General features: G+C 36.2%; 2 pseudogenes; both read left to right on the top strand.

Annotated features, from left to right (window-relative positions):
- The first annotated feature begins 22,319 nt into the window (after positions 1-22,319).
- On the top strand, positions 22,320-22,594 carry LOC131748492 (small nuclear ribonucleoprotein E-like; annotated as a pseudogene).
- A 29,709-nt stretch (positions 22,595-52,303) lies between these two features.
- Positions 52,304-53,348, top strand: LOC131748201 (archaemetzincin-2-like; annotated as a pseudogene).
- Positions 53,349-72,089: the final 18,741 nt, after the last annotated feature.

The following is a 72,089-nucleotide window of genomic DNA, read 5'->3' on the forward strand; positions in this document are numbered from 1 at the left end:
CCAGTCTTGCAATGAAGGGTACTGGTTAACTCCATTATAACTTGCCCTGTGTTTACTCCACTAAGGGTGGCTTAGCGTAATTGTCTAGCATGTGCTATAGAATATGAACAGAGAACCAAGTGGATGTTCCTTTAATGAGGATAATGTGAAGCAATTTGCAGAGCACAGTTGATTTGTTTTCCACAAAACCATTTATTTTATTCCTCAACTTCAGTGTCTGGGGGACTTTGCACCACATATGTGGAAATACAGTTGCTTTCCAGGTCGAAAGAATTGATGGTCTGTAGTCAATGTACTGCCTTCTCAGAGTTTTGTTTGTCTGTTTGTTTTTGTTCTGGGTGCCTGAAAGAATATTATACTTATGAACCTCGTAATTGTCTCCTCAAAGAGCTTGCTGATCTCTCTTTTGTGACCCCATTGCCTGCTTCTTTGCTAGATGGCACTTGTTTTGCCAGGATAGACTAGATTGGGTACATTTCCATCTGGATGCCTCCCCCTGTGTCCACTCCACTCAGAGCTGTTTGCAGTCATTATGGAATATGTGATGCACAATGTAAGCTTACCCCCGGCGGTATACTCCCTGTGTAAGGAAAATGAAGTCGCTGTTCTTTGTAGGCCTAGTGGTTTGCCCAGAACTGCCCCTCCTGAGTTGACCACCTTCGTTTTCTGCTGAGTTTGGCCATAATTGGCATTGAGTTCATGTACTTCATCAACCCTAGAAAAATTGGTTGGTATATCAACTATTCATATACGGCCTTCAAGGGTTCGATGTTGGCCCGAACAATTCATATACCCACGAGGGCGATTCTCTTCTAATACCGTGTAATGATCTCTCATGTATGTTCCCACGTGGTTCCTAACGTTACTGAAAGTATCTCAAGGTCATTAAGGTGATTCTCCTCCTCTCAAAGTGTTTCATGTGTGAAATCCCCATGATGGCAATTAGCTTGTCATTCTTAGCATGTCTGTCATTGGTTTCTCCAGATTCATCTCTTCTGTATTCATTCCTCCCAAGGCCGATTGTGGTAATTGTGTGGCAAATGCTGTTGCGTGTGAACACACTTCCCACTGCATGCATTTGATGGCATTAATGTAGCCATTCTTAGACTTCTGAAAATTGCTTTGCCCCAAAACTACTCATGCTGAATTCACCCCATGCATACCTGGTTGTAGCTGTAATCCAGCGTGTGATGTTGGCTCTCCACACACACTCTTCAGGGAATTCCCCGTGTAATTATAATAAAGGTGCAAATCTGGGAATGCAGTGTACTTGCTTCCCCAGAATCATTCCAACTGCATTTACCACATCCTGCTCCTGCTGAAATTGGACATAATATCCTTTGAGTGATGAACATCACTAGTCCTGGCAAGAATGCATAGTCTATCAGGTATTGCTTATTTGGGCATTGTTGTCATAACATAAAAGATATTATTTCTATGTGGAATTATCTTATCCTAAAGTGCGTGAATCCTCTTGCAAGCCTCATTGAATGCCTTTTGCCTTCATGGCAGTTACGTTTCCTGGTTTAGAATGCAGCTCTTGTGTTAACCCCAGATGTTCGTTTGTCTGTTCCTCACCTTATTCTAGGCTGACTTTAGTCATTGTCCCCTATGTCCTATAGGAAAAAGAGAATCAAGAAATTGGATGTCCTGTAGGTTAGCATTGTAAATGTGCCAGCCTTTGGGTGCTGCAGTTTAATGGTTTAGCACGGACTCATCCACCTCTACTCAGTACCTGCAATTTCTGCTGAACTTTGCAGTGAAAGTCACTTATTACAAGTACTTTTTAGGTCAGGAATAGTGGATTGTCTTTGAGTCGTGAATTGGTGTCTTGGCGGTTTCTAATGTTCCTGAAAGAATGTTACAGGTTCATAACATTCTTACTCCTCTCCTCATGGTACTTGGCAACGTTTCCTCTCAGTCCCCATGGCATGCCATTTGCGTGTAAACCACCTTCGGCTGCTGGTGAACTTGACCACAGTTGTACCTAAATTCATGTATTTTACCAGGCCTCGATAGAAATAGTGATATACCAGGTCAGTGTATTGTTTCGTGTAGTCTTCAGAAGCTCTAACGAATTTCAGGGTAATGATGCTTGATCCCCTCTGCTAAAGCACTTGATGGCCACTCCCATGATGCTTTGCTATATGCCACCCTGCTTGATAGCAATGAAGGTAGGTTGGGTGTTTGCTATGATTCCTCAAGCTGGTAGAGGGCTGGAGTGGCAGAGATGAGGTTCAGGAGCCTGCTTTACCAATTTTAAAGTGCCTTTGAATTTAAAATGGTTATTTCTTTCAGTTTTTATAAATTCCCTGGGTGTAAACGAGGCAGTAAGGAAATCAACAGCCAAATATTTAAGCAGAGCACACCTAAGCTTATTGCTGTGTTCTTTCTGCTGAGTTAATCTTCCTTTTTCAAAAGAAAAATTTTAGTTCATGTCTTCAGTGTTAATCCAGTTACATCATTTTTGATATATACTTTATTATCATTCATAGAAGTGCATTGCTTCAGAATATGAAATGTTTCACCTCCTGCTTCTTTTTATCATTTTTCCTCTCAGCTTAAGTCGCACCTTCAGAGAGTACATCTCTGACCATAACTCTGGAGTATCACCCCAGGTGATCCCTGTCAGTCACCCATCATTGAATTATTTATCAGCATCTAATTTTTTAATACATTTGTTTTTTTGTTTTATTTTGGCCAACACGCAGATTCCATGAGAGCTAGGAACCTGTTTTTGTGTTCTCTTGTCTTCTTTTACCACATCATCTGGAAAAGTGCCTTGTACACTTATATACATACACATATAACTACACATTTCTGCTGAATGAATGCATGTGTAAATTAATTAATTGTCATGTCCAGATGGGTTTCTGAGGAATGTGCAGTTGAACCACAGAAAGTACACAGTAGAGTGTAAAGGAATCGTAAATAAAATAACTATCCACACATCTACTGACTGTAACCTTACAGAGAGAAACTCACATTAGCAGTTATTTAGCATGTTATATGAATGAGCCAAAGATGACCTCTGTCTATTGGCCCTTAGGTTTTTTACTGTTTGACAGTAGGCTGAGACCCATTAGCTCAAAAGCCCACCAGCAGTGAACTAAAAATTTTTCCACGTTCAGTTAGTTGTTTTAAGCATAGCCCAAATAAGCAGATTTTTAGCCAATTATAAGTTGCCTGCTTTGCATACCCTCTGCAACTGTGCCCAATACCTGCTGGCCATAGATAAGATAAACCCCAGGGTTATAAAGTCTGCGATCTGCCCTTTGAAGTTCTGTGACCCAGAGACTCTGCCTTGTGACTGAGTGGTACGACCCCTCTTTGAACCCCTTCTCCCTCAGGAGTTTTCTTGCCCATCTTCCAAAACATGTCCCCTGCGCCATAGCCTCTGGACAGTCTCATGCTGTGGGGGACTTCCCCGCATGCAAACCTGTCAAAGCGTCGTCCAAGTAAAGCTTGTGTGTGCCACCTTACTGTGGTCTTACCTTTTTCCTTGATAAGCCTCAAAATCCCTAGAACCACCTACACAGAGACAAGAATGAAGGGAGCTATAGCAACCATGGGGTCTCTGACTTATGACCCTTTTTAGAACATACTGTCACATTCCGTATATGCCAAAGAGTAATAGGGTTAGGATGAGGATATTTTGGCAAAATACTACTATTCTACAACAGTAACTATTTTGGCAGAAACCATATTGAGACCTGTTAGACTCAGAATATAGACAGGCAACAGAATGTCTTATCTATCAGTGTTTCCCTTGCACCTTGTACTGCTTTGGGCACATGGTAGATACTCAAAACATATTGGTTATTTAGTTGGTTGGATAAATGAATACTTGAAGAATTCAATGAATGTCTAAAGAGTATGATTTTTCATTTAATTAGAATGTATTAAAAATACCCAAATCTGAATCCGTATTTACTTGTAATTCTTGTAATGCCCAGGACTCATGATTTTAATTGTGATGTTCAATGGACAGTATACATATATGTTTATATACACAAAGAAGGAGCCTGGGTTGGGGAGACATTTTTTTCCCAGTCACGTATCCTAGAAAACTTTTGTTTGATTTTGTTAAATCTATTTTATTGCCTTGTTCCTCAATTTGATATATTGAAATGAATAAAAGTTAGCATGCAGAATATGTAAAAAGAAATCAAGTGCTGTTTATTATCTTTTTATCGTTATGAGTTCCTTGGTTTGTAAATAGAGGAGTTCATTCAACTAATGAAAAGTGTCAACAATTTTTCCATCTCAATAATAGTGGCAAAAAATGATCTTCTGTTTTCTATATGCATGTAAATAAAATAGAAGAGATTTTTCAAAGAGGATTTCTTGTCCAGGAAAGGTTTAAATGAAAAGAATATTTTCTCTCTCTCTCCCTCCCACACCCTCCCTCCCTCCATCTCGCTCTCGCTCTCACTCTCGCTCTCTCTCATTGAGTTGTTTTAGTATATGATTTATAAAGCCAGCATTTCTCCTCTGAACTTATATCGCAGCAAACCACACACTATTTTATCTTTTGTCACTAGTCCTATATAAATAAATGGGTTCTTTTCTTCCTTCTTTGAGGAAGAAAATATTGTACATGCTTATCTTTACTCGGGCAATGTACTAAATATTTATTAATTTTCTATTTGGTAATTCGGTAGAATATTGACAAATAGAATCGTTTAGTACTACATTATAACATTGTATGGAAATTTGCTGAAACTGTCAGTAGCAGATGTAGGATTAAAATATAAAACATCAATTATTCTTGAAGTTATGTAAGTAATACCTTTCAAAGATTTAGAAATTTAATGTCATTTGAACTTATAAATTAATTTTCAGCAAGAGTTTTAGCATGGGTGACTTTGTTTCAGAGATCTTGTCCTTTACATAAACTGTTTCTTTATCCATTTTGGTAATCATTTTATTTTATTTTATTTCATTTTATTTTATTTTTTTGGCTGCATTGGGTCTTCGTTACTGTGCGCGGGTTTTCTCTAGTTGTGGCAGGTGGGAGCTACTCTTCATTGTGGTGTGTGGGCTTCTCATCGTGGTGCCTTCTCTTGTTGCAGAGCATGGGCTCTAGGTGCGTGGGCTTCAGTAGTCGCAGCACACAGGCTCAGTAGTTGCGGCGCACAGACTCTAGAGCACACGGGCTTCAGTAGTTGTGGCACACAGGCTCAGTAGTTGTGGCTCACGGACTCTAGAGCACAGGCTCAGTAGTTGTGGCACATGGGCTTAGTTGCTCCGCGGCATGTGGGAGCTTCCTGGACCGGGGATCGAACCTGTGTCCCCTGCATTGGTAGGCAGATTCTTAACCACTGTGCCACCAGGGAAGTCCCGGTAATCATTTTATTTGTAGTATTTTTTTCTTTTTTCTTTTTATAAAACATATTTTTCAAAGTTTTCTGAGAAATGGGCTTTGCAGTTATCTCCTACACCCAAAGCATATTATTTATCATTTATCAGTTGTGTGAATTTGCCTTGTTCACGAGTATTCCAAATACACAAAATTCAAGTAGCACGAACTAAAAATGTTATCTCATTATTCCTCACAGTTGTCTTTGAAGACAGTTTAATATGTGAGAGAATAAAATTTCTATCTAAATCTGAAATCTCTCTGTTCTACAATATAAAACACCATCACTCTAAACCCTAAATCAAGTAGTATTTAAAATAGTATATACAAATAGAGCAATAAACTGTACGCCCTTGAATAAAAGCCAGTGTAAATAATTATTCTGTCAGGGGAGTGTGGTGGTAGAGGGCTTGTAAAACTGGATTGACTCTTTCAGGTGAGTAGAAAAATCATGTTATTTTAAGGAATGTAAGCTTAATGTGAAATATTCTATAAATTATGTTGAAGTTTTTAGCCTCAAAGTTAATGTTGTGGGGCTTCCCTGGTGGCGCAGAGGTTGGGAGTCCACCTGCCGATGCAGGGGACATGGGTTCATGCCCCGGTCCGGGAAGATCCCACGTGCCGCGGAGCGGCTGGGCCCGTGAGCCGTGGCCGCTGAGCCTGCGCATCCGGAGCCTGCGCTCCGCAACGGGAGAGGCCACAACAGTGAGAGGCCCGCGTACCGCAAAAACAAAAACAACAACAACAACAAAAAAGTTAATGTTGTAACAACTGTTATCATGACTCAGAAAACTTTGTGAAGATAGAACAGTAACCCTGTTTCCTTTTTCTTGTTATTCCAATTAAACAAATATAACCCTAACTCCCTCCATTATTAATTAAATTTATATATTTCATTGGGTAATAAGCAATATATGATACTGGAAAATATAATTAATTTGCTATTTGTGTCTAATGACAATATAGCCCCTTAAACCAGTTTATTTGCAATGATAATATGTTGTATTTCACGAGGAAAAATTTAAATCATTATATAATATATATGACTGGATGCTTGCATTTGACTGTTACAGTGGGATGAAAGTCTAGATTTACATTAGATTTTTTAAAAGTTACAAGCAGTCACCTTTTTTCTCACAGTGTCTTTACCTTTGAAGAACAAATAGTGGAAAGGATTTCAGGGAAAACTTTATATAAATTGCTGATAATAGATGCTGAAAATTCTATTTTCTTAAAATTGAGGGAATCATAGAAATAATGGTTATGCCATTGTTTTATAGGTCATCATTGAGTCCTTCAGCAGAAATTGCGTTCAACTACCTCACCTTCAGTTAAAGGTTGCAGTAGTTGTGCAATTTTAATTTTCAATCCAGTCTGCTTTTCTTTCTGAGAATTTTGTGGATTGTAAAGTTAGAGAAACCTAATGTAAAGAAAAAGAAAAGGAAGAGTGTATATGTTTCTAGGACCATCATAATAGATAATGCAGTAATCAAAAGGAATTTTCTAAGAAACAGAGTTCATCTGTAATAGAAGTATTTTTAACCATAAAATAAATCCAAACCTACTGATTTATTTAATTTATTGATTGATAAACCTCCATTGGCATTATTCTGTATTTGATGGGCTTCCGAGAGAGACAGTGATTCTTGGAACCAAACCATCCCTTTATTTAAATGTAGAAAAGTTTCAGAAAGGGTTTGTAATGAAGATACATTTTTGTGAGAAATAATATATTTGGACTGAAAGAACTGATACGTTATTAGTTCACTGTTGTCCTATCTAGGTAACCTCACTGAAGGATAGAGATTAGTAGGACAAAAACGTTAACTTTTTCATTTTCCCAAATATCAATACTTCACATTATTATAAAAGTGAGCATTTTGCAGTCTTCTCATATTGCACTTCATAGTTGAGAGTTTGTAATTAAGTCACAGAGATGTAAAACTGAAAGAAACATTCCCTTTACTGATTCAGAGGAGTCCTAAGTTTTTTTCCCTGCAGCTTTATTGAGATATAATTGACATATAATCTTGTGCAAATTTAAGGTGTACAGTGTGCCAAATCTTATTAAAAAGAGGACCAATTTTCTTTTCTCAACATCTTGGGACCAGTATCAAGGGGAGACTAACAATGAAGTGTGATGGCAGAGTAGACAAGAGGTCGCTGTTACTATCACCGCTTCCCTTCCTAACAGGACCCTTGGAAAGTGTGGTAAAGAGTGAGAATGGAGGTCCCCACTGCCTTGAGATCAATAAAACTATATAGATTCTAAGCTCCATGAGGTTAGTTAACACATATGTCTTGCTAAGTGATATATCTCCATCACTGACCCCATTGCCAGGCACACAGCAGATTCTATCAATGAGCCAATTGGGTATGTTTATAGCAATTGCTCTAAGACTTGAAATCAACTACATATCAATGATGGGTAGTGAATTGTTATAAGACCGTACCTACAAAGAGCATAGTGCAGTACCGGGTACATGAAATCACTCAATTGAGATAAAAGGAATATAATAATAATTAACTATATTAAAATGCAAATACACAATGAACATATATTTATAATTTCTTAAGATAAATTGTAATTTTAGATTCATACCAGTGACCTGATTACTTTATTAGGCTCACTATCACAAGGATATTTGCAAGCCTTTTACCATATGATTTAATTTGCTGTCAATCAGATATGTTTTCATTTTAATATTACCAAAGATAGAAATTTGAATTTCTAAAATGCCAGCAGGAGGAAGAGAAATAAAACAACATTTATTGAAAGCTTTTCAATGCTCTACAGAATTTGGGTTTATTTTAAACTCATTTTAATTAAAATATATTTGGTTCATTTTATTTTTTTCCATAGTTCAGTATTTCTTACAGAGAAACAGGTAAAAAAGAAAAAAAAACCATTGTGGTAATACAGTACACATGTTGTAGACAGTTATGCTTTTGATATTTCTGACATTGCTTTAGAGTAGAGTCCTTAAATCTGGTTTCTGTTCAGCACATTGTGGTTTTAACACATTCTAGAAGCTCTTTTACCTGTAAGTCAAATCCTACTTGCAGTCCATCATTTAGCTTTGATCATTGCCTTTTTTTATTAGTATGTTTCATCTTTGTTGTATTTGTATTTAACTTTGAGGTATTTTACAAGCACCATTTATAAATATAATACAGTATGACGTTTATGTATGTATTCTCTTAAACGTGTACGAATAAACCTTGTTAACTTGATAAGTACTAGCTGTGCCCACAATGAAGAAGTAGTTTACAGGAAGAATACTGGAAGAAGTTGAATGTCTGCTCCAAACTCCCAGTGAGTGATTTCATTGTTACTTGCAATCTTCTTTCACACTTGTATCCCCCTCCCAGAGTGCTTCCCTGAAGCTAAGGGAGTTAAGGGAAACTGGACCTAGACTATCCCTCCCATGCTTACTGTGCATGTGTTCTAAATAACAAATGAAAGTATGGTATTTGTAGAATCAGTAGTTTACAATCTATTGAACAGGACCAATACTCAAATATATGAGTTTAGAGCAGAGGTTGGCAAATTTTTTCTGTAAAGGGCTCTGTAATAAGTATTTTACACTTTGAGGACCATCTAGTCTCTGTCTCACCTACTCACTCTGCTGTGGTAAAATGAAAGCAGCCATAGAGCATACATAAATGGATGAGTGTGGCTCTATTCCAAAAAACAAACAAACAAACAAATCCCAAAAAACTCTTTTATTTATAAAGTCAGACAATGGACCATATTTGTTTTGGGGTCTTGTCAACCTGCTGGTTTAGAGGGTAGATTCTCATGCCCATATTTCCCAAGGCAAAATTCCATTGGCATAAAATCAGACCAAAATTTTATATAATAATTATTTTCAAGCTATTCAGTGATACATGAAAAGTATATGTTTATAACTAAAAATTGATGCTCAGAGAGAAACTAGATTACCAGTGTAATATATAATAAATTAATTGAACAGAGGACATAATGAACTAAGGAGTAGTGGAGTTTCAAGTGGGAAAAGCCTATATAATGTTTTTATGAAAATATAGGTAATTTGAATGTTATAGATACATTTTTAATGATTGTGTATTCTGTTATGCTGAATTCATTCATATGTATCCTGTTAAGTTGCTAAATGTCAACTAGAACATAGGACTCAATTTTGAATGCACATCTGAATCTCTCGGGAGTTCTAAGAATCACAGATGAAGCATTTCGATTTATGATCATGGCAGAATAACTGATAATAAAATTGCATCCCTACCCCCCACACACCATGAATAACTAGAAAAATGCACAAAATATGTGGAACAACCCTTTTCAGACTTAAACAACTGCTACTACAGGATCCCAGACGGAGGGAAAAGAGCAAGGTGAGCCCTCCAATAGCCCCCAATTTCAGTCCCAGGCATTTACTAGACTTCACTGAGCATAGCGGACTTCTCAGGCATAAGAGACAGAGTCAAAAGTTTGGAGAGCTGAGGTGGCTGCAGAGTACCAGAGCAGAGAGAATTCTGCACTGAATGAGTCCTGGAACATTTGGCTGAATAAGTGTCGCATGCATAAGGGGAGACTTGACAAGGTCGGGCAAAAGACAGCTGTCAGAGATCTATAAACTAAACAGTCCTCACAGTTCACATGGGGCTGGAATATAACCAAAGTAGAGTAGCCTTATTGATTACCCTGAGAATTCAGTAGAGACCCCAGAAAGGCCACGTTATAGGAGGAAGGTTGTACTACCCCTAGAATAAAAGGTAACCTAGCTTAGCTATCTTTAAGAAATCCTAACAAAGCTTAGAAAAAACTCTCAACAAGAAAATGCTGATATGCAAGTACCTAATTGTCCAAAATGAAACTCAATATTTTTTTTCAAGGAAAACAACAAAATCTAGACAACATCAACATTTATAATGTCCACTGTCCAATCAATAATTACTAAACATGTAGTTGGAAAATATGTCTTATAACCAGGAAAAATAATCAGTTAAAATGACCCAGAATTGACAGATACAATAAGATTAACAGAGAATTTTAAAAGTTATTATAAACATGACAGAAAATAAAGGAATCTTTAAGATAATGAAGAGAGAAATAGAACCTGTTAAAAAAAAAAAACAACAGGAAAAGGAACTTGTAGATATGGAAATTATGCTGTGGCTGCATTTTTTCTCTCTCCTTAGCCCACTTGTCCTTGACCTCTCAGTAATAAGCAAATAGTTATAGCTAATGCTCTGCTGCTAATTTTGCTTCGCTTGGCATTTTAAATGAAATGTTCTTTATAGTGTATATTTATATTCACTTTTACTGGAGATTATTCCACCCTATAAAACTCATATCTAATATACTTAACAGCTGAGATTATTTGAAAGAAGTGAACTAACTTTGACCGTTAAACATATTTCTTAAATCAAAAGTGATATGTATGTTAAAGTTCCAATGAAACGAAATTATCAAATATTCAAAGTTAATTTTTTACGGTATATAGCTGCACTACATACTTGAAAGTTAAATCTGAGTCTGATTAGAGGATGTTTCTCCTTAATTCACTTTCATTTTCCCTTTCAGAAAGATTTGAGTACCTGTTCTATATTTGACAAGGATAATTTACTATATTTTCTCAAGCAATTTCTGGATGTTCCAAAGATATATCAGTAACCATCATATGTACCCATAATTAATGCCGGAGTTGAGTCAGCATACAGAAAGTATGGCCTTTGGATGGCAACTCTTGGCTGAACTCCTAATGTTCTGTTTCAGTTTCTGATGAGGTGATGAAGTGGAAAGCTTGTACGATGTAATTTTGCCATGTTTCTTTTGGGATTTTTGAAAGAGGATCAACGGCTTAAAATCACCAGATGAAACATTTCAGCTTTTCAGAGAGTAGAATGAGGAAGGTCAAAGCTAATTTTTTTTAATTCTACCTAAAATATCTGAATCCATTCCAGATAAACCCAAGTAGAGTGGTAGTAATACTTATTAGGACTACAACAATATGATACAAAATATGTGAAATATGGTATAATTCATACACATTCTACATTTTCAATATTAGGAACAGTTACAATCAATTTGTTTTCCAAAGATCAGCATAATGCCAAAACTTTAAAATGTAAATATTTCAGTCTAAATAAACCAAAAACTATGAGAATCAATTTATAAACGTAACATTTTTGAATAATTACTTTTTAATAATCCCTGCAGTAATGCTAATACTTACTTAATAAATTCATTTTGAACGATAGTCAATGGTTCGGATTTGCTTAGTATTTAATATTTATAATGTTTGCAGAAAATGAGCATTAACTATAAAGAACACCAGTTTCTAAATGTTTTCAGTTGGTTTGGTTTCAGACAGCATCCTTTTAATAAATGCAATAACATATACACACATTTTTTAGAAAAACATATTGTAAGAATGTTCTGATAAACCAACCAAATGATCAGACATTATATTTTCTAAGGCATGAGGACATTTTTAAAGGCCTTCTACTTACCCAGCCAGGATAAAGAAACTGATAGAATATTCCAAAGGAATTCCTTAAAACAAAGAAATTAGGACCACATTGAAATCCCCTGAATCTTTCTTTTCCTTTTGTATTTCTGACAGGATTGATCTTATTTCAGTTATACGTTACCTTTCTGTACGTTTTGATTTTTCCATTGAGATCATTTTGTTCTTCTAGAATAATCAGAAGCTACTATGTTCTATCCCCCACCCCCACTCTATGAAGAATGTGAACAATTAATATTTAGTCCAGCTCAACTAGGAAATTGTTCTACTTTTTGTATGAAATGTATGGCTCATACAGAAAAATGTATATATTATTCATTGTGTTATGTTCGCTGTGTCTTTTTCAGAAAATATATATTCATCATCACAGAAATTTCCGAGATTGTAATGGAGCCTGTTTATCATTATAATAGTATGACCTTTTTCAGACTTGCGTTTCCATTAACTACTTTTTTAAATGAATTTCTGGGAAGAGTGTGGTTCTTGTTACCACTTGCAAAGTATTTTGCACAATTTGATCTGGTTTATTTTTTCTCAACGTTTGAGTTTGAAAATTGCCAAATAGAAAATTTGAAATACTTGCATAGTGAATATCCAGATAACTACCACTTGAATTCTGCAATTGCTAACATCTTGCTATATTTGCTTTACCTCATATCATATATCTGTCCATCCCTGTATCCATCCATCTATCAATCCATCTTAGTCTTTGATGCATTTTACCCCTACACCTCAGCATGCATATCTTTTTCTAGAGTTCAATATTTGTTTGCAGACATTTTATTCTTAGAGGCAAACTTCACACACAGTGAAATGAACCAATCTTGAGTGTACTGTGCCATGAGTTTTGCAAAAGCATACACTGTGTAACCAACTGCTCAAGATATTAAACATATCAAGATATGAAACATTTCCATCACCCGCAGACAATTTCTGCATGTCCCTCCCAAGTCAATTCCTTAGAAGTAACCCTTTTCACATTTTCTCCATAGTTTAGTTTTGAGCTTAGCCTAGTATCTCTGCCTCCAGTTTCTCCACACTCAAGTAATCCATTTCTCACACTGTGCTAGAACATTATACCACTTCTACAGTGAAAGTCAAACAGACACAAAATAATATAAACTAAAAAGAATTGACCCCATCTATTAAATAATGGGACCATCATAACATTCCACATCCATTACAGTTTGATCCCAAACTTCCTTTCTATCATTATTTATGATATTCCCCATAATTTCCATCAATTCTATAATCACACCGAACTATCTCTTATTCTCTGAATAAGCCATAATTATTATACTGTTATCTTGGGTCATACATAAGCATTTAATAGATTTAATAGTCATGGTTTTGGCTATCTGAGGATCCATGACATGTAGTAAATTTAAATACAGCTGAATGACAGATTTGAATTGCAAGCTTCACAAAACTGACATGTGGAAGCAAGACCTACAGTAAGTGAATAAGCACAGCCAGCTCCATACATCTGCCTCTCAAATTAATGACATTTGTTATACATCAAGTATACATTCACTCTCACCCAGATTTTGAAGGGATCACTTAATTTGTTTCACTGTTTTAAGGAGGAAATCATAAGCTATAAGGAAACAGAGCTTACAGGATTCACAGCCTTAGGGTTTATTCCTCAGATATATAAATGTTCTGTCCTAGTTACTTCTCAATGCTGCAAGAAATAGGAAAATGAACTTTTATTCTTATTCTAAATATATTAGTTTCTATCATAGCCTTTTATGCCTTTTCTTAATTACCTATTTACATGCTAATTCTTCCTTACAAATTAAAGAAAATTAGGAAGCATCCCACAAACTTGAAATGCTCTAGATTGCCTTTTAGAAAATATAATTGAGCTATTTCTTTCTTAGCAAGATAAAAAAAGGATTTTTTAGAGACCGTGATGGATTGGTTATATATAGAAACTAATATCAATCTAATATCTTAAAAATATATCTTATATACATAATTATTCATTTTTCTTTCATCTATTTTGAATATTTTTCTCCCTTATACTACCCCATGTGCTACATTCACACAAATTCGAGAACAAAATGTGGATGGATAAGTTGGGTTTTTTGCCTCATACTAACAATTTCAGTTGACTGTATTTTAGGAATCCAGAAAAGATTGGAAACTGGTCTTCAACTATTTTTATCTCACAGGAAATATCTTCTATTCAGCTGACAATAAAACTGCCCAGTTTTGAGAGATTCATGTAGGAATTGATAAATGTATAACACATAAGTGAGACATAACAAAATATGATTTAAAAAATCATGTCAATGCTATTATAGATAACTCCCTCAAAGCAAGCTAAACTGATGTAGAAATAATTTTTTAAAAAACTATCGAAAGAGTTCATGAGATGTATAATACATGATGTCATATTATCCACAGACAGTATTTGCATTAAATTAGGAAGAAGTTAGAACCTCAGAGACTCAACAAAAGAGTTTATATGTCTTATGCCTGATTCAATTTTTGTTTAGCAGAGAATCTGCATATCATAGTCATTCAGGGACATAGGCTGATGGAAGCTCCAAAGTGAAATGTTTCCATCATCTCTCAAAATGAGGGATTGTGGGAAATCATGTAATGGCTTGTAAAGATCCCACTTAAAGAGACGTCACTTCCCCTGATTTTTAATTGGCTAAAGCAAGTCGCATGGCCACACTCAACCTTAAAGTGGGTATGGAAGTGCCAACTTAAAACACGTGCCTGAAAGGAGAAGAGGAGCAGAATGTAAACAGCTTCAGTGATCACGTCAGTATTTTTGGCAGTTGATGATGAACTGGTTTCTGTGAAAGCCTGAGATGTTTTTCTTTTTGCATTTGTAGTTGGGACTGTCCATCACCACTGAAAGCAACAGTTTACTTAGGTATGTTGGGTAAGTGGGTGGGGTTTCTTTAACTCTTTTATCAAGTAACTGTCATCATTCACAGTTTCTTAGCTTTTCATATATTTACTAACTGAGTAGGGATTGCTAATCTAATGGCCCATCCCATTAACTGAGCAATAATAATGAATTAGTGATGTAATTGTGCTTTGAAAGAAATGGGCTCTTCTTTCTTTTTTGTGCCTTCTCCCATTACCATAAGGTACAAGATGGGTCCATCAGGTACACCTTGGTGCCTTGTTGTGTTTAACTCACATATGTGTATGTGTGTGTGTGTGTGTGTGTGTGTGTGTGTGTGTGTGTGTGAGAGAGAGAGAGAGAGAGAGAGAGATCTTGGAAAATAGAAATGCATACTAATAAGGTCCAATGGAGTTTTGAAGGTTTCAGGAAAATAAAATGGTCCAACTGGGTCTGAAATTAAAAGTTAGAGAGGTCAGGTGGTGTTAGGCTTGAAGGGCTTTCTAGGATCATAGGAGCAGGAACCGGAACTGGTGTGTCTTATGCCAGAGCACCACAAGCAATTCAGTATGAGGAAGGGAGGGCTGGGAGAGACAAGAACTAGGTCATGATGTCTCATATATTATGTTAAGAACTTTGGATATGATCCCATCAAATGAGATTACAATAGGAACGTGTTTTAAAAATTGTGAATCAGTATGTTGTACACTTGAAACTTATATAGTATTGTATATCAACTATACCTCAACAGAAAGAAAAGAACATGTTTTGGATGTATTTGGTGTATCTGGTTGTATATGGCCATTAGACAGTTGGATATTGCAGTTGAAATTATGGAGACAGCTTGTTGCTGGAGAAAGAGATTTGAATGTGATCAGCATACAGATGGTGGTGATAGATGTATACTCTATGTATCTCTACTATAGATCAGCGTATAGTAGAGACTGGAATGTTTACCCATGGGAAAATTGTGTAGAGGGAGAAAAACAGTGGTCAAATGATGAAACCAAAGATTCTTGAATATGTTATTATTTTCTATTTATACCAGTTGTAGGGAAAATTAGCTTACTCTCCATGGCAGAATCTACTGACTACAATTCCGAAAATTACTGGCAAGGAGAAGTACGGTGTTCCCTAAAAGCCATAATGATGGGGTTAGGGAGAACAGAGCGTGAGCTACTCAAGCTTGTCAAATAAAAAGGAAATGACAGACAGCAGCTTGTTTATAGTGCTGACTATGTGTCACGTACCATTCTGAATTATATATATGTCCTCACTTAATCCTCACAACAGATTGGAACAGAGTAAGGTCAAGTAACTTGACAAGCTAGTAAGAGCTAAAACAGAGATTTTTTTTTTTTTTAAAGAGCAGAATTTTTACCCAGAACTTTTGGCTGCAGCATCTCTGCTCTCAACCATCACTACCTCTCTCTGCTTAAACTAGTTCCATAGTTTTCAGAACTTAGCTAGTGATATCATGGTGATATTTTAAAATCTTATAAATTCAGCTGTAGTCTTCCTGGCCTTGTATTAGAAGCAGCTAATATGCTACATTTCCTTGCTTCGGTTTGTACTCTAGTAGGTTCTGACTTTTTGATAATTGCTATAGTGATATTAACAATAACAAATGGAACGTTAAGTATGCCTATTTATTAAGTTAACTATTATTTATTGGGAAATCAGAAGCTATTTAAACTCTTTAAAAATATTCACAAAGGAAGTAGAAATATTAAGAAACTTTAGAATAAAGATGTCCTATGATAAAGATATCCAGCTGTTTAATCTTTGTGACATCAGTTTCCTCATCTGTGAAATGGTATCTACATTACAGAATAGTTTTGGGAGTCAAAGTTTGTGTTCATAGAACATCCCATATAATATTTGCAAACTAATTTCTCAATATTTTGTATACTTCATTTAAAAATATATATGAAATTACAACTGAAAGTTGTATTCCAAACATAATGACTGCTATAAGGAAGAGAAACATTATTGTCTAGCTATTAGGAGAACATTAAATTGTCTTACCTTCATTCACTTCACAAAAATCTAATTTCATGTAAAATTTAAATCTTAGAATAATGATATCTTAATGTCAGGTTAGGAGTACTTTGAAATTTTTAGTTTCAGTATTCTAAAATTATACATCTAATTTGCACCACCTCAAAGGATGCCCATAAATGTCTTCCGTACATCCAAGTTTGTGAGGTAGGGCTAATATGACTTTAAAATAATATTTTAGTCATAGGTAAAGGGAAAATAAATTTCTCAAAAATATCCCATTAAGATAAGGAAAGAATAAAGTCAGTGAAATGAAAATCCCTTCACATAATACTCTGCTATCATGTATAATTAAAATCTCATTTGTGGACTTCCCTGGTGGCGCAGTGGTTAAGAATCCGCCTGCCAATGCAGGGGACACGGATTCGATCCCTGGTCCGGGAAGATCCCACATGCCGCGGAGCAGCTGAGCCCACGTGACACAACTACTGAGCTCACGTGCCACAACTATGAAGCCGACACACCCTAGAACCCGTGCTCCTCAACAAGAGAAGCCACTGCAATGAGAAGCCCGCGCACCATAACGAAGAGTAGCCCCTGCTCACCGCAGCTAGAGAAAGCCTGTGCACAGCAACGAAGACCCAATGCAGCCAAAAATAAGTAAATAAATTTTAAAAATAAAATAAAATCTCATTTGTTTTAGAAGTCTAGGAAAATATTCCCATTCAAACATATGCTGCTTATAAAGAACTGGGGAAGATGAAATAGAGGGCTTTATTTTTCCTAATCATATATAATGTCTGTATACGTGTGTTAGCATTTTTGAATTTGCATTAATATTGAAATATTAATTTGAGTCTGTTGAGAAGACATTTACTGAGCACCTACTCTGTGTGGCACTATGTAAGGTTTTGAAGATACAAAGGAGAAAATGTACTTACCAGCAGGCAGATCACAACGTAGTGGGGGACAGCCGATCAGAAAATCAATAACTTCAAGAGCAACAAGAAGAAATTACTATGGAGATAGAGAGATGGGTGCTATATTCTTAGGGAAGTGATTAGGAAAAGCTTAATAAATGAAATGATGTTTTGCGTGGACTTTTATGTTTTCAATAGGAGGGGATAATGTGCATAGCAATGTGATCATAAGTAATAGGGGAGAAGAAAAAAAGATCAGAGAATCTAGTAAATTATATTTTAGGCAATTAAAATGTTCATAATATCTATTCATATTATATACTGATAATAGCTATTTTATAAGAATTTGCAAAAATATTCCACTTACTAAAACCTTTTAAAGCTTCACAAAATGTTGATATTGATTTAGCAAAATTAATTTAATGGGGTTACAAAGTGCTGATTTGGTAATATGTAGAAAATGATTGGAGCAAAACTGAGGAAAACGAATACCTTCTAATAGAATACTTTTAAAATAGAATTTTGTCATTTCTTCATACTCTGGTTATGTGTGTGTGTGGTGGGGGGGGTGATTTACCATGTGTGCAGGTATGTGATGAAAAAAATTTAAAATGTGTGTGACAATATAGGGCTTTTATAAATAATATTCCCTATCTATCTATCTATCATCTACCTACCTACCTACCTACCTACCTACCTACCTATCTATCTATCTATCTGTCTATCTATCTATCTATGTATCTATCTAGTTTTTCTCACCATCAAAAAGAAAAAGAATAAATATAGACTGCATGTGAGTGCCAATGGGAAACTATTGTAACAAAACTACCTGTTCTCGGCCTTGATATAAAATTTAGAATTTGCTCACCTAACTTGTAAGAATTAAGTCATGACATGCAATAGCTGCTGGTGGCAAAGAAGATGGTAGGAAAGTAAAACTTTCTAAAATATAAAATTTTTGGAATATGTATCTTAGGGCTTAGGCATTGGAGCTGTATAGAGACAACTGTTGTAAGAAATGTGATGGTAGGCTATGTCTTAATACTTCATTTTCTTCTTCCTCCCTCTTCCTTTTTCCCTGGGAGTTAGTTATATATCAGATAGTTACCTAGAACTCTAACACATGTGCTTTTCCCATACCCCAAACCCACTCCTTGGAGATGGTTTGTATGGAGAAGCATTTTAGTGATCAGTGATTATAGAATCACAGGATATCATTCTGGAAACATAGTTACTTGATAATTTCTCATTCAAAATCTAAACTCGCTCTTAGGAAGAGCTGTTGTACTAAATAGATCAATTGCTATTTTTATACTATCATCATAATAATCTAGAAGAAAAAGTGCTGTACTAAGCACTTTAAATACATTATATAATATGCAAAAAATATAGGCATGTAAAAACACGTGCACACACACTTTTCCAAACCCCTCCAAAGATGTTGCTTTTGAAATATGCTCACTTATTATATCATCTTCCTGAATAAATAACTGGGAAATAACAAAACTATTTGGCTTGAGAAACTGAATTCTTCCAAATGTGGATGTTGAGTATAAGCCAACACTATTAATTTCACTGGAATATCCAAATGCAAGTATCTGGATGTGAGTATATTAACAAGAATCATATTTCTATTTCAAGTGGCTTAAATATTAGTTTGCAATATTTTCCATGTTTTAATACAAAACTATTATCACCAGTCTCTTTTATCTAAGCCACTGAACAAACCTTAGTATTCACAAATTGTCTTCATCTTCAGACTTCAAACAGTGACAGATAATGTCTGTCGTCTTTTAGTTGTCTGATACTACAGACGTACTACAGTGTGTACTGCAGGGGTTGTGTACCTCAAACTACATATTTTAAATTGCTTATTTATGTATATTTTGCTTTATTACAAAGAGGATTGGATGCAGCTTACAATCTTAGCAGATTGAACTGCTGCAAATCTGCTTTGACCCCCATCTACCTCCACCACTAGCAATTACAAGCACATAGAAGTGTCGGATGAAATATATTCAAATAATTTTGCAATTTAAAGCCAATCTCAAAACAAAAAAAGTCTACTCCCAAAGTATCAGCAAGAGTAAAGAACAAAAATACAACAATAAGAGAGTGGTCTTATGCCACAGAGGTTTAAATTATTAATTTTTGAACCTGAAGCTAGAATTACTACAACATGAATCAAACTCAAAAGCCTTATGCTAAGTGAAAAAACACGACTCACAAGGTTATGTACTGGGCAACTGGTTACAGATAGAATGGAATAGACTCATTTCTCTCTGCTCCTCCCTGATAAATACAGCTGAAGACCCTGGACTAATTATAACAGACAATCATCCGAGGACTCTGAAAGGGGGAAGAAAGAGAGCATACTGGGTAGGGAATCTCCGGTCTTGAGGAATGACATGATGGCAAGTTCTGTTTTTTTCTTTTCTTACTTTTTCTTATCTTTTTTTAAATAAATATTTTATATATCCTGACTGGGCATTGGATTAATGTGTAATATGGAACACCAAACGGGCACATAACCAAAAATTCCCAAAGAAAAACCTGATTTCTCAGCCAAAAGGTGAGGAAAGGGGCAGCCTAGGATGATAGAAATTTTTTGACAAATAATTGCCCAACCCCAAGCAAACCCCATGGGTGTCCCCCCGACTCCCTTCCCCTGTGGGGTCAGTGGCAACTGAGTGAGGAGTCCTAACTTCACACTGTTCTCCTGCTGGTGGCAGAGGGGGAGTCCTTTACCTTCTTAACTAGAGAGTTGGAGAATCTCGAAGAGAGGAGGAAGAAGGAGAAAGAGAATCTTTAAACTTACAGAGGAAGCCCTCGGCAGATCCTTGAGCAACCCGCTTGTGAAAATGACCCAAATTATCACACCTAAGGGATCAAGAACTGAACTGTAATGTGGAATAACACCCAGGTTTTCAGAGTGATATCTTAGTGGTATGCTTCATTAAAGGAGTCGATTAGAATAGCACTGCAAAGGTTCTGAAAATTCAGTTGCCATTGGATCCACAGCCCTCAAAAGTAGGTCAAGACGTACAGGCTAAACCTACACAGGGTGACTACCTGCTAAAATCGAAGATTTAAATAGGGCCCAGAATCTCCTAACATAATAGTCAAAATATCCAGGATACAACCGCTAATGACTAGTCACACCAAGAACCAGTAAAATTACCACCTGAATGATAAAAGGTAGAGGCTGGTGCCAAGATGACTCAGATGTAGGCAGTATCTCACAAGGATTTTAAAGCAGTTATCATAAAAATGCTTCAATGAGCAATGCTTAAAACAAATGAAACAAAGAAATTATCAGCAAAGAAATAGAAGCTATATAAAAGAGCCAGATGAATGGCTCAACCCACGGAAGAGTTAGTAACCTGAGATATAATGGACATTTAAAATATTAAGAATAGGGCTTCCCTGGTGGCGCAGTGGTTGAGAATCCGCCTGCCTATGCAGGGGGCACGGGTTCATGCCCCGGTCCGGGAAGATCCCACATGCCGCGGAGCGGCTGGGCCCGTGAGCCATGGCCGCTGAGCCTGCGCGTCCGGAGCCTGTGCTCCGCAACGGGAGAGGCCACAACAGTGAGGCCCGCATACCACAAAAAAAAAATAATAATAAAAAAAATAAAATATTAAGAATACCATGAAAAACTATGCCCATACATTTGACAAAAAGGTTAAAAATGAAAAACTGTGTATAAAAGTATAGCTTAGAAGTTTAACTTAAAAAAGAGAAATTCAGAATAAAAACAGAAAAAAAAACTTAAAAGTGAATCAATCTAAATGAACCTTTCAAATAAAGCACTGGGATTATATAACTTTATATTAGTTATTATTCAAGGAAACATAACCTCTTATACAGAGAAAATAGAAAAAGAGAAAGCATCATTACTGTTTGGTTAAATTTTTATCTTAAGTTGATAGGTTAAATTTTAACTTAGGTTTTTAACCGAAATTTCTTTTATAGCAGGCGTACAAATGATTTATTTCCAGATAACAAAACGCCAAACTCTACCATTCAAAAAAAGTCGAACACCCAAGGATATTTTAACCATGGGCAATATATATTACTAGGTAACTAAGTTGCTCCTTTAAAAAAAAAATTTTTTTAATAGACTTTTTCTATGAGCTAGTGAAATGACGGAGGGCATCTAACCAGAATGGTGGTTTTGATTTAGGGATAGTTCATCAGGAACCATTATTTCTGACAGTAATTAGGAAGTGGATCCAGTTTCTGTTACAGTCGCTCACATATATGTTACAACAAAATATATACATCTATGACAACAGAATTATCTTTTCAGTCTGTGAGAGACTGCTCATCCTTCTATTTCCTATACCAGAAGCAGGACAAATGAGAATACAGAAGTACCCAGATAGTTTATTCAAACTGTTACAAAGTCATAAAAGCATAGTTAAAGAGATGTGTGGTGGGTGAGAATGAACGCATTCATGTTCGCTTTATAGGACACTACAATCTGTTCCTCCAGAGACAATACCTACTCAGCCTTCTCTCACAATAGCGGTAAGGCACAGGTTCTAATCATCAGCAGTAACTGAAGATCTATATTGAGTTTTCCATTACTATTTTACTTAAAACCAATTTCCAGAGTGTGCAGGATAGTGAGGTCTTTGGGAGCTTCCACCATGGCGTACCGGGGCCAGGGCCAGAAGGTGCAGAAGGTGATGGCGCAGCCCATCAATCTCATCTTCAGATACTTGCAAAAGAGATCTCAGATTCAGGTGTGGCTTTATGAGCAACTGAATATGCGGATAGAGGGCTGTATCATTGGTTTTGATGGGTATATGAACCTCGTATTAGATGATGCAGAAGAGATTCATTCTAAAAGTCAAGAAAACAACTGAGTCAGATCATGCTAAAAGGAGATAACATTACTCTGCTCCAAAGTGTCTCCAACTAGAAATGATCAAAGAAGTGAGAAATTGTTGAGAAGGAAATACAGTTTTTTTAGGTGTCCTTTGTTAGAAGTGTAGTTCTAAAGCATTTATTCATATTGTTTTGCTCACCTTTCTGTTATTACCAGATGACAATAAATGCTGTGGGATTGTTTTTATTAAAATATTTACATTGTTTCCTTCTAAGAACAAACAAACAAACAAACAATTTCCACCTTTGGAAGGATATGCCAGGGAAATATCAATTAAAATGTCCCTCTTAGTGTAGATGTAAATGACTGTTGCCTTTCTGGAGGCAAATGGACAGCATATATTAAAATTTAAATGTGAATACAGTTTGATCCAGTAGTTACTTTGTTTAGAAGCGAGGAATAAAGAGCAGTTATGAAGAACACTGATCCTGATGCTAGATAGGATGTGTGAAACTCCCATATCTAGCACTTACTAGCTGTGTGAACTTAGACAAGTCACTTTTTACCTTCAGGGCAAAGAAAAGACAATAATAACACCTTTCTCACATAACACAGTGCTTGGCACATAATATTTTCTTAAAGAAATCATTTTACAAGTGCACCAAGAGGCATATACAAGAATCTTCCTAACAATATTTTTCTAAAAGCTTAAAACAATAAACTACTTAAATGACAACTAGCATAGAAGTTGCTAAAGACTTGCATTTAGATATCTTGGATCACTGTACCCCTGTACATAAATGAGATATATTTCATACTACAGAATGGAAATAGCTTCAATACAAATTGAGTGGGAAAAATTGCAGATTGACATAAACCATATTATTTAATTTTCCTGTAAAATGTAAAAAACCTATTGGTCTTATAGCTATTTTAATAAATGTATTTAAGTGTCTAGAAAGAGATCTAAAAGTATAAATACCAAATTGATAGCAGTAGATACTTTGGAGAGAGGACTGGAATTTTGATGAGATCAAGGCAATTTTTTTCATATATAAAGTTTTCATTTTTACAAGATATATGTGTGTCACTTAATTTAAACAAATTTAAAATTAAATAAAAACAGCACAAATTTTATAAGTTGTTTTCACAGTGTGGTCAAGTAAAGAAATGTTGACCAGAGAACATCAACGTTGCATTTCGAGAATAAATTTTGAATATGTATTTAAATGGTATGCTTGTCTGTTAAACCAATGGACCTTTGCTTTGTGATAATAAACGAGCAGACTTTTTAGAAATAAGACAAATTTATCTTTTGGTCCAAGCAACCTGGACCTTATCCATAGAGTTAATAAGCACCCTCAAAATTTGAGGAATGAAAAATCCTGCCTGGATGCTTTATATATTTAAGTTTTTTAATCAAGTGTGGTACGTGAAGGAACATTTCATAGCCCAGGCAGGAGAAGCCTTTGGTATATAAAGTTCAGAGTATTGGTTTTCATTTACAAAACTTATTTTGCCAATATATGAGAAATTGACAATTTATATCTGGGCTCCTAAGCCCTCATTCATCAAAGTCACATGACCCATCACTAGTTCCCTAGTTTCTCATTCCTGGACTTACTGGTCAATATTTAGGTGCTGAGAAACAGTTAAATGGGACACAAAAATTAAAGCTTAAAGGGCTATTTTTAAAAGATTATATATCTTAGAATGCATCAATTGCCATAAACAGGATAATGGAAAGATTGAAATAAATCTTTTCCAATTTGCCATCTATTCACCTCAAAGTAAAACCTGAAGGATTCAGAGGAGAAACCATGTATGTGATTGGGAACAAACACAGTGCTAAGAATTTTATTTTTATCTTCAGAATTAGTTTATAAAATGTTACCATTTTTTCATCACATTTCTTTTTCTAATAGATCTAAAAGCAAATCCAAAAGCGTCACAATGTCATGAAATTGTGATATTCGTAAAGCTCCATCTTGATCAGATTAAAGTAATGAGAAGACCCACATACTAAAAAGTTAATGGCACACCCTTAATATGTAATAATATATTTAAAAATGCATTAAGCCATAAAACAAGTGTAAGCAAGTATAACAGAGTTCTGCTTTTTCCTTTGATTACAAAGTTGGTGTTTTATTGAAAATTCTTAATAGAACACTAACCAAAATCACTGTGTATAGTTTTCTGCTGCTCTAAACATTTAGTTTGCCTTTTGGGTAAGCTGGGATTAAGTTCTCCAAAAAAATAGAGGAACTCTACAAGCGAGTCCACTTCCACTGATAAAGGAATGATATGGACACATAGTAGTCTCATTAGAAACTATTGTAATATTCCTAATTGTACATATATTCTGATACATAATGAGATATTCTCTGTATTTTTAACTCTGAGCTAAAACTATTTTCATATTTCAAATATTTTGTATTAACTCAAATGTCAGCTTTACTTTGTACATGTTCTATATCTTTTTAATATATTATCAGTGTTTTTATTGACCAGTGTCATTTGAGAAAAAGTTGTATCATCTCATTAAAGATAATTGTAGTTGATGAATTCATGAAAAAGAGGAAGGATGTGTAAATGCATAAGTAGACTGTCTTACTACATAATAATTTATATATAAAGTTCTAAAATGGACAGTGCATTCTATATTTAAGCAAGTAACTGCAAATACCTTCATTTATAAATTTGTAACATTATAATTTTAATGTGGATCACATACATTGACTTTTCAAAACACAGTTTTATTCTGAAAAGTATGCTAAACCTCTTAGCGATTGCAAATAAAATTTAGACAAAAGAAACATGTATCACTTCACTATTTTGAGATTTTTGAAGGATGAAAGTTTGTCTTAACTCGTTATCTCCAGCACCTTATCCTATGCAAATACTCAGAAGGTATCTACTTCTAACTAAAGTTCATAAAACTTTAGTGGAAAAATACAAGTCTATTCAGATATGTGATGATAAGTTTAGAGATGCTGATTAGCTGAACTCATATCCATTAATCCACAGTTATCGAGATATTTTAAGCCAACCTAAATATATCCAAATATACGTCTGCTTAATCTTACTGTCCTGGATTTTGAATACAAGCACATGTGTAACCCTGAATTACTGAGGTAATTATGGTTGTGTGCTGACCTGGCTAGATGAGTAGTGATTTGGGGGCTCCCGTTACCTTGGCATCTGTTCTGAGTTAATAAAAATAAAATTCAGCATGTTTCTTGTTTGTTTGATTTGGTTTTCTCGTTTTGTCCTTCCACACCTACAAATGTGACTATAGGAAAATCAGAGCTGTGAAAAAGTTTATGAGAAATCAATAAATGCTAGTGACATTTACGTTTCATCACCTCATAATAGGCGTCTGCTTGAACTTTCTCAGCCTTCTGAAAGCCGATGAAACAAATGATAATGACAGAATAATGGCCAAGTAACACTTGAAGTGAGAGTTCTATATAAAAATTATGTATATGTATATATATTAACATGGTCAAACTTTAGGGAAAATTTCAGATTCTCAAAGATTTAATTGTACGTATATACTAAGAAACAAAAAATGCCTTTTAGAAAAAGAAAAAAATCAATCTAAACTGTGTTTCTCTTCACGGACTCTTTAAATACTTGGTGGCATCTCAAAGCCTGTGTTTTACTTATATATTGAATATTACTGCATAGAAAACCATCCTAAACTTCATGTTGCAAAGTGACAACTATTTCATTATGGTCATGGATTCTGAGGTGCAGGGATTTGGAAAGGGCTCCTTAGGGTCAGCGTGTCTCTCTTCTATAATGTCAGAGACCTTACTTGCAAGATATATCCACAGCTGGAGGCTGGAATCATTTAAAGTTTATTCATTCACTAGTCTGGTGTTTAATGGTGGCTTTTGCCTGGGACCTCAGAAGGGGCTCTTGGCCAGAACTCCTACGCGGGGCTTCTTCATGTGATTCTTTGTTTCCTCACCGCGTGGTGACTGAATTCCAAGAGCAAGCATCCCAAGAGAACTAGGTGGAAATGGTATCATCTTCTGTGAACTTTAATGACATATCCCGAGAAGTTACAAGATTGCCCAAATTCAAAGAAGAGGGACATATAGACCCTATCGCTTGCTGGTCCGTGTGTTACAATCACAATGTAAGAAAATCATGTGGGATAGAAGATACTGTTGTGGCTGTTTATGGAAAATGCAATCTGGCGCAGGCAGATTGAAGGGACACTACATGAGAGAAAATATACAAACGGACCAATAAACAGAAGAGAAGACCACCAGGGTCATTAGTCATCAGAGAAATGCAAAAGAAAACCACAACAAATTATTACTACACACCCACTGGAATGGCTAATTAAAGAGGTAGAATAGACCTAGTGTTAGTATGTGGAGCAATTGCAACCCTCATATATTGCCAGCGGGAATGCAAAGAGCATAACCACTTCGGAAAATAGCTTGGCAGTTTCTCACAAAGTCAAAAATACCCTTACCATGTAATCCAGCAGTCGCACTCCAAGTTTTTGACCCAAGAGAAATTAAGACATGTGTCCACACAAATATTTCTGTATGAATGTTTATAGCAGCTTTTTTTCATATTAGCAAAAATCTGGAAACAACTCAAAGCCCATCAGTAGGTGAATAAATAATCACATGTTTGTGTTTATGGAATTTTACTCATCAATAAAAGGGAAGAAATTACCAGTACATGCAACGACATGGGAAGTTTTAAAAGACATTATGCTGTGCAAAAGGAGCCATGGAAAAGAGTGCATATGATTTCATTGATATGAAATTCCAGAAAACATCAAAGTAATCTATAATGACCAAGAACAGACCAGTGGTTGTCTGAGACTGAGAGTGGGTAAGAGGAAAACCACCTTCTGGAAGCTGGAGTGTAAGCCTGCTTTACTTTTAGCCAATCATGTACTCCCCTTCAGGAATTTGAATCTAAGGAGATGGTGTGGCGATGGAAGGGTGGTTGAGAATTTAGTCATGCCCTTGATGACATGCTGACAACATCTAAGTCCGGGAAAATGATGCCAAGTCAGTATCATATCCTGGCAGTTTCTGTAGCATGGTGTTGATTGTGTCTCCATTACTCAGATCCCTTTGTTTTCTACTCATCTTCTGAGCTTGGTTCTTAAGCTTTCCTATTGATTCTGTAAGCTGCAGCTATTCTTCCAGTAAATTTACATTCGACTGAAGTTACTTTGAGTAAGCTTCTGTTGCCTTAATAAAAAGAACCCTGACTGGAACAGACTCCTAGGTGCTGAATAATGGAAATTTTTCTTATTATGCAGCAGGAAAACTTTTCAGTAGGGAATTCAATAGGAAAGTACTATTGTGTGCAATATACCTAATGATACCATTGTTTTCAGTGCACCCTGGCTTACATTACAATCGTATTCTAAGAATCATCATACTTCATCTTAATTTTGCAGAAGATAGTAATAAATGACCTGGTTTCTTGATCTTTCCTCTGTCAAGATCCCTCATTTGGGGACGCTTAATTTTAAAACTCAGGCTCAAATCAATATCCCCCTCTGGAATAATCTCCTTTCTATTGGAGGGTTTCTTACTGTCTTAGTTGATGATTCGATTGATCAGCTTCAAGTTCACCTTTGATGATGATTCTGCTCTTATTTCTAAAAACTGGCTCTTGGCTATATACTTGGCAAAGGTTTTTTCTTCTTACTCTAGTTAATTCACTAGATCTTTGTCATTTCCCCATCTCTGAGCAGACATTTTAGTACTGAGTCCCTTTAATTGCTTTGGTACTACCTTAAGCCAAGCCTCCATCATGTTGAGCATTGCCTTTTAGTACTTCTATTGACTACCAGTCAACAGATTTCACTAACACCGTTTTCCTGCCAGAACATCCACTGGCTGCCCTCCAGTGGACATTGCTGATTACGTGGGCAGGCTGCCTGCTTGCTTATCTTTCTGCCTACTGCCTACTGGCAAATCCCCTAACACTCAAGTAGGCAGTCCAGATTCTCACTATTAATTGCCAGAAACTTCTCAGACCGTGTTTCCTATAGCTTGATGAAGTCTCTGGTTCCTAGGTCTCTTGGTGTGTCTACTCAGTTTTGATGGATGATTTGGTAAAATCATAACTTTTGTTTTCATTTTTAGTGTAGTTAAAATCCATTTTTATTCTTATACTTGCCCTGATTAGATTAGATTAGGTTTCTTATATTATGTATTCTCTGGTTTTTTTTTTTTTCTCTCTCTCTCTCTCTCAATATAGTTAGAGAAACTTTCATCATTATTGAAGCCACCTGGGAAATTTCTGGAAACATTCTCCAAATTTTTAATTTATACAAGAAGATAGTAGAGTCTTTGTAATACTGTGAATTTACTTCCTTTGTCTGAAAACAGGTACATAACAGAGGCTGCATTTCAACAGAAGGAGAGATTAGATTTTCTCAGTGTCCTACATATTTTCATTTCATTTCATTTTCATTATGTTTTAGATTAGAGTTATTTTTTGATAAGATCAATATAATAATAAAGCATTGTTGGTCAAAACATGTAACATCAATATTTGGAGATAAACTTTTTTTCTCCTGTTGCCTCACAAACATTTTTAAAGACCATCTTTTTTTTTTCGGTTTGCAGGCCTCTCACCGTTGTGGCCTCTCCCGTTGCGGAGCACAGGCTCCGGACGCGCAGGCTCAGCGGCCATGGCTCACGGGCCCAGCCGCTCCGCGGCACGTGGGATCTTCCCGGACCGGGGCACGAACCCGCGTCCGCTGCATCGGCAGGCGGATTCTCAACCGCTGCGCCACCAGGGAAGCCCAAGACCATCTTTTTAATGTATGTAAGTGTAGAAGCAAAATCTACCTAAACATTTTATACTTTTCATAATATAAAACCACTTGGAACAGGGACTCTGCCAGGTTTATGAATGCATCCATGCTGTTTATCTGGATCGGCACTTTGGAATGTTTATCAGGACAGGTGTACACTCTATACTTCCTAATGAAAGATAGGCAGATGTGGGAATATATTTTGTATTGGGATTAATATAATTTTTAAGATTTAGATTAATATAAATGCCTGTTTAAAGTTACCAGAGGCATTTAATTATATTCCATTTCAAAGGACATTTCATTCTGTTTATTTAGCATTTTATTCATAAGAACAATATCAAATTCCTGTTATGTATACAGTTATGATTAGCCTTTCTTTACATAAATAATTTATTATTTATCATTTGTGGACAAAAGTGTAAAAACAAACTATCTCTTACTACATGTATCAAGATCAGACTTCAGGACTGTTGATATGATAGTTACTGGTTCTCATTGACCCATTGATTTGGGTTGGCTCTTGATATCCCAGAATGGTAATGACCTAAGGAGCAGATTTCAGTTTACTCTTACCAAAGTTTGTTACAGAAGAATAGCTTGACAATAGCTATGCTTATATTGAAACCACTGGGCCAGCGTTCTTAAGCATTGAAATAAAGATCGAAAGCAGTTCCATCACTAAGATGTTTAAGGGTGTAGTTTGTGCCCAATTCATTCAGATAGACCCACACTAGGGCAATAGTCTTTCCTTTTCTTTTCTACCCTCCTACACTAAATCAGATGGTTTTGATACTCTATGATTTTATTCTCAATTAAGTGAATTTCTTCACTTGCTTTTTGAACTTACTCAGGCAAAACTGACTTTTTTTATCTTCTCCTTCTGTCTTATGCTGTGGTATTGTGGTTGATTACACCTACATGGATGAAAATCCAAATTTATTCTAAGGATATTGTTGATTTTGCCTATATTCATATTTGTGACATTTTTCTGTGTTAGGATATGGTAAATTTTGGAATAAGAAATGTGTTAAGTGCCTCAATTTTCACAAGAGGGAGTTATATTTATTACCTACTTATCGGGAGCACTGAAGTATTTGCAGTAAGTAATTGTTTATTTGCATTTTAGGTACACGTATAACTTTCCCTTAATGTCCCTAAGGACTTAAGAAAACTACTGTTCACAAAATCCACGCTGTAGTGACAGTTTAAGAGATAATTGGTTATTCTCGGTGTTCCAGTTTAGATCCCCAAAGAGCAATGCACTTGGACTACATTAACTCAGCTCATTGAAGAATGCTTTTGTTTTCATGGAGAGCTAGGTAAACATACTCATCTGATAATATTTCTGCAATCCCTCGTACCTTCATTTCTCTTTATTCTAAATAGCTTCTGATCTTTATTTTCATCTTTATTTTACTTGATTAGTTCTAACAGCCTAACATTTTTCAAACAGTTCTAGATACAGATATAAAATATCTGGTGAATACTCTCTTTTCCCTGGTTGGAGGATTATCTTTTGCTATCTTATCCTAAGCCCTCCAGTATGTTAACAGATTCACAGCAGTATAAGCTTAGTTGCTTTTGCATTTTCCCATTCGCTTCGTTATTTTGCCTTTTTTTTGCGGTACACGGGCCTCTCACAGTCGCGGCCTATCCCGTTGCGGAGCACAGGCTCCGAACGCGCAGGCCCAGCGGCCATGGCTCACGGACCAGCCGCTCCGCGGCATGTGGGATCTTCCCGGACCGGGGCACGAACCCGTGTCCCCTGCATCGGCTGGCGGACTCTCAACCACTGTGCCACCAGGGAAGCCCTTTGCCTATTCTTTATTGAATACCTACTTACTCTGTGCAAGGTAGACTAGAAAGTATGGTATATCTTTTTTCTCATTAAATCCTTACAACTGCATATTTGGAGGCAAAATACAGATTTAGAAGTTAAGCAACTGGTATTTAATAGATAATTAAAAACAAATGCCCAATTGTTTTTAAACAATTGGTATGATTTTTTAAAAAATAACAAATTATCTCTCTAACATTGTCTCTAAACAGGACTTCCATTTTTCTGCACTATTATAGTTAACAAAATCAAAGGCCTGGGACTTTCCGGGTGGCGCAGTGGTTAAGAATCCACCTGCCAATGCAGGGAACATGGGTTCGAGCCCTCGTCTGGGAAGATTCCACATGCTATGGAGCTACTAAGCTCATGTGCCACAACTACTGAGCCTGCACTCTAGAGCCCATGAGCCACAACTACTGAGCCCATGTGCCACAACTACTGAAGCCCACGTGCCTAGAGCCCACGCTCCTCAACAAGAGAAGCCCGTGCACCACAATGAAAACCCAATGCAGCCAATAAATAAATAAATAAATAAATTTATATTTAAAAAAAGCAAAGGCCTGAATTTACAGTAAAGGGGATTAAAAATAAAATAAGATGTACGGATGGACTGATGGCTGGGTAAAAATGTGATAATGCAAATACAACAAAATGTTATTTGTAGGATCTAGGTGGTATACATTTGAGAGTTCATTGTATAATTCTTTCAAATCTTTTCATCAGAAAATGCTGGGAAAAATAAATACTTGATTTTCTCATAGTATGTTGGTCCTTGCCTACTCAGGCAGTGTGTTTGTTGCTCTATGATTTGAAGGTAACACTTTGCTGATATGTAAGGAAATAGAGCATAGTGACCAAAAACACAGTGTCTGGAGTTGCATGTTTTTACTTACTTTCTGGCTCCTCTACTTACTAGCACTTGAACTTCAGGATTCCTCATCTTTGTACCAGAAAGAAAATAGTACCTACCCCATATGATTATAGGTTAGATGAGAAGATGAATGGAAGGCACTTAGAAAAATGACTGGTACATGTTAAGAGCTCAATAAATATTAGCTATTATTATTACTTATCTTGCGGTGAAAGTGTAGATATTGCTGATTTTTCTCTGCTGTACTCTTCTTAGCCAGAAGTAGGTTTCAAAAGCCAACAGCCTATGGATATTTTCCTTCTAATCTCTGACCTTACCCAAAAGAAGAAATGTTGGTAGGATCCCCATATGTCATATTTTTGCATATTTTAGCTTTTCTATTTTAGAAAGAGTATTATAATCAACATGAATCTTTAATTTGGTGGTGTTTATACTGCATCTCTTCTACTAAGGCATGGAAGACTATTATGAAGTTGCAGTCAACAGTGTCTTGAAATAAAGAAATAGCGTTAAAACTTGTGATCCGCTGTCTCCAATTTCAAGTGTTAGGTATGAGTTGACAGTCATTAAGTTAAACTACAGTGAGGGAAGTGAATTGCTAATGACTTTTTAAAAACTAAAACTATTAGTTAGCATATATTGCCTAGTAACCCAATTATATATCTTTTTTGTCCAACACCAATTCTGCTCAAAGGTAGATGAATTACAACATATTTTATACAAGTACTATTACAATTTTCTCCTTTGCACAATAAAATTAAAACACCTTTGTCATTTGTTTGTATAGGGATGACATCAGGTAAAAATAATATTTGTTTAATTAATAGGGTTGTCATATCTAAACCATAGCAGAACTAACTAAATATTGATTCAGGAAATGTTTACAAATTAAGTACCATATGAAAACAAACAGGCATCTTCCTTTGCATGTCTACTCAAAACAGTATGCTATAGCTGTCAATATCTTCAAATGAAAACATCTCTTATATTTCTTTTTTTTTTAAATTGAAGTATAGTTGATTTACTTGTGCTAGTTTCTGGTGTACAGCAAAGTGATTCAGTCATACATATATGTTCTTTTCCATTATGGTTTATTACAGGATATTTAATATAGTTCCCTGTGCTATACAGTAGGATCTTGTTGTTTAGTCATTCTCTATGTAATAATTTGCATCTGCTAGTCCCAAACTCCCAATCCAACCCCCTCACACCCCCTCCCTCTTGGCAACCACAAGTCTGTTCTCTATGTCTGTGAGTTCTGTTTCTGTTTCATAGATAAGTTCATTTGTGTCATATTTTAGATTCCACATGTAAGTGATATCATATGGTGTTTGTCTTTCTCTTTCTGACTTAACTTCGCTGAGTATGATAATCTCTAGGTCCATCCATGTAGCTGCAAATGTCATTATTTCATTCCTTTTTATGGCTTCATCTTTTATATTTCTATCCATTTTTTCCAAAGGCAAAACAGAGTGTGATGATCTCCAATCTAATGCCTGATTGATCACCCATTTAGGCCATATTTTAAGACCCTACCTTGTTTGCAAAAGAATCATGACCATGGAATACCTTGAACTCAATATAAATTATAACAGGGAACAAAAAGGTATTTTCAGTTTTGTAAAATTATCAGTTTTCTGATGGGTAAGTATATTTTTTTAACATTCACAGTTCTTATAGAAACATTACATATGGCTGAAAGAGAAAGGAAGGGAAAACACAGTAGGATGGTTTCTCTATGCCATATAAATCCCCACTGCAACTTCTGAAACCAGCACACATACAGTGAGAACTCCGTAAATATTTGTTGATGATGATAGGTTGCACATTTTGTATGTACTACCGTCAGCGCATGAGCACATTGCTTGTGTTTCTAAAACCAAAGCAAGCAATAATGTTGACAAATGACCACATTCTCAGGTGCTTCTAAGTACTGGTGGTTCAAAGTCAGGGGCCCTTATCCATTTATCAAGACTGTAACTGAAATTCAGCTGCAATGTGTTTGTCCAACTTGAGCATTTAAGCATAAACACTATTTATGGAGAATTACTTCTTTTCTCTTCAGATAGGTCTTGGGCTCAGACTTTCTTCTCATGTATGCTGGACACATACAGAAGCCCTGGCTTCCGTATGAAGTATGAGGTTTCTATACCCTAAAAAGTGAAAATAATAGTTTAGGAAAAAACCCTCTGTTCCATCTTGTTAAGTTAAACTAGGTTATTGCAGCACTTTAGCTTTCAGTTTTTGAAACCAGAAGAGGCGGTCTTTGAATATTATGCCACCTGTTTCTAGCTTTCTGTCCTCAGACACATTAACTGGACTGTTGTTTAGTCATTAACTGACTTTAATAAAAGTCAACTGTAAAATACTGCTACTAAGAATTCCTATCTCACAAAGTTTGTGTGAGGATCAGATGACATAATGTATATTATGCATTTAAAAGAATAGCTAGTATATATTAAGTATTAGCTAAAATACCAATTTGCAGGTGTTTTAACACCAAACCATCCAGGTCAGGTAACTATTTTCTAACCACCACATTAGTACATTTCCTATTATTCCTGTTGTTTATCCAGTCCCTTTTTTGCCTGATCCTTTGTAACCAGTTCTTAGTTTTCCAAATGTTCCTCCATATCCAAGTGGCTTCCTTAGATTTTATGGAAGAAGAGGATCTCAACATTACAACTCTTAAAAGCTTTCTAATATGGGAATTTTCAGATGAATACAGAACTATAGAGAAAAGTAAAATTAACTGAGTCTTTATACCATATGTAGCCTCAACAGTTATCAACATTTTGCAAATCTTGTTTCTCTATTTATTGAGAACTAAGACCATCTATAGCAACATGACTTAGTTTTTTTATTTTCTTTCCAGGAAAACTTTGCTTTGGAAAGATAAGACTGTAAATTTATTAAAATAACTATACTATTTGCCTCAGGAAATCCCTACAAGTCAGTTTATCAAAGATAATAATCTGTTCATCTGGGCAAACATCTCACTTATTAACAATTTTCTTATGAATACTTGCTTTAAGACCCTTGCTACCTTAACTGTGTCCACTAGTCCTAAATTATTTTATTATGATCTTTGTCCAATTTCATTCAGTTCCCTGCTTTAAAACACTTGAGCCTGAGACACTGGTAAGAGTTTTTCAACATGGCATTCTCCCTTACCAAAATGATTTTGAACAAACTTAGTGTTGCTGTGTTAACAGGTTGTCAGGTGATACTTTGTGGAAATCAGTGCCCACATGTATGATGTGTGTGTGTGTATGTGTGTAAGTAAACAGTTTTTGGAGAAGTTAAAAATAAAACAAAGATATCATGTCATTTCAACTGCAGCATTTTCAGTTGGCATCTCTAACTGATCAGGGCATTTACAATATTACATTCACCATCCCATTATCATACTTAAACATAATTAAAGATTATTTCTTAAATCAACTACAACTCAATCTGTATTTATTTCTCTGATTATCTCAAAGACAATTTAAAAAAATTTTTTTCTTTTAAATTAGGATTCAAATAAATTTCATACATTTGGTTACTAGGTCTCTAAAGTCTTTTATTCCATAACACTGTCCTCACTAAAAAAAAAAATGCCATTGATTTATTGGCTAAACCAGGTCATTTGTTCTGTAAAAAGACCTATATTCTAAGTTTTACTTTTCTTTTCTCATGGTATGCTTTTTCTTTCTATTCTACATATTACCCCCCTTATTTCCTGTAAACTTCAGATAGATCAATGGGCTTTCTTATATTTGGGAACAGTATTTTAACAACATATCTTTTGGAGGTTCTGTGTATTTCCTACTATAGCTTATCAGTAGACATATAATGTAGGGTTGTCAACTGTTAGTTATAGTAAGACTAATCACTGGGTTCATGTGGTATCAGTGTTATCCCTCAGTTATAAATTTCTCCATCAGAACCTTACCTAAAGGATTGAGCATCCATTGAAGTTTACTGACTACTTCCATTATTTCATTGGATTTTAAAATTGTAATTTTATAATACTCTCCTTCTTTCTGTATTTATTAGCTAAAATTCTCTTGCAAAGAACTTCCCTCATCAGGTATTTGATTACTCTGACATAGAGTTTGTATGGGAAATGAAGGATAAATTTGGATAATTTCCTTCTACTTATGAATTTTCAGAGCAATGAAATTGTGCCCTAGCAGCATCCAGTGATGACCAATGAGGATTTTTTTGAGCAACATTATGAACTGATTTTTTTAAAATGTTTGATGCATTTGCAACTAAAACAAATCGTTCCTTAAAGGCCATCAGAGGCCCTTTGTTTTATTTTTTTATATTTAAATGTAAAATTCTCAAGGACACATTCACAATTCTTGACTATACATTTCAGTAAATTATCACAGTGATTATGCTTATGTGACCATCACCCATTCTAAAAAAAATAATGAAATATTATTAATTCCCCCTTTTTGTCCCACCCTAATCTCTGTAATTTTTGTTTTTTAAAATTACTTTTTATTGGAGTATAGTTGATTTGCAATGTTGTATTTGTTTCTGTTGTACAGCAAAGTGATTCCGTTATACATATACATATATCCACTCTTTTTTAGACTCTATTCCCATATAGGTCATTCCAGAGTATTGAGTAGAAGTAGGTTCTTATTAGTTATCAATTTTATATATAGTAGTGTGTATATGTCAATACCAATCTCTATAATTTCTTCCTTACCATAGGTTACCACTATTATGATTTAACAGTATAGATTAGTTTTCCTTATTTTTGAACTGAAATAATGGAATTGTCCAGTATATATCCTCCTGTGGATGGGTGTTTTTGCTCAACATTATTTTTGTGAGATTCATCCTTGATGATGCAAGAAGCATCAGTTTGGTCACATTCATTGTGTTCACTCAGTGCATGAATATAATCCAATATATTAGTCTATTTGTTCACCAGTACTATGCTGTCATAAATATTTTAGCTCTATCATAAACGTTGATATACAATAACTTCTCCCAGTTTGTTAAGATTGATTTGGGGTTTTTTTTGTTGTTGTTGTTGTTTGTGGTACGTGGGCCTCTCACTGTTGTGGCCTCTCCCTTTGCAGAGCACAAGCTCCGGACACGCAGGCTCAGCGGCCATGGCTCACGGGCCCAGCTGCTCCGTGGCATGTGGGATCTTCCCGGACCGGGGCACAAACCCGTGTCCCCTGCATCGGCAGGCGGACTCTCAACCACTGCGCCACCTGGGAAGCCCTGATTTGGGGTTTTTATTCCCATATAAATTTTAGAATCATCTGGTTCATTTCCACTCAGGAAAAAAGAAAACCAAATTAAAACCTACTAGAATTTTTATTGTAAATTTAATGGTTCTACAGATCAGTTTGGGAAGAATTGTCACACCTATAATGCTGGATATTCCAATACATGGCTAATTCTGATTTACATAAACCTTCACAATCTATTATACACATTCTTCCTAGTTAATGACTATTTCAAGTATTTCTGTCTGCTAAAGTGATTTTTTCCAATTTTTCTTTTTATAGATAGCATTATGTCAATTATTTATTTTTCTTCTTAAATATAAAATTATACTGTAATAGTTAACATAATTTTCTGCCTACACGTGGTTTTCCTGTTATCCCCAAATAATTTCCATTCTTATACCCCAGACCCTTGTGGATTTTTCCATTAAAGTTAATGATGGTAGATATGATACACTTAAAGTTTTAGGGAGACATAATGTACAATCACCAAATGACTCCATTAAAGTTTATGGTGTGTCTGCCTGTTAGATTAGGGTACTGTACTGTAATAGCTAGCTATTTTTAGTGTGATGTTACTAGGTTTGGGTTTTTTTTTTTTCTCTAGCTATATCTACATGATTCATGATTCCAGTGTTTATTTCACTAAATTAATTGTCTCTAAAACCATATAGATTCTGACATAGCCTTGTGTTTTCCTCATGTTATTATTCTTTCCTTCTGTCCCTCTGGGCTTGCTTTGCTTAGATTAATGCTGAATCATTTGCATTAATGCTTGAAAGAATAGAGGAAGAGCATTTGTTTCTAAAAGCAGCAATTATTTTGACTTGCCTCCAAAGATTTCAGTAAATATATTTTAGTTATCATTTAATAGTTTTATCTCTTCATTGCTTGGTTAAAAAAGCTTTTATGTCTATTTCGCAGATAAAAGCCTAGCTATTCTTTTTCAGACTTCAGCTGTTCAAAAAGAACAAGTTCAGAGAAGACTTTACTTTTTTCCTTAGGTTATCCTGTCTGAGATCAAATGTTATTTGTCACTTTCGAAATGTTTTTAGCAGCCACACTGGCATTTCGGTTCTTTGAGAACATCCTGTGTAATTTTCTGATACATCACAGAAATTTTATTTAAAATTAAGTGAACTTTGATCTCAAACCCTGTCTCCATTGAAGATTTCAATAAAGTGCTTGATCAAAAGGTCTTGACAGTTTGAAATGGACTATGAATTGTTGTCAGAATCTGCACAATCAGACTGAAAATTTCCTGAGGCAAAAAATAATCTTTGTGGAGTCATAGTTCTTACTCAGGCACAAGTATCTTAAACCCCTGAAATTTCTCCTTAAAATAATTAAGGTAGGAGGGAGCCATAAGCTCAAGAACAGGGCTTCTCTTCCTCAGCACTACTGACATTTGGGGTCAGAAAATTACTTCTTGTGTGGTGTTCTTCTCTATGTTGTAGGAGGTTTAGTAGTATCTTTGACCTTTACCCACTAAATGAAAGTACCACCCATCTCCACCCAGTTGAAATAACCAAAAAGGTCTACAAACACTGCTAAATGGTCTGTGGGGGGCCAACTCACCACTTGACCGAGCACCACTACTCTAGCATGTAATAGCTCTAACTATTTATCGGAGAATTTTTTGTTAATTTGTCTCCCTGTTCCTATTGGAGAAGTAAGCTGAAGAGTAGCAGCTTAGTCTCTTTGGAAGAAGAGTTTCTGGAAGAATTAAATATCAATTCTTTGTCCCTAATCCAACCCATCTCTGTGGGGGCAAGTAAAAATAGGTGATCTGTAAGAATATTCTCATGAATAAAGGAAACAGATCCTGAAAGATCGAAGACAGAGCATACATCAGGAAAAAATAGCCCACATTAATCCAACCAACATTTCAGAAATACCTGATAGTCAGAAAGAATACAAGAAGACAAATATTATGTGCTAAAGTGTAAGAAAGCCAGGATTCACCATGCTCTAATGAAAAGACAAAAGTAACTGAAAGAAGAGGTAGATAAAAGTAGGTGAAACAAGTGAAATTAGAAATAAGAAAAGATTGCAGGGCAAATAAAATTGAGTAGCAGTTTACAAATCCATTCTGGAAAAAATAAAAAACAGAATATACAATATTGTGCATATTCACATTTGTTCAGTGATAAACCTTTTTGCTTTATATTTGCTGTATTATTTAATTTTCACAACAATCTATGAATTAGGCAATATGAACCAAGGTAGTGTTAATGAGAAGTAAAACCAGATTGTAATTGAAATGCTCTATTATACATGAGTTGCTTGAGAAGTTATAAAACATCAAGAAAAAGACAAAGAGATTACTATATGCAGAGGTGGTCGTTATGACAAGGGTGGGTAACATAAATACAAAATACAGAAATAGGTGAAGAGAGAAAAGACAGAGAAATAATTACGAAATGATCAATGTAACAAATGATGAGAAGTTGCTTCTTGAACAACAGTAACAACAGAAAGCAACCTGTGGGTAAACATCAAAACAGTTGCTGAACACTAGCAAAATCAGTGTAAGGAAAACTACGTCTAGATACTTTGTCAAATAAGATACATTACAAAGTTAAGTGTAAAAGTCTGTAACATCCAGGAAGAGGGAGAGAGAAAGATTATCTAGAAAAGAATGAAAACAAGCCTGCCTTTAGACATTTTTTTTCAATGTGAAGTACCAAAAGACAGTGAATTCATGCTTTTAGACTTCCTAGGGGGAAAATATGGTAACCTGAGAATCTCAGGTTAAGATCTAAGATAAATTGCTTTTCATTCATTGACACAAATAATTTAATCCTTGAAGAGTAAAGAGTTTAGAAAATATACTACCCATGCATCTTCCCTCAAAATACCACTTGAAGACTTTTTCCAAAATTAATTAATACTAAATTCTACACTAGTTAAATCATGACATAAATTGACTTTCCTGAACAGGCTGAATGCCCTGAATGCAATATATCTCTGGATGATTTATTGCCAAATGGGTTCTGCTGCTCAAAGTGCATGTTTTTCAATGCCTGCTGAAGTTTTCTCCCAACAATAATTACAGGATTGGTCTAGTACTAGAAGGTTTTTTATTTGTTTGCTTTATTTTGCTTAATTTCTCATGTGTCTTTCATCTCACAGTTTAGTGGAAAAATCTTGTCATTTTTGAGGATGACAGAAACTAATTACTTTTGCTGTCCTAAACCAGTATTTGGTAATAATGACTAAACTGTTTTGGAGACCTTGCTGGATGAAATTGCGCCCAAAATGAGTTTTCTCTCTATCCACAAGAGCACACTTGAATAGAAAATTATAACAGCCTCACTCTTTTTTTTTTTTTTTTTTTCTTGTGGCTGCGTTGGGTCTTCATTGCTGCATGCAGGCTTTCTCTAGTTGCAGTGAGAGGGGGCTACTCTTCATTGCGGTGCGTGGCCTTCTCATTGCAGTGGCTTCTCTTGTTGCAGAGCGGGGGCTCTAAGCACACGGGCTTCAGTAGTTGCAGCACGTGGGCTCAGTAGTTGCAGCTCATGGGCTCTAGCATGTGCAGGCTTCAGTAGTTGTGGTGCACAAGCTCTAGAGCACAGGTTTAGTAGTTGTGGCACATGGGCTTGGTTGCTCCATGGCATGTGGGATCTTCCCAGAGCAGGGATCGAACCCATATCCCCTGCACTGGCAAGCGGATTCTTAACTACTCTGCCACCAGGTAAATCCCTAGCCTCACTCTTGTTAGAGACATATGATGTTGTCTGCAACTGTAAATGTTATATTAGATAAGTTGAGCCATTTTTTATTACTTTATTTTTGTCCCTACCATTAAAAAATCTTCAGTGTAGGGTTTACGAATATTCCCAAGTTAACTCTTTTTAAAAATCTAGTATGAATAATGTAAACTATATAAAAATATGCAGTAATAAGGATAATAAAGAAATGTACTAAAATGATGTGTCATTATATCTGGGTGGTGGGATTTTGTGTGATGGTTTTTCATCATCATTATAATTTCCCATATTTTTAGAAATAACTTTTATAATAATAATAATTTATATCCAATTGATTACAAATGATATTCATTAGAGATACAGAGAAAAATGTATCAAGGCACAAATATTTTGTCAGGGTGGGAAAATGATATTTTCTCTTTCATCTGATTTTCTGTATTTTCTAACCATATCTCAAGAGTCAGCTGCCGTCCTTCCCATACCAAAGAAAGCAAGTGATGCCTTTCTCCATTATACATGGGAAAACCCTCAAATTATCTCTCAGGCATTGATTGTGCTTTTATCTTCTCTGCACTGTTTATATTCCCTCACCCACCCCAATATATCCCTACTCTAAGGTGCTTTTTCTTCTCCATGAAAGTCAGTAAGAGACTAACTGAGGAATATCGTGGTTGTCTTTACTGGTCTTTCCACAGCTCTAAGACACAAAGTAATCTGACCTCCTCCTGATGATTTGGGTCAATTACCCCTGTAAGTGTGATGACTCTTTTCCTAGCCTGCCAGAAGTGAGCAGGCATCGGCCATAGCTTAATGTTAAACGGGTTTCTTAGGAAATGGATTCCAAAACAAAGAGGGAGAGGGGAGGGGAAAGGAGATTTATCTTTTAACAAAAATTTTTTCGGGCTTCCCTGGTGGCGCAGTGGTTGAGAATCCGCCTGCAGATGCAGGAGACACGGGTTCGTGCCCTGGTCCGGGAAGATCCCACATGCCATGGAGCAACTAAGCCCGTGAGCCATGGCCGCTAGGCCTGCGCGTCCGGAGCCTGTGCTCCGCAATGGGAGAGGCCACAACAGTGAGAGGCCCGCATACCGCAAAAAAAAAAAAAAAAAAAATTTTTTCCACTCCCCTCCTCCTCCCCCATCTTGGTGGTCAAAACTAAAACTAAAACTATATTCTTTGATAAAGAGTTAATGCAAAATAATGAGGATGATGATAATGACACCCTTAGGGAAATTTAGATTTTCAATGACTAAAAATTAATATATAGGAACAACTAATATCCATTCACTTCTTGCTTCCGACTTACTCTGGTTCTCCTTTAAAGGTTATTGAAAAGGTTAGTAAAGTTGGGATAATGGAAAACTCTAGACTGGGCTTGCCAGTATATTAGCAGTTTATAAGGTTTAGTTTAATGTGGTCTTGCTTCTTTCCTTTGATTAAGCTAGTTTGATTAGGCTAGTTTATGCATGTTGCTTGGGAATTATTTTTCAATGCTACTGTTTTGTGTGTCGTAAAGAGAAGATTTCTACTTTTATAGGGGTCAAATCTGTATAAATACTTTCCTTCTGATTTCTTTATATTCATTTTGTTTATTTTCTAACATTTTAAAGTGAAATTTTATTAATTTGTTTTATAGTTTCTTTATTCTTATTGGACGGACTCAGTTGTTCTCTGTATAGAACAACATCCTCTTAGATGTTACTATGTGTTCTTATTCTCACTATTTTGGGGATATTCTCCAGTGGAAGTTTTGACATTTTCTTTAACTTATTTATTTAGGATCCTGTATCTTTGGTTTGTTTCTTCTTTTCATGCTTGTTGAGCTTTTGATACCATTGTGACCACAAAGTTTTATCTGCTTCATGTTTACATTTTGGAATTCATTGCAGTTGTCTTTAGTCATATGATATGGTCATTTGTTTATGTACATATATCTTTGCTATCTGATGTTTAAAAAAGAAACAGGCTCAAAATGGAGTCACTTGTGCTAAGCTTCATGTCAGCAGACCACAACTTAATTTAAACTAATTACAGTTTCAGCCTCTCTCAAGAGTGGAATTTTTGACCAATCAGTCTGGAGTATCCTGATCAAAACTAGTGAAGCAATCTGTATGATACTCCCCCTCCCCCACCCTGACCTTCCCTCAAAGGAAGGTGACCTAGCCTGAAAGAATTCTTTTGTTTTTTACTTCCCAGTTTCACCCCCTTTCTGCCATTTTGTACAGTTCCTTGAAGTGCTTTTCTACTTGCTAAATTGGATGCTGCCTGATTCATGAATTGTTGAATAAAGAAAAATAGATCTTCAAGTTCACTCAGTTGAATTCTGTTTCTTAAAAGTGAAAAATAATTTATTCTAATTTTGTAGGGCATTAATTTTGAATGTAAATCTTTCTCATAGTTTTGTTTTTAATATTACTTAAATCTTTATATTCTTGTTTTTTTCAATTATGATCTGTCAAGAATTGAGATATTGGTATAAAAATCACATAAAAATTTAATGTTTCTGTCAATTTCTTCTTGTTTTTACAAGTGCTTTATTTTATAAATCTAATGTTAAATGACCTTAATCATCATAAAATAAGTTCATTGTCCCACTTAATAATTCTGCTTTGAAATTATTGTGGCTGTTAATACTGTATCTTTTTGTTTCATTGGCATGGTGTGTCTTTATTGTTTTCATTTATAGTCAGTTCTTTCAAGGCAATCACTGAGACAATATATGTTCACCTTCTTAATTTTTTGCTTTGCTTTTTTCCTTGACCTTGAAAGTCATATTAATTTTGTATATAAATTGTATCCCCTTTGTGTTTATTGTCAAAACTGATAAGACTGGTCGTTCTTTTGAAAGGCCCATTTATTTTATTTTGTGACTTTAAGTTTCTTTTGTTTTGTTCTATTGCTGTGCTCTAAATTGTGTACATTGTAATTTTTGTATTTTTATCTCACAGATTTTTTTTTAAAAAAGAATTAGGACAAATGCATCCTGTTTGATATCCCTTGTTTCCAGATGTTAAGAATGAATTCTTGTTTAAATTAAGTTAGCCATTCCTTCTTATCTACACAATTGGTATTCATTTTAATTCTGAGTCTTTCTTTAAAAATATGCTCTTCGTAGTACAAAAGTGACAATTTGCTTGTATCCTTGCAATTCAAGATTGTTTTTCTATTCTCTTATTTTCTGAAAGACTAGTCAGAATAGAATTTTCTGGAAAAATCTTTCTTGTTTTGATTCTGCTGTAGAAATTACTTCATTGGCATCTAACAGTTACAGTAGTAGAAGAGAGAATTTCAGTTAATGCAGCCTTTTTTCTATCCTTCCTGTGGTTAATATGATTCTCTCTGTGTGATTATAGTATTCAGTTCTTAATATTGGAAATGTATAACTTCATAATATAGGTTTTGGGTTAGTTAATGTTTATTAAATAATCTTTTTAAGTGTTAAGACTTTCAATTGTGCATATTTATGTTTTTCTTCATTTAAAAAAAAGGTTTTCCAGTATATCTGTGTAATTAAAAGAAAAATTTTCCATTTCTCTTAGTTTTTTCTTTAAGCATACTCATTTTCCTATCATCCTTTCTCTAGGAGTATTCACATTTTTGTCCTCAAATTCCATGGAATTTTCTCTAGTATACCTTAAATACTACTTACTGATTTTTCTATTTTTTTAATAATAGTTTTTTTTTAACATCTATTTTTAATTTTTTTTTTTTTTTTTTTTGGCTGCTTTGGGTCTTTGTTGCACACGGGCTTTCTCTAGTTGTGGCAAGTAGGGGCTACTCTTCGTTGCAGTGCACAGGCTTCTCATTGCAGTGGCTTCTTTTGTTGCAGAGCACAGGCTCTAGGCATGCAGGCTTCAGTAGTTGTGGCTCGCGGGCTCTAGAGCGCAGGCTCAGTAGTTGTGGCACATGGGCTTAGTTGTTCTGCAGCATGTGAGATCTTCCCGGACTAGGGATCGAACTCCTGTCCCCTGAATTGGCAGGTGGATTCTTAACTACTGTGCCACCAGGGAAGTCCCTTAATAATAGTTTTGATACTACTGATTTATGCTTTTAATTTAAAGTTTTACAATATCATTGTCTTTATTCTTAAATTGATTTTCATAATTTAACAGTTGCTCTTGAAGGGGAGCGGAGTTTGCCACCACAAAACATACTTCTTTGGCTAAGGGTTATTTTGACCTTGTTATTTTTAAGAAACAGCAGTCACTTGTGAAACTCTGAAAGCCAAGTAGAAGTTATCCTTTTTTTTTTTTTTTTTTTTTTTTGCGGTATGCGGGCCTCTCACTGTTGTGGCCTCTCCCGTTGCGGAGCACAGGCTCCGGACGCGCAGGCCTAGCGGCCATGGCTCACGGGCTTAGTTGCTCCGCGGCATGTGGGATCTTCCCGGACCAGGGCACGAACCCGTGTCTCCTACATCGGCAGGCGGATTCTCAACCACTGCGCCACCAGGGAAGCCCAGAAGTTATCCTTTTATAAGAGATATTTACATGTATAAGGGAAATCTCCATTTGTAAGCGTGTCCTCCCTGTCTGTAGTGGAAGAGAAGGATGATTAAATCTCTGTAAACTCTTATCATTGGAAAAGTCAAGGACTTAAATCTGCATATCAAGCTTACCATTGTTACTTGTTACTGTGGGTTTCCTGATAGTGTCCCATTAACAGCACCTCTCCCCCAACATCTTTGCTTGAGATGGTATTTAAGGTGATGGCTTAGGCCATTTGAGGGAGTTACTCACTTTCCCTGGGTATTTCCCACATATATAGGAAGTATCTATGCTATTAAACTTCTGTTTGTTTTTCTCCTGTAAATATGTCTTTTTCACAGGGGGATCTCAGGAAAAATTATTTTTTCTCCCCTATACTTTCTCTCTAGTTTAATTATTAACTCATCCCTGTCTATTTTGTGGAATCCAGTGTCAGGGAGGAAGAAATTTTCCTCTACCCTTCTAGGTTCTTATGGCTGGTCTAAGAATTAAATTGACATGAGACATATTAACAGGAGAAAATGAAACAAAATTTAATAACATATATACATGGGAGAGACCCAGAAAAACTGAGTAACTTGCCAAAATGCCCAAAGCCCTCACCTTAATTACCATCCTCAGCTACAAACAAAAGAGAATGCTGAGGATGTGGATAGTTGTGGGAGGTTACCAGGAAAAGTATGATAAACAAGGGTGATTGTGAAGCAGATTTAAGTCATTGCCTTCTCCATTGATAAGAGTTTCTGACATTTGGTTATCCTCCTCTTTCAGGTACAGAGAGGGAGACAGGCTTACAAATGGTGATTTCCCTTACAAATGTAAATGTTTTATACAAAAGGGCAACTACTCCTTGGTTTTCAGAGTCATTCCTCTGTCTGCTGTTTCTCAGAAAATAACCAGCTTAAAACAATTAATACACCAAAGAGACATATATTAGGTTGGCAAATTCTGCTCCCCTACACCAGAAACATAAAAATAAAAATCTGCTCCCTCTTTTTTTTTTCTGTGGTTTTTGTTGTTGTTGCTGTTTTGGAGGGAGGGGAAGCAGAGGGCAATCATTTTGTTTACTGTGCCCAACTGGATTCCACACAAATGTGGGTGGCATTTGCTTGACACCTCTTCCAGGTGATGCAAACAATTTTTAAGACCAAAATGTTTAAATCTGAGCTCAGAAATTGGAAGCTGATAATTTATTTTCCATGTTTAGCTGTTAAGTTATTCAAGGTCAGTGAAAAGAAAATTCGCTACCTGGTTCCTTCCTACTGGGGTCTTTGTCTTCCTATATTTTCTGTCTGAATATTTTACAGATTATATTATGAAAAATTTTAAACCTAAAGCAAAGTTTAAAGGATTTTACTGTGAACTTCCATATTCCCAAGACTGTAGTATTAACATTTAATTATACTTTTAAAATTACACATCTAACAATTCATCTGTCTACATGATTAATCCATCTTAATTTTTATGCATTTCAAATTGGTATTTGGATATTAGTACTTGGTTCTCTAACTACTTCAGCAGGTATATCCTTAACTAAAGTGAAATTTGTTTGCCATGCATTAAAAAACAAAATTCAACTCAGTAAATGTAAAGATCAAACTGACTTTATTCCATAATTCATGAATCAGGCAGCATCCCATTCAGCAAATAGAAAGGAGCTCCAAGGAGCTGTGCAAAATGGAAGGCTTTCATAGACAGGGACAAGGAGAAACAGATTACTTAGTTTTTCTTTGGGGGATAGAAAGGGTTGTTGACTTAAAAGAGTCACACAGTGTAAAAGCATGAGTGGAGTTTATCCAGTGTCTTACTGAGGACTGTAGCCTGGGAGGCACCCACTCAGATAGCTCTGAGAAACTGTTCTGAAAAGGTAAGAGGGGAGGTCAGTATATATGTAATTCTGGTGAATGGGGTGTGTGCAACTAAGCACACATCTCGGTAGAAAATTGCTGCTAGCCACAGGAACAGATATCTTAGTTAAAGGGTGTAGTGCTTTTCTAAGTATGAGAAGATACAACAGTACAGGTTCATAAAAAATTTTTCTTCTGAAAATATCTAACTCTCTGAAGGGCTGTTCTAACAGTTTTCCTAGAGCACACAGTGTGTCATTCCTGATTTCCACCTTGAACTCCTTTCAGGGTGGTTTTGTGATATTTTATGTCTCAGTAGAAGACTGGGTTACACAGGTATCTGCACTTGTCAAAATTCACCCAATGTGTATTTAAGATTAAAACAAATTTCACCAGCTCCTTATAGAGCTGGATGGCAAGCAACTTCTTTAGTTGGCAAAGTCTTAGGGGGATTACCTCACTAGTGTTGAGCAGAAATTCCAGACCGACAGGTTTAGGTTACATTCTTGGGAAAGGCTGAAACTGCAATTAGGTTAGGTATTAAGTCTTCATTTCCTGATGTGGGGCTTAGCACAAGTGACTCATTTTGGGGGCCTGTTGCTTCTTTTTTTAACAAGTTTTCTCTTTTGTTGTGAAATTTGTTTTAATCTTAAATACACATTTGGTGAATTTTGACAAATGCATATACCTGTGTAACCCAGTCTTCTATTGAGACATAAAATATCACAAAACCACAATAAGTTCCTTCATTCCCCTTCCTAGAAAACCCTGGCCTTTACCCTCCCAGATATAATTTTTTTTAAATTGGAGTATAGTTGGTTTACAGTGTTGTGTTAGTTTCAGGTGTACAACAAAGTGATTCAGTTATACATATACATATATCTACTCTTTTAAAGATTCTTTTCCCATATAGGTCATTACAGAGTATTGAGTAGACTTCCCTGTGTTATACAGTAGGCCCTTATGAGTTGTCTATTTTATATACAGTAGTGTGTATATGTCAATCCCAATCTCCCAATCTATCCTCCCCCCGCTTTCCCTCCTGGTAACCATAAGTTTGTTTTCTACATCTGTGAGTCTATTTCTGTTTTGTAAATGAGTTCATTTGTATAATATATTTTAGATTACACATATAAGTGATTTCATGATATTTATCTTTGTCTGACTTACTTCACTTAGTACGATAATCTCTAGGTCCATCCATGTTGCTACAAATGGCATTATTTCATTCTTTTCTATGGCTGAGTAATATTCCATTGTATATAAGTACCAGATCTTTTTTAAAAAATTATTTAGAATGCTGCAAATTAGGAACTTAAATATTCAAGATAAAATGAAATAGATGTGAATATAAAGTTCACAATTGAAACATCATTATCTCTTTCATTAGTGCTTCTGTTTATATTTTCTGTCATTTCTGGTTCTTTTTTTTTTTTCAGTTGCATTCTTTGATCTCCTTTTATGTCCAACTATCTTTAATTGACTGCAAGTCATTTTTTTTTTCCTCTGAATAGTCTACTTTTTAATTTTTTTAAAAATCGGGGTATAGTTATTTTACAAAGTTGTGTTAGTTTCTACTGTACAGAGAAGTGGAGTTCCCTGTGCTATACAGCAGGTATACATTTTAGTGTATATATGTCAATCCCAATCTCCCAATTCATCTCAGCCCCCTTTCCCCCCTTGGTGTTCATACATTTGTTTTCTACATCTGTGTCTGCATTTCTGCCTTGCAAACTGGTTAATCTGTACTATTTTTCTAGATTCCACATATATGCGTTAATATATGATATTTGTTTTTCTCTTTCTGACTTACTTCACTCCATATGACAGTCTCTACAAATGACCCAATTTCGTTCCTTTTTATGGCTGAGTAATATTCCATTGTATATATGTACCACATATTTGTACCACATCTTCTTTATTCATTCCTCTGTTGATAGACATTTAGTTGCTTCCATGTCTTGGCTATTGTAAATAGTGTTGCTGTGAACATTGGGGTGCATGTATCTTTTTGAATTAGAGTTTTCTCTGGATATATGCCCAGGAGTGGGATTGCTGTATAATATGGCAGTTGTATTTTTAGTTTTTTAAGGAACTTCCATACTGGTTTCCATAATGGTTGAACCAATTTACATTCCCACCAACAGTGTAGGAGAGTTCCCTTTTCTCCGCACCCTGCCCAGCATTTATTGTTTGTAGACTTTTTGATGATGGCCATTCTGACCAGTGTGAGGTGATACCTCATTGTAGTTTTGATTTGCTTTTCTCTAATAATTAGTGATGTTGAGCATCTTTTCATGTGATTTTTGGCCATCTGTATGTCTTCTTTGGAGAAGTGTCTGTTTAGATCTTCTGCCAGAGATAATGTTTTGATATTTTTCTCTGTACATTAGTTTTACCTGTCCTAAAATGTTACCTAAGTTGAATAGTGGAGTATATATGACACCACTTACGAATACAGGACAGAATATAATATGGGAAAAAGTATGCAGTCTTTTGTTTAAGGCCTCTTTCACTCAGCATAGTAATTTTGAGATCCATCCATACTGTTGAGTGTTTCATTAAATTATTCCTTTTTAGAGCTAAGCAGTAATCTATTGTATTACCTGTATATACCACAGTTTGTCCATCCTCCCATGGATGGACACCCGAGTTGTTTTAAGTTTTGGCTATTACAAATAAAACTACTGTGAACAATTTTTAGATCTTATTGTGAACATATGTTTTCATTTCTCTGTGTTAAATACCTGGGAAAAGAAGAGCTGTGCTATATGATAGATGATATATGGTTATTTTTATAACAAATTGCCACAACTTTTGATTATAACATTTCACACCCCCACCAACAATGTACGTAAGTTATGGTTGCTCACACCCCCATCTATATTTGGTTTTGTAATTCTTTTAATTTTAGCCATTCTTCTGGGTATGTAATAGAAACTTATTGTGGTAGTGGACACATATTTTTCAAAGAAAATTCATCTCTGGTTTACAGGTGCCAAGTAGTTTTGTTTCCATACTTCAAAAGCTAGTACTGATCAACCTCGTGTTTTTACCCACTCTGCTACTTTTACTGTTGATATGTGGCTGGGAAAGAAACCCTATAAGCCAAACAGCCTCAGGCCCTTCAATATTGAAGATGCCCAGCAGGATCCTTCAGAACAAAATCTGCTAGATTTTCTCAACAATTTTGTGTCCACTCCCAATGTTCTCTTTCAACTGGGACCAAATTGTTTTATATTTGGCATTTCCTAACATGATGATTGGAGCCTTTTCCTATTTTAGTTATAAATGACATTTTAGTCTCTATTTCTCATTGTTGTCACTAATTTTGGGGGAAAGTGAGAATTGTACATGGGCATTTACTTCATCATTTCCCCATCTTCTTTTAGGGAAATATTTAAAAGGAAAAGAATCAACAAGTTATATACAGTTTTTAAATTATGAAGCAACATTTCACAAAGGCCTGTTAATTCCTAAATCCATTTTTATCTTCATATTCTAGTAGTAAGAATGAACCTATCTGCAATCCATTTTCCATCACTATATTTTTGAGTTTTGGATGATTTTGTTTTATTTTAATCTCTAATTGAAATTTCACCCCAGCAGGGTTTTATTATTGGAAATTATAATGAGACTTTCCGTGTAGTTGGCAGATTGGTTTCAAGGCTTTTTAATTTTTTTTCCTTCATTTTGTTTGGAAGCAGGAACAATCAGTTTCTAAGCTGTGACATGACAAAAGCTCCTACCAATTTTAATACACTGAAAATACAATTGAAGTAACTTGCTAGCCTGGGAAAAAAACTAAATAAATGTGCATTATGATATTAACTTTTCATTTTTCAAGGCCCAGATTAGAGTTTATGTCTAAAAGTTAATGTTCTGTTACTAAAAATTCTGATATCTAGGCAGTTTTCTAATTGAAAAGGCCAACTGGCTGTCAATGCTTGTTCTGAAAAAACACCATCCAGGATCCAACAAGCTTCTCCTCCCTTCCTTCCTCCCTCCCTCCCTTCTTTCCTTCCTTCCTCCTTTCCTTCCTTCCTTCCTTCCTCTACCCCTTCCTTCCTCCTCCTTTTTTTCTCCCTCCCTCCCTTTCTCTCTCTCTTTGTCTTTCATATATTCTTTCTTCTTTTCTTCCTATTTTCCTCTCTCTTTTTATTTTTTTATGGCTCGCTTCCACATGTAGGCCCTGGAGGAAGTCTAATGATGTTCAAATGTAACAACTTGATTTTTTAAAAAAATCTGGCAGTGGATGGGCTCTCTTCTGGCCTAGTGACAGGTGAAGGCACCCTCCATATCACTTCTATGAACACATTTAAATACACTGGTCCTTGTAAACCTTGTGGTAGAGCAGCTGTTTAACCCATTCGAGCTGTAGAAATAACAAATACCAACCAAATGAGAACATTCAAAGGCTACTTAGTCAGAGCTTGCTATAGCAGGGGAGTCAGCCACTGTCACTAGAGTTTTGGCAGAGACTCAAAAGCAGGCAGATGAGTGAGAGCGCTTTATATTGGAAAAAGGGTAAGGCTTCAGGTATGCCTTCCCTGACTGGACAGAGATAATGGTCTGAATGCCTACAAGTGTGACAAATAGACAACAGGCTGGCTTCCTGGGCTGGTTACTATAGATAATGAGTTGATTTCCTGGACTGGTTGCTGCAGGTTGGGGGTCAGAGCTTTATTTTTATGTATGGCCTGGCCATTGTCTATTTGTATATTCAGTCTCTCCAAACTGAAGGGTTGAAAACATTGTTTAATGGGTACAGAGTTTCAGTTTTACAAGACGAAAAGAGTTCCGAAAATGGATGTTGGTCGTGGTTGTACAACAACATGAATGTACTTAATACCACAGAACTATATGCTTTAAAATGGTTAAGATGGTAAATTTTCTGTATGTGAATTTTAGCACAATTTTTTTAAAAATTGGAAAAAAAAAGAGAAACCTCTGCATAGGAACACAGTATGATTGGAACATTCCTGTCATTATGCAAACAATGCATAACTCTGAACAGACATTACAAACAGCCTTCATCTCAAAGATTCCAGTGCTTATGTTGTAGTATAAGCACTGAGAAGGTGAGGAACAGCTATGAAGAAAGACTTTCAGCCAGAGAGTGATCTCTTTGGACCCATTACCTTGCATTCAGTCAGATTGGATCGCCTCCCATTCTGAGCACCCCTCCTGAAGACTTTGAACAGTTTATCAATAATCTCTATGAAGAAATGTAATATTTATATGCAGCCCATTGGAACTGTAGGGAACACCAGAATTATCAGAGAAGAATATGTTAAAGAGCTCAAGGGCTACCGTGAAATATTTTTCTATGGCTTGCCAGTAAAACTTGTAGAAAAGTTTCCTGTTTCTACAAACTTAGTGTTCCTTTAGATTCCGTGAAAACACACAAAACCTACAAATTCATATGGGGGCTTTTTTTTTTTTTTTTTTTTTGGCCACATCACACGACATGCAGAACTTCCCTGACCAGTGATTGAACTCATGCCTCCTGCAGTGGAAGCACGGAGTCTTAATCACTGGACCACCAGGGAAGTCCACAGGGGCATTCTTAAGTGCTTAAAAACAAAGAAATCTTCAAATGTCTTCTGTATCATGGGCATAACAATGATTTGTCTTTCCCCGAGAGACTCCTGAAATTTTGTCTTTGGACAAGGCTTTTTGGCAGATGGCACAGGAATAGTCAGCTTTGCCAGATCTGGCAGTGATATTTATCTTTCATACTGTGAATACAAAGTTAAAAACTTGAAAAGAAATCTTCAAGTGACTCTTCAATTTTTAATAACTATTATATTCCTGAAATCTTGGGTATTTTGCTACTTCAATCCTGTTAGTGTTTAATCCATGAAACTGGACACAAATTTGGACTCTGACATTACCATTGGCTGGTGAGTCTAATGCAAGGCTCTAGCCACCTGGAAGAACCAGACCATGGGCTTCTAGACGTTTATCCCATCTACTTAGGTAAGTTACAGTGTGCTATTCATGTCAATATTGTAGAACAATTTGGAGAATAGGTGAGCTAGATTGATCATGAATCTACCAATACTCCTGGAGTAACTGAAACATAAATTTGATGATACTTGTGGAAGCCCTTGAGAAATGGAGTAAATGTATAATGAAATGGTTTTCTGCTCTCCAAAATAAGAACTTTCAAATAGCGATAATTAAAATGAAATGCTTGCACATTAAAAATAAAAAATCTGGAAACTGCTGAAAAAGAATTTATATATAAAATTTAAACTGATTGAGTCCTTTCATTTAATGGTCTCCTTTTGCTTTCTATCATACCATCACTAGAAAAGCTGTCTGATGTGCATAGTTTATTTTATTTTTAAATTAAATTAAATTAAATTTTTTATTTTAATTTATTTATTTTTGCCTGAGCCACACAGCCTGTGGTATCTTAGTTTCCCGGACGAGGGATCAAACCCGTGCCCTCTGCAGTGGAAGCGCAGAGTCCTAACCACTGTATCTCCAGGGAATTCCCAATGTGCACAGTTTAAACAGTGCTACTATGCAAGTCTTCAGACAAGGAATGTCTAACTTGAAGTCTACACACTAGGATTCTAAATAACTGTGTGATTTTACTTGTTGATTAGTGCTGGGTTAGAATATGAGGATTTTTTTCTATAAAAAATAAATATCAAGGGGTGGGAGGGAGGGTGACACAAGAGGGAAGAGATATGGGAACATATGTATATGTATAACTGACTCACTTTGTTGTAAAGGAGAAACTAACACACTATTGTAAAACAGTTATACTCCAATAAAGATGTTAAAAAAAATAAATAAATAAATAAAAATAAATAAATAAATATCAAGGACAAGTATACCCATACATTTCAGGGTGTGAGGCATTAGCAAAGAGATAGAAATTTGGACACTTTATAGCCACCTCCTAAAAGAATGGAGCCAGCTAAAAGCAGATATACTCTTGTGGAAAAAGGAGAATCATTGATAATTTGAGACTAGGATGTTTGAGAGATGGCCTAGGTGCAGATGAACTGGATCTCTAGGGAAGAACAGACTGGATGAGCACCCACATACTTGAAAGCATATTGTAGTGCAGCGGGGCTTTGGACATGTTGAGGGTGATAAAAAAGTTGCAGTTGGTCCTACGTATCTGCATATTCCACCAAAGTCAAAAATATTGAGGGAAAAAATTCCAGAAATTTCCAAAAAGCAAAACTTGAATTTGCTGTGTGCTGGCAACTATTTACATAGTATTTACAACGATTTACATAGCATTTACATTTTGTTAGGTATTATAAGTAATCTAGAGATTATTTAAAGTATACGGGAAGATGTGCATAAGTTATATGCCAATACTATGCCATATTATATACGGTGCTTGAGCATTCGAAGATTTTGGTATCCTCGGGAGGGTCCTGGAATCAATCCCCTGTGGATACTGAGGGGCGACAGATATCTGAGACCATAAGAAAGACATAAGTTGAGACGTTCAAAAGTGACCTGAGATGTATACAAAGATACAAAGAAGTAAATTGTACCAATATCTGCAGATGCAGATCAGTTGAACCAGAAAACTAACATGACACTCAAATACAACAGCTAGTCCAGGACACCTTCAATTACAATGGAGGGAGGTAATTGATATTTTCAATTCTCACCCTGAGTTCAGAGAGAAAATCTTTTGAAAACTGAGAAAATGGGATTTTATTCCAGTTCAAGAGAGTATCCCTGCAGTTGTGTCAGAAAAAAAGGAACTGCAGTTTTGGAGTTACCCCATCACTACCATCCTCCCCATAGTTCTCAAATAGACATGCACAGAATTAGGTTTAATTATATACTTCTCCATAACTGTGTCAATGGTGGCAGTCAAACTAGTTTGGATTTTTAAGAATCACGAGACTCAAAAAGACAAGATTTACAAGTCTACCATTTATTGCAGGGAAAGGAAACAATAAGTCAAAGTTTTAGTTAGGATATGCATCACAGCCACAGGCTACCTCACAGCAAGAGTTTTGAAATGTTGGAAGGAGGCTCCAATTGTCCTGTTTTTTTTTTCGGATCAGGAATCATCAACATTTGCATACAGCCAGTGATCTCAATATGGAGTCTTGGCCAGAGCTTATTACAGCTTTCTGGTCATATTAATCCTAGCTGACCAACCCCAGTGACAGAGCCCTTGTGCAAACCATCAATACTGCTGCTGTTATCAGGTGTAAACCATCCATCAGGGGCAAACCATCAATCTCACTTTATAAACAGAGGGGATAAGCTGGCACAAAACATGCTGAAACTTGCCTTGGACCCATGTTACAAAGCAGTACTATTAATCATTATATTTCATTGATCCTGGGTCAGTACCATGCAGATGCATCTCATACTTCAGCAAAACATCTCAGGCCAATTCCAGGCCTGTTGCAATTAACCCTCAGAGCACAATAACCAAGAACAGTCTTTTTGTTTCTAATTGATCATTTGAATTACCCCTTTTGTCCATTAATACCAAGCTTCAGTCCTCTATCTTGGTTGTCTTTCGGGGCAGCCTCCTGTGCCTCCATTATCTCATGTTATAATTGTGATATTGTGATTTCTTCTAAGAAATATATTTGGTCTTTGACCCCACTCCTGGCACAGAACCCCTAAATCCCTTGGAATTCGCTGGGATAATATTGATTTAAATGTCTTTTGTTATGTTAATAAGGTGACTTTTGAAAAGCCTTGAGGTAACTTAAGGATGGGGGCTGGTTGCTAGGGGAACCAACATGGTGGGGAGGGGCAAGGGAGGGAAGATTAGAGGGTTGGAACTTGCAGTCCCTCTCTTCAACCTCCAGAATGGGAGAGGGGCTAGAGATCGAATCAGTTGCCAAAGTCCAATGATTATTTTTTCTTTATTCGTTTTTTTTATTGAAGTATAGTTAATTTACAATGTTGTGTTAGTTTCAAGTGTACAGCAAAGTGATTCAGTTACACATATATGCATATATTCTTTTTCAGATTCTTTTCCATTATATGTTATTACAAGATAGTGAGCATAGTTTCATGTGCTATACAGTAGGTCCTTGTTGTTTACCTATTTAAATATAGTAGTGTGTCCCTGTTAATCCCAATCTCCTAATTTATCTCTCCTGCCACCCCTCCTATCCCCTTTGGTTACCATATGTTTGTTTTCTATGTCTGTGAATCTATTTCTGTTTTGTAAATAAGTTCATTTGTATCATTTTAAAAGATTCCACATATGAGTGATGTCATATGATATTTGTCTTTCTCAATCTGACTTACTTCACTTAGTATGATAACCTCTAGGTCCATCCATGTTGCTGCAAATGGCATTATTTCATTCCTTTTTATGGCTGAGTGATATTCCATTGTGTGTGTATATATATATATATATATATATATATATATATATATATACCACCTCTTCTTTATTCATCTGTTCATGGACATTTAGGTTGCTTCCATGTCTTGGCTATTGTAAATAGTGCTGCTATGAACATTGGGGTGCATGTATCTTTTCGAATTAGAGTTTTCTCTGGGTATATGCCCAGGAGTGGGCATATAGTGTTAGTTTTTTAAGGAACCTCTATACCGTTCTCCATAGTGGCTGTGTCAATTTACATTCCCACCAACAGTGTAGGAGGGTTCCTTTTCCTCCACACCCTGTCCAGCATTTATTATTTGTAGACTTTTTAATGATGGCCATTCTGACTGGTGTGAGGTGTTACCTCATTGCAGTTTTGACTTGCATTTCTCTAATAATTAGTGATAATTGCCAACGTCCAATGATTTAATCAATCATGCCTATGTAGTGAAGCCTCCATAAAACTGCCAAACGATGGGGTTTGGAGAGCTTATGGGTTGGTGACCACATGAAAATTCAGGGAGCGAGGTAGGCCTGGCAAGAGCATGAAAGAGCTATGCCCCCTCCCCATGCCTTACCCTATGTATCTCTTCCATCTGGTCATTCCTGAGTTATGTCCTTTTATAATAAACCAGTGATCTAGTAAGTAAAATGTTTCTCTTGACTTTTGTGAGCTGCTCTCACAATTAGTCGAACCTGAGGAGGGAGTCTTGGGAACCTCTATCTATAGCCAGTTGGTCCCAAGAACAGGTAACAACCTTGGTTTGTGAGTGGCAGCTGAAGTCGGAAAGGGTGGAGTCTTGTAGGGCTGAACCCTTAACCTGTGGAATCTCATGCTATCTCTGGGTAGGTAGTTGAAGTTGAATTGTAGGACACCCACCTGGTATCTGGAGAATTACCTGGTGCTGTGTGAGAAAACTCCCCTCCACACATTGGAAATTGAGTCTCAGAACCATTTTAATAATATTATCATAGTAGTTTTTCACTTGCTTATTTTTCAAAGTACCTTTTGCTAATCCTTCCTCAATACTCCACGAGCTCAGTAAAATGTTTTTCATTATTATTTTCTATATAGGCAAAAGTGTTAGATAATTTCCTAGTCTCTCTCTCTTGAATTATTATTATTATTATTATTATTTATTGTGCTTTCTGTTTACTGGTTTCTTTCTTACTTAGTTTACTTACATACTTTCTTGAAAAACAGAACATGAGAGAAAAGTGGTATGAGTTATTGTATGTCAAAAATATCTTTGTTTTCTTTATCCTTGATCGACAGGTTGGGCTGAATATAGTTTGCAACAACTGTCCCTCAAACTTTTTGTTTCATTTTCTTCTAGTTTCTTTGTTGCTGTTGAGAAGTTCATTGCCATCCTTTAGGCAAAGGTCCCTTTCTTTCACTCGAAAGCATTATGAGTATTTTCTATAAGCCATATTCATTTCTCTTATCCAATTGTTTTGGTTATTACCTCCAAAGCAATATTAATTAGTAGTACTGACCATGAAAACCTTTTTTCTTCAACATAACTCTTAGTGGAATGCTTTTAGGTGTCGCCATTAATCATAAAATCACCTTCGTCCTTGCACAAATGCTTTCCTATTTCACTACTGATGCCATGTAATTGGTGATCCTCTTTAATATGGTTAATTTCTACATTCATGCTCTGCCTCCTATCTGCTCTCATTTCTCTGCAAGATGCTGTCTGATTTACTTAGTTCAGCATTTAGGTCTTTAACCTTTTCCTCTACAAACCAGTAGTGTTTTTAAACATTTGAGTTTCTCATATTAATTTTTTTTTAAAGTTCCTTGTTCTCAAGATGTTCTTCATATCTCTCTTTATTGAACATGTTAAATACACTTGCAGTATCTGCTTCAAAAAATCCATCTATTTTCAGTCAACTACATTCTAGTCTCTATTTACACTCCTGCCAATACTCTTGTCAAGAACATCAACAGCTATCTTGTTGATAAAGCCAACTTTTCAAACTTTATTTTATTTGATAAAACATAAGCATTCCAAAATGTTGATCATTTTCTTTTCCTTTTCAAAAACTCGTCCTTCAGTTTTTTCATCACAACATATTATTCTGTTTTCTTTCTACAAATTCTAGTTGCTCCCTTTTGGTTTTTTCTTGTGGATGAATTTTATTCTGCCCATCCCTTGAATGTCGGAGTTCTTTGGGTTTCAGTTCTAGGCTCTCTCCTTTGTTTAAGTGGACAAGCCTCTCTTTGGCAGTTCCACTACTCCCAGGACTTTATGTCATATAGCTAACGTATAAGCTAACATTTCCAAATGTTTACCTCCAGCCTGGGACTTTGCCTTCATCTTCAGGGGCAAGAAGCTAATAGCCTTATAGATATTTCCACTCGTATTTCTTATAGAAGCCTCAAACTGATTGTATCCAGTTACTATCAGAACTGTTCCTCACAAGTCTCTCTATCTTATTGAATAATAAATTCAGTTACCCTAATAATAAAATTATGCATTTTTCTTAACTGTTTTCTCTACCTTATGCCCAGTTTCCAATAAATCGCCTAGTCTGTTGATTATACATTTTAAATGTCTTTATAAATCTTTCTTTTCTCAATATTTACTTCCGAGAAGAAACAAACATCCTTCTCATGAGCTGACTAGTCATGACCAGATTCAAACTGAGATTTAAATCTCTTCTTGAAAATTTTCTTCATGTCTGGCTTAGGTTGCTCTCCTGTTTTCTTAAGCACCACAGACATCTGTGTATAATTACAGTGTATTGCACTGAATGGCAAATAGTGACTTATTCATACTTTCCACTAGATTTTAAACTTTGTGAATGATTGACTCTTTCTTGCTAGTCATTGAAAAACTAGCTACTAGCAAAAATGGCAGTATAGTGCACTCAATAAAAAATAGCTCAACTTAATTAATGAAAACATCTTAAGTGATTTATTAGGTGTTGTTGTTGCCAATGTTTATCATAGTCCAAAAGAGACAGAACATATTATATTTCCTTTAAAAAATTCTCCTGGGGGAAAGAACTTCAAAAGATGAAGAGGAGGAATTCTTAATATTATTGGGAAATCTATTAGCCAATATGTCTTTAAATTTTATCTTTGTTTAGTCATAAATCCATACAAAATTTTCATTATTTATTTTCTAATTAAGGCAAATTTAATATCAATGTAGTCTTTCTGACCAGACCTATTACTTAGATTTAAATGAGAGCATAGTCACCCTCAATTTTGGCAAATCGAGATACTGAGTTTCATTACATATGCAATTGAATGTGAAGAAATCCAATGCATTCCAGTGGTGCCATCTTTAGGAATAGACAGTTAGTGATTGCCTTTACTGAAGATTGTGTGCTCCTTATATTTATTTATTTATTCATATTTCAGAGTATGCATGTATTGTGGTTGATTACATTAACGTCCTGATCCCTCACCTCTGCCTATATCCATGCACTTTGCTGTGTTTTTTGTAGCATCCTGGCTCTTAGCTTGCTTTGGTCTAAGGGATATTAGCATATGTGATGTTAAGCAGAGACTTGAAATGAGCTTGCACATTAGGTTATGCACTCTCTTGTGCCTCTGTTATTACCATGAAAACATTCCTGACCTAGTCTACTGGAGAATGAGAGACATTTGGGCACAGCCAAGTCACCCAGTACACCCCAGCCAAAGTCAGCCTAGAACAGATGACCACCAGATCACCTCAGAACATGTGAGTGAGGCCCGTCAAGACAGGCAGAGCTGCTTAGCTGACTTCCAGTGAAGTGTGTGCACAATGAGTGTTTACTGCTGTATTCCACTGAGGTTTTATAGTTGTTTGTTATGCAGAAAAAGATAACTGGTACATAGCATTCCTTTCTATATTCAAAGTTCATTCAAAGTAGTTTCTGAAGAGACATTTAAAAGTTACTCTTGGGCCTTCCCTGGTGGCGCAGTGGTTGAGAGTCCGCCTGACGATGCAGGGGACACGGGTTCGTGCCCCGGTCCGGGAGGATCCCACGTGCCGCGGAGCGGCTGGGCCCGTGAGCCATGGCCGCTGAGCCTGCGCGTCCGGAGCCTGTGCTCCGCAACGGGAGAGGCCACAACGGTGAGAGGCCCGCGTACCGCAAAAAAAAAAAAAGTTACTCTTATGTAAGTAGCAAACTTAAAATCAATTTCTTTAAATAATTGAACAAAGTGATAAAAAATATTCTGGCCCTGTCAATAAACCATAAACAAAAGAAATTGAAGGAGTATTTAATAGTACAAAATCTCTCTTTGAATGTATTGAACATCCCTTTTTCATTACTTTGGCTCTAAAGCAGGAGCCAGGTGGCAGAAACAATGTTACCTGTAAAATATTTCCTCTTCCTGGATCCAGGTGACTTCATTTACCTTCCTCTTTTGCATTTTGGCTAGACTTGTATACTTGAGTTTTTACCTATAAGGATATGAGAGAAGTGATGTGTTATTTATGGTTCAAGGCAATTAAGGATGGGTATGGGTTCTCCATGTTCACTCTCTCTCCCTCATGTACAGCTGAAAGTGAATAAATTTTAGTAGTGGGTGTTTTTCAAAAAGAAATCCAAATCCACAATGCACTTTTGAGGGAAAGTCACCAGGCAGAACGAATGGATCTGAATTGGACTGTGACATGAGCAAGAAGTAGACTTTGGTCTATTTGTGTATTGTGGCCACTAACATTAATTATCCTAAATAATACAAGGTTACATTCTCAAAATCCTTTAAATACTATGCAGGTGAACGTTCTAGGTGTAAAATAGTACTCATTATCTACTGCTGCATAATATATTTACCCCAAAACTTAGTAACTTGAAACAACAGTATGGATTATTTCATAGTTTCTGTGGGTCAGGAATTCAGGAGTGGCCTCAGTAGGTGGTTTTGTCTTAAGATCTCTCATGAGGTTGCATTCATCAGGTTGGTTGGGGCTGCAGTCATTCAAAGCTGGACGATATGCTTCCAAGCTCACTCATGTGGTTGTCGGCCAACTCCACTTCCTTGCCGTGTGTGTGTCACTCCATAGGCTTCTATGAGAGTCTTCACGACAAGGCAGCTAGCTACTCCCATAGCAAATATTCAAGAGAGAAAATGCCACAGTCTTTTATAATTGAATCTCAGAAGTGCTGTACCATTACTTCTTCTGTATTCTATTGGTCACACAAGGCAACTCTGTTACAGTGTGGGCATGAATACTGGGAGAAGGGGATCCCTGGAGAATATCTGAGCATCCTTGTAGCTACCACAAACACAATAGAGAATGGGGAGGCTTGAGATGAACTGGTGAGTGAATGCCCTACTCAAGTAATTCTTTTTATACTTTTTAGAACACTGTATGGCTCATAAAAGCAAATCTGTGGGTCTCATTACAACTGGAAGGAAATACTCTTAAAAACACTGTATGTGTCAAAGGAAAAGGGGGGTAACAGGATGTTTCCGTGAAAGAGAAAATGATATACCATTGGAATATGTGTTATTTTCAAGTTGTATCAAGAGAGAAAAGAGAAAATGTCCTTTCTGTGTATCTTTGACTTGAAATGGTAAGATCTTCTTTTATTTCAGTTGGTGTTGAGGGGCAGGTGGTATAATTGTTTCAAGCTGAGTACCTAGTAGCTATCATTATAGGCACATTAAGATAATGTAAAAATGTAATTTGCATAAAATGTCATCATAATTATCTTTAAGTCATTTTGCCCACTGTAAAGAGGACCCAGAAGAAAGCCATATGGGTAAAATTTTAATTCTTACTGCTTGTTTAAAAAAAAAACATAAAAATTGTGGTCATACCTTGATTCTCATGAATGTACAATAGGTCTCCCATTTTTAGCCATATATTCAATATTTGCCAAAAAAAAGTAGGATTTGGAAGAACATAACTATAAAAATAATTCCCATGTACGTGACTCACCGATTGAGAAAAAAAAAGAGGTGGGTTGAATATTAAGGAATATAAAAGCAAAACAGTATATATTATAATTACTGGAACTTGGAGAAAATAGAGGTGCATTTCTAACATAGATTAAGTTAATGGCATCTGTAATTGATAGAGACAGAAGGAAGAATTCAGAATCTGAGGAGAGAAAGGCAAGAAAATTGGAAAATAGATTTTGTTCTATTTTAAATGTCACAATTTTTTTTCAGCTTACTTATAGATCCCACATCCTTATTATTATGGATGTGTGGTGTGTTTGTGTGTATGATCTTTAATCACACAGTTAACAGTAAAACATATATATGCTTATCTTTCTAATGTGACAGAGTTCATTTTCATATTTTCTAGAGCAATTACCAAAACTCTGTATTAGAAAAACTCTCATGGCAGATGAAGAAAATGAATTACAGCTCATATTGATATTCCCCAAAGGGAGTTCTATTAAAATGGAAATGACCATTGAAGATGTCCAGATTAGGTAAAAATACTGGATGATAAAAAAAGGCAGCATCATGGTTTTTATTTGGTAAAATGAATCACTACTTCAAATTTCTGTAATGGTATCTTGGCTGCCAATAATGGCAGAAGAGCTATTCAATAAAACACACATTTTAAGATATCTAACATATACCTGTTTAGGTGGAAATCAGAACAGATTGTTTTAGAAATCAGTATATAGTATTGATTTTGTGCTCTATAAGCATATAATATTGACTCCACTTTCAACTTTTCATAACAGTTTGTGGGTCATCGTTAGGGTATGGGGGCAGAATACTGATCTTGGACTTGACCTAGACCTGGAGCTCCTGTTTTTGGCTGTGCAATATCTGGTGATCTGAGGATCAGATCAACAATTGTGAAACGAAGGTAATGACGCTTGCCTCAAAGAACAGTTGTGAGGGTTAAATGAGCAACACATTTGCAAATAATTTGGAACTTGAGAAGTACTATGCAAATGCTGGTTATTAACACATATCTCCAACCTATACTGGAAAACAGTTTTTACCCTTTTCTGCTTTATTTTCCTTCCTTTCTACCATTTTGTGCCTCTGTCACTGCTGCTGTCATAGGACTGCTTTCTAAACAGTTCCTGCGCTTATAGCCTACTTACAGTCTGCTGTTTCTGATATGCTGGACACTAAGAATCAAAATTCAACAAAAAGCAAACTATCTGAGTTGCTTGTTGGAATTTTTACATTAAATAAATAAGACTGTAATTTAAAGACTGGTGTAAAACAGGAGGCGATAATTGTGCAGTAAACTGGTAGCCTTGTTTAGAATGATCTGGATCATCTATTTATTTATCTCCTGGTTCCTGTTGAGTTCCAGAAAGATGAAATCTAAGAAGTGTGAAACAAGAATAAATGAAATGTTATAGTATTGTGGATATGTGGATATTATATATGAATATATAAATATATTTGGGGATATATAAAATGACACAGCTCTTCCCTAGGTAACAATATGTCCATGTGGAGTTTGCTTACTGTTTCTCAAATCTAATGCCTTATCTCATGTCATTCTCACATCTGAATGGTCTCAAGAAAAATAAAACAAATTTTACTTCTAAAATAATTCCCAGATACTGCCACACTAAAGTTCCAGTATAATATTTGTGTCATCAATAATAGGCTGAAATGTACAAGATGTTTAATAAATATCCAATCAGGTAAATAGTGTAATACGTGTATTTCTGAAAACCCCTTCCATTGTCTCCTTTAGCTCCTGTGGATAGCAGTGTCAGAGAATGTAATACAGTGCCCCATACAGGATGATTTTCTTGAATGTCTCCCACACTAGTCTGTAAATGCCTTTAGAGTGCAAATCACATCCCGTTCTCCTTGCATTCCAGATACTAGCATAAGACTGATATTTAGTGGTTCTCAATAAATGTTTTTGAATGGATGAATCAAAGATGAGAGCAAAGAGGAGGGTTGACTAATATAGCCAAAAGTAGTCAGAGAAAAATTCACATAGAGTATTAACATTTAATCTCTCTCATTTTGATTTTTTGTTATTTTGATTTTATTTTCTATTGTTTACAAATTCATTTAGGAATAATTAACATATCATTGATGCCACCTATTGTAAGTGTTCAATTCGATCATTTTTGGTAAATCTGTGCAGTTGTGAATCTATCACTACAATCCACTTTCAGAACATTTCTATCACATCAAAAAGGTTCCATTTTCCCTTGTGCAGCCAATCCTCACTCCCACTCCCAGCCTCAGGCAACTAACTACTCATCTACTTTCTGTATCTATAGTGTCTTTTTTTTTCTTAAAAATTTCATATAAATTGAAAAAACAAGCTATGGTCCTTAGTGACTGTCTTCTATCACTTAGTGTAATGTTTTCAAGATTCATCCATGTTGTAACATGTATCAGGATTTCATTCTTCTTTTGCTCAAATGTATTCCATTGTATGTATATATCACCTTTTGTTCATCCATTCATCTTGGTTTTGCAGACCTACCTTTTTTTGGGTTTAATCTTTCTTTGAGCTCTGATAGTTTTAGGAGTAATTCCCCAGTCTGGCTGCCCCCAGCTCCTGGAAGGAGCCTTTTTGTAAGCTTCCCAAGAGGCTTTCTGGTTTTCACACTTAGCTTTTAATTGTCAATTAATCACTCTACGCCTCTTTTAAAAACTTTTCCCCAAGTGTCAATTATATTTAACATTATCTATTTCCACTGTCTTTTAAAAAATTTATTATTATTATTTATTATTATTATTTTATGGCTGCATCGGGTCTTCATTGCTGCGTGTGGGCTTTCTCTAGTTGTGGTGAGCGGGGGCTACTCTTCTCTGCGGTGCATGAGCTTCTCATTGCAGTGGCTTCTCTTGTTTCAGAGCACGGGCTCTAGGCATGTGGGCTTCAGTAGTTGCAGCACATGGGCTCAGTAGTTGTAGTGCTGTAGGGCTGCGCAGGCTTCAGTAGTTGTGGCGCAAGGGCTTATTGCTCCGCGGCATGTGGGATCTTCCTGGACCAGGGCTTGAACCGTTGTCCCCTGCACTGGCAGGTGGATTCTTAACCACTCCGCCATCAGGGAAGTCCCTCCACTGTCTTTATAGAAACTACTCCCTTCATTTTTCTCAAAAGCCTGATACACAATCACACCTACTCATTCATTTCCTTTCAGTAGAATACCACCCCAGTTAACCACAGTTAAAGTTTTTAAAATTTCACTGTTACCTGTTCCAGGGACTATGTGTGCTCTACATACCAATAGTGATGGAGTTGTCATTGCCAGTTGAACAGTTGAAGATCCTATCTTAGTATTTGGTCTCTTGGACCACTCCTGGCCCAACTATCAATGGTGGGCTTCTCCAAGAAGCAGCCTCTAAGATGAAGATTAGTGTGCAACTTTTTATTAGGGAGTGCTCTTGGCATCAACATCTGTCAGAAGGAAGTGGAAGAAGCAGGATTTGTCAGAAGGGGAGGTTGGGCTGTGATGCAGTGTCAATGAAAGCTTCATACAACTGAATGGAGCTCTGAAGCTGAGAGGGATGGCCCTGGAAAGTTGTCCAGAGTTGAAGCAAGGGAAGCATACCCTTGTATTGTTCAGTGAGAATGACTTTGAGCAAGATAACTCCATCAGTGGAGACAATTCTTACGGAGGGCTTCTCTTTTAAGAGTAAGAGATTAGGGTTGTCTGTCAACACTGCTCATTGCAGCTGGGGGAATAAATCCTTCTGTCCTGAAGGGGAATCAAGATGGTATATCACAGCATCATAGAATCAAAAGGATTTTCTCACTGATGACATGCAGGACATAAGGTAAATTGAGGCATGAATCCAAGGTTTTTGGCCTGAGCAACTAGAAGGATGGAGTTGTTGCTAACTGAGATGGCAAAGGCAATAAGTGAAGTTTTCTGAGGGGGATTTCAGGAATTTAGTTTAGGCCGTGTTGTGTGTGAGATGTCGATTAAGCATCCAAGTAGATATGTCACGTTGACAGTTGGATATATAAGACTGTCAAAGACTCAGGATGATTTTATTAATAACTGCCAGTATTTTTCAACTGCACTTTCCCATTCTTGTGTTGTTATTTTGTTTTCTGGTGACCTTTGAAAATATTTTCAATCAGCTTCCTTAGTACAAGTACCTGGTTGTTCCATTTACTGAAATCTTGGAAATCTAAGCATAACTTTTTTTATATTTTCACACTTGGATGGCAACTTGAGTACATATTAATTCCTGTGGAATGTGAAAATGCCCTTTTTACTTTTTTCATGCATAGGTATTTATGACTATTTCTAGACTATTTCTCTTTACTTCAGCTGTAGTGTATTGTCATAGAACCCATGCTTTAGTTATTGTTTGTAAATTCATGCTCAAACATAATAACAGCAAAAATCTACCTACACCCTGTGTTTTAAGACACTCAAAATGTGTTGATTGATTTTGGCTTTTTCTCAATCACTGAGGCCAATAAGAACTTATTTATTAAGATGGGGCATCTGCTGATATTTAAAAAGCTCAATAGTATTCTTGGTTAATATTTTGTCCCAATTATACAGATTTATTTAGGATGGTTCATATCAAATCAGCTGTTAACATTTTTGTCTTATCTCTGTTGTTATAAGAAGTCATATAAAATACTTCTGGTCTTAGAATATGTTCTTTTCTTATTTTTTGGTTTCAAACACTACTCTTGTTGGGCAGTTAGGAATAAGACTAGTAAATCTTTCAGTCACTCAAATATCTTAATATCAACCTAGAATTTTTAATTAGTGTATTAAAGATGAATAGAGGTTTATCACATAGATAGTGGTAAGGAACACAAGTAGCAAAGAATAGTAAGTCCTAAATCATAATATCACAGGTTATGTACAAGGAAATGTGAAGTCAGAGTGAGGATATGGGCAGAAACAGACCTATTTTTATACTTAATTCCAGATATATATAATACATTTCATATATATATATATAAATATATATCTGGCTTTAGGTTCACAGAAATTCTTTACTCTTACACTAGCCAGGTAGTAAGGAGTTTTATATGCTGACTACACTTTCATACCTATTTCTACTGTTGAGCTTAGCATCAATAACAAAATTCCACAGCTTGGTAGACAGATCTAGGACTTTGAAAAATTACAGGCAATAATTATGGTGAATATGTTCCTACAGGTTAAATCCTATGGTCCTCTCTTAGAAATAATCATTCAATGACACTTCAATAACAAGACCATGAATTAAATTAGGAAGAGAAACTAAGTCTTTAAAAAGGTGTTACTTTTTCAAAGTCAACGATAGTGACTATTTGGAATAGAACCCTGGCGCCTTGTGTACCAATGCAGAGCTATTTCCAATATTCCTCATGACCACAAAATCCAAGGCTTCGATTTGACATTTATTTTCTGTTGTGGATATTGATTTCCTAGGGAAAAAATGAAATGTGCTGTTGTGGTCCTGTGTGCTTTATTGACCAAATAAACTCTAATTGATTAAGAAGGCTTAGGTACTATCCTTTAGTTTGTATATTACTGCAAATTTATTTCAATAAGCTTCTTCAGTGATGGCTGATTACAACTACATATATTAATAAATAGTACTACTAATGTACAAACAGTTATTACAGATTTATATGTTTTATAGGCCTGCCTTAGCCCAAATAAAACCTTCAGTGTATTTTATAGTACTTCATGAGGAGCTTTATAATTAAGCTTATGTTTAATTGGGAAGAGGCATGACAATACAATGCAGTTCCTCAAATCCTTCGATTTTTGCTGACTGCATTGAAAACTACAGAAGCCAAAGAACGCTACCAGATATATTTATGACTAAGCTATAAATGATGACTTTTGTTAAATATTTTTCTAAAAATGTAATATCTTGGTTAAGTTAAAAATTTTTTTCATCCCACCCAAGATATTGAAGACTCAAAAACTATTACATTTCTCTTCAATATTTCTTATCCCCACATTTCATTTAATATTAGCTTAGTTAATTTTTCCTGTGTATTGATTATTATGAGCAAACTGGATATAATTCAGTTTACTTAGGTATGCTAAATTAACCGTTCTTGGCTACAAACAAAATTAATTTAGTGTAAACACATTTTGTGGGGGGAGATATAATACTAGCCACTAAATGGAGATAAAGATGAATTCCTTTATAATTTTCCTGGTCTCCACTGACAGTATCCACTGCAACAGTAGAAAAACTTAATAGAAAAATGATTTTGTTACCCTGTGTAACCTTGACTGTTGCTTCTTCTTTTATCTCCCCTAAGCTGTATTAAATACAAAAGTAGGGATAGGATATGGAAAATATCCAGCAGCAAATAAAGTGTATATTGCTTTTAAATATTTTAAACTAGAGCCTTATTTTGACAATCATGGTAAATTGCCTTGCTGTCATAAACTCTATATCCAACTTTGACTTGTGAAACACTACAGGGCACACAAAATAAACCTTCTTAACTCAATCATTCTGCATTGCTAGGACTCCTACTGAATGGCATGATTCAGGTCTATCTACTTCATTGAGCAATACCATTAAACAAGAGAATATAATCAATATTTTTAGAATACTTTAGCCCACAGAAGAATACACCTTTTTTCCAAGTCCACAGGGACATATTCCCAGACAGGCCGTATCCTAAGTCACAAAACTAACCTCAGAAAATGTAAAGGAATTAAAATATAATGTATGCTTTTTGACCATCAGGCAATCAAACTAGAAATCAATAACAGAAACAGGAAAATCTTCAAACACTTAAAATTAAATAGCACACTTCTAAGTATTTTATAGGTCAAAGAAGAAAGCTCAAGAGAAGTAAAAAATACATCAAACTGAATGAAAATGAAAAATGCAAGATATAAAAATTTGTGGGACACAGATAAAGTAGTACTGAGAGTGAAGTTTATAGCACTAAATGTTTGCATTACAGAAGAGGAAAAGTCTTATCAATAATCCATGCACCCATTTCAAGCAACTAGAAAATAATAAAATATATCCAAAACAAGCAGAAAGTGATTATAAAGATAAGACCAGAAATCAATTAAATTGGAAACACAAAACAATAGGGGAAAACAACAAAAGCAATTGCTTGTTCATTGAAAAGATCAATAAAATTTACAACAACCATAAAATGGAGAGGAAAAAATTTTACTAGCATCAGGAATGAATCAGTAGATACCATTACAGATGAATAAGGGGATACTATGTACAACTAACAAAATCTGTGCAGGATCTGTATGCAGGAAACTACAAAATCCTAATGAAGTAAAGAGAATCTGAGTAAATGGACAAACATGCCATGTTCTTGGAAGACTGACTGACCATAGTAAACATGTCAGTTCTCCCCAGATTGGTCTATAGGCTGAACATAATTGAGTCTATCATTATTTAAAAAACAAAACAGGAGGAGACCTTCAAGATGGCAGAAGAATAAGACGTGGAGATCACCTTCCTCCCCATAAATACATCAAAAATGCATCTACTTGTGGAACAACTCCTACAGAACACCTACTGAATGCTGGCAGAAGACCTCAGACTTCCCAAAATGCAAGAAAATCCCCATGTACCTGAGTAGGGCACAAGGAAAAAGAAAAAAACAGACAAAAGAATAGGGATGGGACCCGCATGTCTGGGAGGGAGCTGTGAAGGAGGAAGAGTTTACACACACTAGGGAGCCCCTTCACTGGTGGTTCGGGGATGGTGGGTAGGGGGGAAGCTTCAGAGCCTTGGAGGAGAGCGCAGCGACAGGAGTGAAGAGGGCAAAGTGGAGAGATTTCCACACAAAGGACCGTTGCCGACCAGCACTCACCAGCCTGAGAGGCTTATCTGCTCACCCACGGGGGCAGGTGGGGACTGGAAGCTGAGGCTCGGGCTTTGGAGGTCAGACATCAGGGAGAGGACGGGTATTGGCGGCATGAACACAGCCTGAAGGGAGCTAGTGAGCCACAGCTTGCTGGGACAGGTTTGGGGAAAAGTCTGGACCTGCTGGAGAGGCGAGAGACCTTTGTTTCAGGGTGCGCAAGGAGAGGGGATTCCTTCCCCATGTGCCCACAGAAGGCAGAGCACCACCTAAACGAGCTCCAGAGATGGGCGGAAGCCATGGCTATCAGCTTGGACCCCAGAGATGGGCATGAAGTGCTAAGGCTGCTACTGCTGCCACCAAGAATCCTATGTGCAAGCACAGATCACTATCCACACCACTCTGGGAGCCTGTGCAGCCCTCCACTGCCAGGGTCCTGTGATCCAGGGACAACTTCCCCGGGAGAATGCATGACCCATGTCACGCCAGCCTCTGCCACCTCAGGCTTGCCCCACATTCCAATTATGACTACCGTACCCATCCCTCCCCCATGGCCTGAGTGAGCAAGAAAGCCCTAATCAGCTGTTGCTTTAAACCCCTCCTGTCTGGGCAGGAACAGAATCCTGAGGGCAGCTTACACACAGAGGTGGGGCCAGAACCAAAGCTGAACCCCAGGAGCTGTGCAAAAAAGAAGAGAAAGGGAAATTTCTCTGTGAAGCCTCAGGAGCAGCACATTAAATCCCCACAATCAACTTGATAAAAGCTTCATCTGAAGAATACCTGAAAAGACAACAAATGTTCCCAAAATTGAGGTGGTAGACTTTGGGAGCAACTGCAGACTTAGAGTTTGCTTTTTGAGTCTAATTTGTTTCTGGTTTTATGGTTATCTTAGTTTAGTATTTAGAGCTTATTAACATTGGTGGATTTGTTTATTGATGTGGTTGCTCTCTTCCTTTTTTTTTCTTTTATATATATATTTTTTCCTTTTTCTCTTTTTGTGAGTGTGTATGTGTATGCTTCTTTGTATGATTTTGTCTGTATAGGTTTGCTTTTACCATTTGTCCTAGGGTTCTGGCTATCCGTTTTTTTGGTTTTTTGGTTTGTTTGTTTGTTTTGTGGTACGTGGGCCTCTCACTGCTGTGGCCTCTCCCGTTGCGGAGCACAGGCTCCGGAAGCTGCCATGGCTCATGGGCCTAGCTGCTCCGCGGCATGTGGGAACTTCCTGGACCGGGGCACGAACCCGTGTCCCCTGCATTGGCAGGCGGACTCTCAACCACTGTGCCACCAGGGAAGCCCTGTTTTCTTTTCTTTTCTTTCTGTTGTTTTTTGATGGTTGTTTTTTTTTTCCTTTCTTCCTTTTCTTCTGAGCTGTGTGGCTGGCAGGGTCTTGGTGCTCCAGCCAGGTGTTGGGCTGAGCCTACAAGGTGCAAGGGATGAGTCCAGGACACTGGACCACCAGGAACCTCACGGCCCCATGCAATATCAATGGGCGAGACCTCTCCCAGAGATGTTAGTCTCAGCACTAAGACCCAGCTCCACCCAACAGCCAGCAAGATCCAGTATAAAGCCCCATGCCAAACAACTAGCAAGACAGGAACACAATCCCACCCATTAGCAGAGAGGCTGCCTAAAATCATAATAAGTTCACAGACACTCCAAAACACACCAGTGGACATGGCCCTGCCCCCCGGAAGGACAAGATACAGACCCACCCACCAGAACACAGGCACAGTCCC

The sequence above is a fragment of the Kogia breviceps genome, chromosome X (genome assembly GCF_026419965.1).
Source record: "Kogia breviceps isolate mKogBre1 chromosome X, mKogBre1 haplotype 1, whole genome shotgun sequence".
In the NCBI taxonomy this organism is placed as follows: domain Eukaryota; kingdom Metazoa; phylum Chordata; class Mammalia; order Artiodactyla; family Physeteridae; genus Kogia; species Kogia breviceps.